Below are 63340 nucleotides of genomic sequence, written 5' to 3' on the forward strand. Positions count from 1 at the left end.
TTTTTCCATTGGAAAAAAGTTTAATTTGCTGTATTTTTTTCTTTAATAATGGAAGTGAAATAAGCAAAATGTAGCAGAACAAAATATATAATGTGAAGAGCAACACTATACACATTAGGGTTATGCAGTAAACTGGTACTGAAAAAGTACTGAAAAGGCCAAATTTTTAAATGATACAGTATCAGCATTTCCAGATTTTCACTACTGGAAGTAAACATTAAACTTTCTCTTAATCCACTCGACACTCGCTATTGCAGTTGTGCAAAATGTCCATATCCTAGTAGTCACAAAATGAAAGAACACACTTCATTACATTCAGGACTTCATGGGTGACCGCCTCCCTTATCGCTTCAACGTGATCAGAACTTCACAGGGGACACTGGTTGGTCATCATCGGGACATCAATTGCTTCAACCTGATCAGAACTTCACAGGGGACACTGGTTTGATGTGATTGGGACTTCATGTAGGATCCCACACCACATTCCTTCCTCATTTGCTTTGATGAGATTGGGATTTCACACTGAAAGTATACAACACAGAGTGTTGACTATTATTGCGAATTTTGTAACCACTTGCTGGAGGCCAATCTCGCTGGCTATTCCAAAAATCACAGGTTTTGATTTGACAAAAAGGTATGGCAAAGTAGAGTAATCCGTTAAGTTCAAATTTATTGTCACATCGAACAATCGCAGAGAAATTCTTTTTTGCCAGCTGAACAACATTCAACACACATCACCGCCAGTCTTGCTCCATAGGTTACATAAAATATAACAATACAGAATGCAATAGGCAAAAAGTAGCCCAGGCCAAGGCCCAAGTCGTGCCCCCTGGTTTGATAGATAGATAGATAGATAGATAGATAGATAGATAGATAGATAGATAGATAGATAGATAGATAGATAGATAGATACTTTATTAATCCCAAGGGGAAATTCACATAATCAAGCAGCAGTATACTGATACAAAAAAAACAAAAACAATATTACATTAAATAGTAATAAAAATGAAAAAAAAAAAAATAATAATAATAAAAAAGCAGACAATAACTTTGAGTAATGTTAGCATTTACTCCCCCGGGTGGAATTGAATTGAACAGCCAGGTCTATTAAGGGACATCAGGTACTCTCAAAGTAAGGGTATATAGATAAAAAGCAAAATTAACATAAGCTTTTCTTCAGCATCATACCCCACTACCCTTCTGTTTTACCAAAGCTACACAAACATTTTATTTCAACCTATTAGTGTAGATCATGACAGAGGTCTCAGCAGTTAGATCCATGACATACTGTAATTATGGGGTGTGTGTGTTTCTCTTGTGTATTTTTGAACCTCAATGTCACATCTATAACTCAGTGTAAAACTGGAGTAAAATTCTGATCACTGAGGTGATAAGGTATGAGTGCAGATTGTTACACTACAATCCGCGTAACTGAGACTAAACACGGGATAGAGTGGCTCAGAAAATGTGGCATGGAACCTATGCAGAAGGGTCATTTTCTCTGAGACACTATAAAATGAGAGGGAACCTGATGGCCAGTCCAGGTACACACCTATTATGCAGGAGCAGGGAGCAGTTATTCTAGTCACTATCTTATTGTGCTGCACACAGTAATAGGAGTTGCTGCAGCACAAACTCCACGAATTGTCATTGTACCCCAGGAGACACTCGGCACCACGTCCTTTCCTGCCGATTCCCTTATAGGTGACTCCTATCTCTGCTTCTCTGCCTCTCCATTCCACCTCCCAGTAGAAACGAGCTCCAGATAAAGCCTCTTTGCAGAGCACTTGGGTCAGCCTATCAAATCTGTCAGGGTGATCAGGAGGTGTCTGAGGATTTCGCATCCCTGTCACTTTTCTGTTGTCATCAGACAAAAAGAGGTCTCGATTTGCAGTATTTGGGTCCAGTGTGAGGTGACAAAAATCTGAAATGAGAAAAAAAGGGAAATCAGAAACAATCATTACTTTATAATGTAACAAAAAAGGAAATGTCTAGCATAACACAATAATATTCATATTTGTAAAAGATCAGTGGATTTGACTTGGCAGTGAAGTCTACTGTCCGGTATTGCGTTGGTATCATCTGTCATGTTCTTGCCTTCATGCTCACATCTCTTCTCACATCCCAATGATGTGCATACTATAATGTAGGAACCAACCCTGATGACCACACAGCTGACCCGAACTGGTCATACAAATGCTTGTACAAATACAAGCCCACTTTTTGACATTTGTCAAAATTACAAATGATCTTCTCCAGGCGGCAGATGTGGGACTTTTTACAATTCTTGTACTTCTGTATCTCAGTTCTGCATTTGATACCATAACCCATCAGACACTTGGGGAATGTTTAGCTAGTTTTGGAGTGTGTCGCCTTGAGTATTAAGGGTTTTCCTCTTATCTTACAGATAGAAGATGGTTTGTTCAGGTGAAGGAAGGTCCACAGGGCTCGCGCTGGGGTCACTTCTTTTCCTTATTTACTTTTATCCTATAGGTAATCATCATGGTATTCAGTTCCACTGTTATGCTGATGATACACAGTTTAATTTATCCACTGAATTTACCACCATTCTTCCTCCTAATGTTCTTACTGCTTGTCGAGGGAACATAAAGTTATGGATGACGCATAATTTTCTTCAGTTAAACAGTAATAAAAAAGAAGTACTCCTTCTTGATACTAAATCTGTTCTTGCTGAGGCTAACATCTCTCCAATTGTGATAAACAATACCTTTACAAATACCTCCTCCCAGGTCGAGAGTCTGGATGTCATTCTGGATAGTTCCCTTTCTTTTTCATCTCATATAAATAATGTTTCCAGGATTGCTTTTTTTTTCCATCTCTGAAATATTTCTAGACATCGTTTAGTTTTGACTAAACATTGTACTGACGTTTTCACTTGTGCCTTGGTTACCTCACGTGTACACTAATGGTAATGCCATTTTGTCTGGCATCCCTAACATTGCAAGTTATACCAAATTCTTCTGCTAGGATAATCACTTGTTCTGAATCCACTGAACATATAACACAGATTCTTTTCCAACTTCATTGGCTCCCTGTCTACTATTTGAAATAATATACTAATACAAAATACTGCTCTTAACATTTAAAGCTCGGTCTCGCTCCTCCCTATCTTAGTGATCTATTTACAGATTTATACTTCCTCCTGCACTCTCAGATCTTCATCTGCATATTTACTTTCTGTGCCACACATTAAACTTTGTTCTGTGGAAGCCAGAGCTTTCTCTTATAACGCTGGCCAAAGTGTCCATTGAGATTGATGTGTACGCCTTTTCAAATCCTTCTCAAATAGCAGCCAGTATAGCTGGTTTTTCTATGATACACAACATCCTTTAGAGTCCCCCATAGATAAAAGTCCAATAATGTTAAATCAGGAGAGTGTGGGACTCAGCTGCACCTCTTTGTCCTATCCATTGTCCTGGCAAACTCTCTTCAAGGTACGCTCTCATGTCATGGTGGTAGTGTGGTGATGCTCTTGTTCTCCGATTTAACACCACTGGACTTTTATCTATGTCCGGCCCGGAAGTGCGACAGCATGAAGATCAAAGAAATCAACTCTGTCGCCAAAGTGAAACCGCCAACAAAAGATACTCTCGCTTAGCCGCTGTGAGACTTGCCTGGATACCACCATTCGGAGACCACATCTTTATAAAAACCACATGTTTATTTCTCATAAATAAATACAGTCCCAAATACGACACAAAGCACACAGCAATAATCACCTGCAATGAACTCTTCTCTATCTCTGTCCTTGGCCGCCAATCTCCTCCTGGGAGCTTTGTCCCGCTCCCACTCCCGACTCTAGCTCCCAGATTGCTGGGAGGTGGCGCCTTTTATTCCCGCCCGGATGTGCTCCAGGTGGCTGATGACGATCTTCCAGCAGCACTTCTTGGTGTGGCAGAAGTGCTGCCCTTTGCCGCGGAAGCACTCCGGGCGTCCCTGGCAGGTTCCTTTGCCATCTTGCCAAGTGTGGCGGAAGTAATGTTCTCCCAGGTTCTAGGAGGCTTAAGATGCCCCCTGGCGGTGGCCACGGGTCCCAACAAGTTGGAAAGTCTCTCCTCCTCTCCTGTGGTCCTCTCCTGCTCCAGGGCAGTTGAGTCCTCCTGAATCGGAAGCTTTTACTGCCACCTTCCGGACCTTCTAGGCATCCCGGCCGGGTAAGAACCCCAGCCATCTGTGACACCGCTAATACACAAGTGAGGTGAGCACATCGGCAAAACAAAACCTCCGAGGACAAAGAAACACGCTAGGCTGTTGATAGACAACAGAAGCGAGCATGTCTGCAAAACGAAATTTTAATGAAAGAGAGACTCGCTTAGCCGCTAATACACAAGTGAGGCAAGCACATTGGCAAAACGAAACCTCTGAGGACAAAGAAACGCGCTTAGCTGCTGATAGACAATGGAGGCGAGCATGTCAGCAAAACGAAACTGTCGATGAAAAATAAAATTACTTAGCTGCTAATAGACAAGCGAGGTGAGCACATCGGCAAAATGAAAACACTGAGGAAAGAGAACCTCGCTTAGCCACTAATGCACAACCAATGCGATTGGTTGATTGAAGTGCCAGAATCCATGGTTTGTAGGAGCCCGGGCGTTTTACAGCACAGGCTTATACAGCTAGTTTATGTAAAAAAATATATATATGTGTATGTATATATAAATATACAGTATGCATGTATGTATATGTGTGTATAGGTATATGTATATTTATATATGCATGTATATGTAACAGGGCGGCACGGTGGCGCAGTGGTAGTGCTGCTGCCTCGTAGTTAGGAGATCCGGGTTCACTTCCCAGGTCCTCCCTGCGTGGAGTTTGCATGTTCTCCTCCGTGCACTCCAGTTTCCTCCCACAGTCCAAAGATATGCTGGTTAGGTGGATTGGCGATTCATAATTGGCCCTAGTTTGTGCTGGGTGTGTTTGTGTGTGTCCTGTGGTGGGTTGGCACCCTGCCCAGGATTGGTTCCTGCCTTGTGCCCTGTGTTGGCTGGGATTGGCTCCTGCAGACCCCCTGTGTTCGGATACAGTGAGTTGGAAAATGGATGGATGTATATGTAACACCAACACAGAAGTCTAAACAGTCTTTAATAGCAAAATCTTTATTATCTGCCTCAGCTAAAACAGTAATAACTCCTGTTCTCAATGGTCAACTTCCAATACTTTGGCTCTCCATTCCCCAGCTGTCTCCCAATTCTAAGCTCCCCAAATCAAAAGAAGCAAGGCCTTTTTACATTGAGCCCCAACCACCGTCCATGTACCCTTCTGTAAGTACTTCCAAGGACCCAGCTGACATCATCAATATCAGGTGTCGTCAAATTGGTTGAACTTCCTCTAGTGGCAACCGAGATTCTTGTAAGTTAGCCTCACTGCAGAGGTGTACTGGAGGGGAACAGATTAGTTGTCCACCCCAGTAGCCTTGTGAGATGCTACATCACATCACCGCAAGTGTCCTGCAGAACCTTAAACCCTGCAATAGGGCTTATATTATGAGTTTCTGTGTGTTTCCCCATGGGTATTTCTCCCCAGTTACCCTTGGTTTTCTGCCATGGGCCAATGGCACAAGTGTTAGGTTAAGTTGTCACTCTAAATTTGTCTTGTCCGAGTTTGTGACAGTGTGTGTGTATGTGCTCCAGTATATACTAGCATACCAACTAAGGGTGGGTTCCAGCCTTGGGCCCACCACTGTCTGTCAAGACACTGGCCAATGTGACAGAATTCACCAGGACTGAATTTTTAGCATTTACTAATTTGGCCTGTTTCAAGGTGAATTCATAACACATTCAGTTATAGGACCGGAGCAATTTTAGCATACCAGACCTTCCATGCCAGACACATTCAATTCAAAACCATATCCTCATCCAGAAACTGAAATCTTATATATATAAATGTCTACACGTGTTAGTATGTGTGTCTGTCCGGCCTGAAAGTGAGCGATGGAATCAGGGTAAGTGCTCCACCACCGAGAAAACAGAAAACTCGCTTAGCCGCTATTAACACAAGCGAGGCGAGCATGTCTGCCAAACGAAACCTCAGAAGAAAGACAAAGTCACTTAGCTGCTAACATTGGAAAAACGGAATCCCTTTTACTTTTCCTCCTGCCGCTAATGCACAAGCGATGCGAGCACGTCGGCAAAACAAATCCTCCTAGGTGAAAGACGCCCAGAGTAGTTCTTTTCAGATACCTGACATCTCCACATTTCAATATTTTTTATAATGATTTCAATAGTTTCTAGAACCCTGGGGTTTTTCCAGCACGGGCTTACATGGCTAGTATTAAATAAAAGAACAGCATTCAGATAGATAGATAGATAGATAGATAGATAGATAGATAGATAGATAGATAGATAGATAGATAGATAGATAGATAGATAGATAGATAGATAGATAGATAGATAGATAGATAGATAGATACTTTATTAATCCCAAGGGGAAATTCATATAAAAACTATGAGACTTAATGAAAAACAAACTCACATTGGAAGAAGTCCTTCCTGTCCCGGAGAGCTAAAGATGGTTTGATGTAAATTGGAGCTTTAGTAACTGCATAAAAAATGAACACAGTATAAAATTAGAAACAAACTCGGCTCAATTTCAGTCTTGGTATTCTTATTCACCTCAGTCACTATATCAGTTTACACAAAGTTTTCAAATATAATACCTGTCTGAGACAAGCTTTCAGTTGCCCATATGCTGACCTTCTCCACACACTCTTTCAGATGGGACACCTTCTTCCTGAGTTCCTCATAAAAGAAGTCTACAGTGGCAGTGGCAGTGATGCTTACTGGATCTCCAGATCCATGGGGGACACAGAAAGATGAAAAAGTCTGCATCAGTAAATAAGGGGAAATGAAACAGAACTATATTGTGAGAAATATCACATGGCAAACCCTGAGACACCTGATGTAATCCCAAAACTTCTAAGGTGCTTACATTCAGAGTTTTTTAGGTCACACACCCTTTGTCTTGAGAAGATTTAACCTGAATTATCAATATTACCTGAAGGAAATAGATGTGATCGTCTGTCTCCAAAAGTCCAGTTAGATCGGCCTCGCTCTTCTTTAACTCTTTAATCTCCTTCTCCAGTTCTGCCATGGCTCCGTCAGCCTTACTTAGTTCAATCTTTTCATGTTCTCTGATCTGCTCTGTCACTTGCCTGCGGGTTGCTTTAACACATTCGATCATGTCCGTGAAGCTTCTCTCGCTTTTCTGCACCACCTTATCTGCCGACAACTGAATTGAGAAGGTCATTTCATTGAGCTCTTTAGTTATAGATAAGTCAAGCTAAACAGCTTGCTCCAATCTATTTTTACATATTTTAACCATTTTTGCAAAAAAAAAAAAAATAATAATAATAATAAACTGTGATGAATAAGTAATAAAAAATAAAACAGTTTAGTATCTTGGAAAGAGTTTCAGAAAAAGAAAAACAAAGAAAAAAAAAGACAAGTATACAGAGGGGTGCCAAAATATGTATACACACTTTAACGTGAGAGAAACCTGTATTAGAGATATGATATTACATTTATACAGATATCAAGGGATGAATTTAAGTCACTTTTGGCTTTGACTTTTGACATTTACAGCAGGTGCTCAGAATGGTTACCAAGACCGTCCAGAAACTTCTGATTATGATGAGCTACTGCTTGAAAAACTGGCTGGCTAAAGTGTCCATGCAGTGAGAAGGATGAGAATGCTGTTTTAATTTTTTCTCGTACCGCGGCCAGTATAGCTGGCTTTCTATGATACCCAACATCCTTTACAGTCCACCACAGATAAAAGTTCAGCAGCGTTAAATCAGGAGAGTGTGGAGGAAACTCATATGTACTTCTTTGTCCTATCCATTGTCCATTGCCCTGGCAAATTCTCATCCATGTAAGCTCTCATGTCTCGGTGGTAGTGTGGTGATGCGCCATCTTGTTGTTCGATTAATTCTAATGGTTCTTCAATTACTTTGGCACAATCTGTATATAAAATCTTATACAGTGGTGTGAAAAACTATTTGCCCCCTTCCTGTTTTCTTATTCTTTTGCATGTTTGTCACACAAAATGTTTCTGATCATCAAACACATTTAACCATTAGTCAAATATAACACAAGTAAACACAAAATGCAGTTTTTAAATGATGGTTTTTATTATTTAGGGAGAAAAAAAAAATCCAAACCTACATGGCCCTGTGTGATAAAGTAATTGCCCCCTTGTTAAAAAATAACCTAACTGTGGTGTATCACACCTGAGTTCAATTTCCATAGCCACCCCCAGGCCTGATTACTGCCACACCTGTTTCAATCAAGAAATCACTTAAATAGGAGCTGCCTGACACAGAGAAGTAGACCAAAAGCACCTCAAAAGCTAGACATCATGCCAAGATCCAAAGAAATTCAGGAACAAATGAGAACAGAGGTAATTGAGATCTATCAGTCTGGTAAAGGTTATAAAGCCATTTCTAAAGCTTTGGGACTCCAGCGAACCACAGTGAGAGCCATTATCCACAAATGGCACAAACATGGAACAGTGGTGAACCTTCCCAAGAGTGGCCGGCCGACCAAAATTACCCCAAGAGCACAGAGACGACTCATCCGAGAGGTCACAAAAGACCCCAGGACAACGTCTAAAGAACTGCAGGCCTCACTTGCCTCAATTAAGGTCAGTGTCCACGACTCCACCATAAGAAAGAGACTGGGCAAAACGGCCTGCATGGCAGATTTCAAGACGCAAACCACTGTTAAGCAAAAAGAACATTAGGGCTCGTCTCAATTTTGCTAAGAAACATCTCAATGATTGCCAAGACTTTTGGGAAAATACCTTGTGGACTGATGAGACAAAAGTTGAACTTTTTGGAAGGCAAATGTCTCATTACATCTGGCGTAAAAGGAACACAGCATTTCAGAAAAAGAACATCATACCAACAGTAAAATATGGTGGTGGTAGTGTGATGGTCTGGGGTTGTTGTGCTGCTTCAGGACCTGGAAGGCTTGCTGTAATAGATGGAACCATGAATTCTACTGTCTACCAAGAAATCCTGAAGGAGAATGTCCAGCCATCTGTTCGTCAACTCAAGCTGAAGCGATCTTGGGTGCTGCAACAGGACAATGACCCAAAACACACCAGCAAATCCACCTCTGAATGGCTGAAGAAAAACAAAATGAAGACTTTGGAGTGGCCTAGTCAAAGTCCTGACCTGAATCCAATTGAGATGCTATGGCATGACCTTAAAAAGGCGGTTCATGCTAGAAAACCCTCAAATAAAGCTGAATTACAACAATTCTGCAAAGATGAGTGGGCCAAAATTCCTCCAGAGCTGTAAAGACTCATTGCAAGTTATCGCAAACGCTTGATTGCAGTTATTGCTGCTAAGGGTGGCCCAACCAGTTATTCAGTTCAGGGGGCAATTACTTTTTCACACAGGGCCATGTAGGTTTGGATTTTTTTTTTCTCCCTAAATAATAAAACCATCATTTAAAAACTGCATTTTGTGTTTACTTGTGTTATATTTGACTAATGGTTAAATGTGTTTGATGATCAGAAACATTTTGTGTGACAAACATGTAAAAGAATAAGAAATCAGGAAGGGGGCAAATAGTTTTTCACACCACTGTATATAAACGTCTACGTGTGGAAGTGTGTGTGTGTCTGTCCGGCCCGGAAGTGAGAGGCGGAGTTGGAGTAAGGGAACAGACAACTTGCTTAGCCACTAATAACACAAGCGAGGCCAGCACGTCAGCAAAATGAAAATTCAGAAGAAAGACAAAGTCACTTTGTCGCTAACATCGGCAAAACGGTATCCCTTTTACTTTTCCTCCCGTCACCAATGCACAAAAGATTCAAGCACATCGGCAAAACGAATCCTCCTACAAGAGAGAGTAATTCCTTTCAAATACCTGATATCTTTACATTTCAATGTTTTTTCTAACGATTTCAATAGTTTCTAGGACCCCCGGCTTTTTACAGCACGGGATTACACAGCTAGTAAATTAATAAGTGTTTATCAAATAGATCAAAATATTTACACAGTGGTTTTGGTCATAAAGGTCGGGTGAAAGTGAGCTGTGTAGAACTGAATCTAAATGCTTTCGCACTCACATATCAAAATGGTTGTACAATAAAGTTTTCCACAAAGGATGTGGCAAAAGGGAGTGAATAATGTAATCTAATATTAGCACCCAAAAATGTCCACTCAAAAGGCTTCAGACAACCCACCCTGGGGAAGTTGGTGTACAATGCTGCTCGTTGTGCTGTGGCTAAAGTTCAAACTGTATCAAATATTAAGCTTCTTTCATCTGCTGCCAAGATATTACAGTATGTAGCTCAGGACTGCAAATCATGAAGTATTCCGCTTCTCAGATAGCAGTCTATTCTGCAACAAATTTGGTTAAATTTAGGCACTTAAGGTTCACTTAAGGCAATGGCAAATATATTTTGACCCAGATATAAACCAGCCACGTTTAACAGTTTTCACAGTATAAAAATGCTGGGCCAAACACATTTAAAATATGTGTGGCATTACAGTTTTGGACCAATTATGGTCCAGCTGGAACCAGACACATTTAGGAGTGTTCATGCCATTTATATACTGGGCCAAATGTAGCAAATATGCACCCAAGGGCATGGAATATGATTTAATTGTGGACCAAAAGTGGCCCATCTATATTCAGCCATACATAAGGGTTGCATGGCATTTAGATTCTGGACCAGAAACTGCCCAGATGTAATTAATCACAAGTCCAATATACCTGGCATTGTAGTTTTGGGCCAAATAATGGCTAGCGGTAACCAGAAGTATTCAAATGTTTTTGTGGCATTAGTGATCTGGGCCAACTATGGCCCATAAAGTGAAGTGTGTGCGTCATTTCCATTATGAGCCAACAATGACTTTGCTCTAACTGTTCATGTGTATCCGTAAAGGCCTATTTGGCATGGAAAATAACTTTAATATTAATGTCTAACAAAACTGTGGGGAAGTGTTAGGCACTTTTTGCTGTGCTGTTCAGCGAGGATGCTCCCAAAAATAATGACAGGAATTGTTTTTTTTATTGATTATTAAACTTTCTAGGAAGAACAATAAACAAAAAAAAAAACTAAATTCAATCAATATTTGCGGTTGCCATGCAGCCTTAGTTCTCTTGGTGGTGTTTGTGTTCAGTTGCTGTGGTGTGTCTGTGCTCGGGCCCAAATATTGCTTCATATTCTAGCATCGGCGCCAAACATCACATTTATATGGCATTTTGAGGTGGCTCTCTATCCTTTAAAAGACTGCTTGCTCTTTGCCACACTAGCAGACTTTCTGTTTATATGGGCGATCCTGCCAATACTCATACTATTCTCTGGCTGATGTAACTTGGCAGTGCCATTACAATGTATTATGGTTGAGCTATAGCTGTGCTCTGGTCCAGTTGTGCTTCACATATCGTCTTTAAAAGGCTCAATTGTGGCCATGTTGTGGCCCAGTTCTGGCCCATACCATGCCTGAGACATGACTTAATAAAGGCTGATTTGAACCTGTGTTCTCACCTTTATTCTATGGTGGCATGTGGGCCAAATGAAAGTGGTGATCATGGGCCAGCACAGGACCATTACTCGTTTGCTATATGGGTTGCTTCTTTGTTTCAGGTAACATTTCCAGCACATCTCTAATGACTAATCTAGTCTGTAAGGATGCATCTCCCTTCACAATAGTTTAATTTAATATGTACCCTCACCAGCTTCCTTCAGGATAGTGTAGTTTCTCTCTGTGGTGGTGCCCTGCTGTATACTATTAACTCTGCTCTGTTAGGCTTCAGCATTTGAAATAGGGATCAGAGAAATGGCACGTCCTAGAAAGCATCGTGTGTGAGGCAGGAACAATACCTGGACAGGGTGGCAGCTCATCGCTAGGCAAATATGAGCGCACACATATACTAGTAGTGTCAATTTAGCATCAACAAATTCCCTAACCTACATGACTTTGGAAGGAACTAAAGCATGCAGAGGAAACCCACCTGGACAACACACAAACTGCAGGCAGGGAGCACTCAGGACTTGACCCCCTTAATGCGAAGCAGCGGTGCTATTGCCCCCACATGCTTAATACATACTTTAATTAATTTTATCATGTAAATGATGTCAAGTATGCATCTTAGTATTCTAAAATGTTCAGAGAGCTGTAATATCATGAATGTAATGCATTCTGTGTGTAGATTTTTGCCTGCATGTTCCCATCAGCGTAAGAGAAAGCCTGTTTAAGAAGCATGTAGTGATCTGGGTCGGGGAACGCTTAGAATACAATGCTTTTAATGTGCTACTTTAGTTACAATGGGGTTTAATAAACTCTAGAAGATTAAACATCAATTTTGAGAGAAGGTTTACTGCTTTAATTTCAAAATAAACAACAAGATTAAGGTGAAAATTTCGAGATTAAAGTCGATATTTTGCTACTCAGACACTTTGACATCTGACCACTTCCTTTTTATTTCGGGCACTGTGCAACTTTCTGAACTCGAACTTTTGAATCCCTTCGCCATGCTGTAGCACCACTCTATCAATTTCCTTTTGTTGCTTACACCACTGCTTATGCCACCAAATAGTAAATTATTCCTTGCCTCTACTTCATTGAGCAAGGTCTCCATTCCGCATTCACTGAAATTTTTCTTTTTACACGTGATTTTGCCGTTGTCTTTTAACAAAACACTGAACAGAAGGGGCTTTTTATATTCATTTGCATATTCCGCTATTTATATTAATTTGCATATTCATATAGGCAAAACTTTGGGAGGAGTTGGGGTGGGGCTCTAGTTGCATGCATATGCATTAACATTCACATTGATTGGGATTTATAAAGGGCAAGTGCAAGGGATTTTGCATACATGCAGTTTTATGCATCTGAATTTATTTTTGTGTACACACATTTCTAGTTTTGTCCATACGCAGTGTTGGGGAGTAACGAAATACATGTAACGGCGTTACATAATTAAATTACAAAATAAATGTAACGGTAATACATTACAGTTACTGTATAAAAATGTGTAATTCAATTACAGTTACTTGTGTAATTTTTCAGAATTACAATTTAAGTTACATATTAAAAATGTCAGCAAAGCCTTTATGAAATATGAAATAATATTTTTTTGCCTGTTTCGCACGTTTTCATTAGGCCTATAAACATCGTCCTTTTCCATTCCCCCCCCACAGACAATAATTATTTCTGATAGGCTCTCCTATCACGTCTATAATTGCAGCGCCAGCGCCATCACCTCAGTCTGATAGCAGATGCCTGGGCATGTTGTGATCTGAGTTTCAAACTACTACTAGCAATGTCTAATAAAACTGCATTTCACAGCTGGAAATTTAGAAAACATTTCAGATATGTCGCGGAAAAGGGCATAAATCTAACTGTGCAATGTAATGCTTGTTTGCCGGCTATCAAGATGTTGTCCACATCGAAAACCTCAATGTCCAACCTCAGGAAACATCTAGAGGTAAGTGCTGCTTGTAAGAGCAAACGGAAAGTTTTTTTTTAGCAATGAAGCCTTCACATTGTCACACAGTCACAGACGCCACGCCACTTTTCACAGCCACGCGCTTTTAATGTGCCCAAATGCAGATGTAGCCTATGGCTATTTTAGCTCCCTATTTCGGTTCACTTTAAGCTAGCTACTCTAGATAGCTAGCTAAGGAGGTTGTTGAGCCATATTACGCACTTTCCCTCCCATTTTGTCAGTTTTGATATTAGCGTGCCTGACTTGCTATATGTATTTTAAAATGTGCCTGGAATGGTAGATTTTAACAAAGACTACGCATTGTCCAAGTTTTACATGTATTGTCTTGAATGCAAGCGATCGGCTACTTCAGCATTTGTGATTGAAAAATAGACTGTAAAATGTTTTGTCTAGTAAAAAGTAACATGTTTTTTGTAAAGTGTAAACACAATAGTGGTGCACCATAGTCAATGTCTACCCCATAATTTAGTTTTAATTAATAATAACCACCATTTAATGCTACTACTACTACTACTACTATTCTTTACCACCTGATTTTGATTAGCTTAAATGCAGAATTTGTTGGCTATGTTTTTTTTGAAGTGTCCAAGCATAAGTATTCTGATTTACAGTATCAGCAATGATTTATTTTACAGTTTTTACACTTTTATTTAAGTTTTTATTATAGACAAAAAGCTAACAAAGACACATTCCAAAAGAGTTAAGAGCTGCTTATTAAAGTACTGCTTATTGTTTCTTATTTTAATTTTCATTGTAGACAAAAAGCTAACAGAGACACATTCCAAAAGAGCTGCTTATTAAAGTAGTTTCTGATACCTACAATGTTAAAAAGAAATCAAAATGTGTGATTTAAAAAAAATGTTTAACAGTAAAATGTATCTTGAAGTCTGACCTTGTGGTGGTTATTATAGCGTCTTTATGAAAGTTCTGATGTTACTTTGTGTATTAAAAGAGGATCAAAAGTGTTTAACTATTTTAAATAAGAAATTCGGTGTGAATTATCCCATAACTCTGTTGTTTGATGTCCCCCAAGTGCTGTCAGCTGGAAAAAGAATTTAAAAAATTGATACAACATACTGTACAACATAGACTGTAATAGTCTGGCAACTAACAATAAGTGGATGTGACACAATAATTAACTTTCAGATTATTTTTTCTCTGCTTCATTGATGTAAGAGATATTGGTCCATTATTCGGTCTATGCTGCATCAAAGATTTTTTTTCTTCCTATATACAGGCAGCATTCAGTCACCTTGAACAACAGGGCTATGGACTGATTCACACTTGATTTCACCATAAAGATTATTACTGTCAGGTTTGAAATTGAAAATGGATACATACAAGCAGGCTACGGGTACAGAATACCCATCCCAAAATTGGAAAAGTAATCAAAAAGTAATTAAAAAGTAATTAGTTACGTTACTCAGAACAAGTAATTAAAATAGTTACACTACTATTACATTTTGAACAGGGTAACTTGTAACTGTAACGAATTACATTTTTAAAGTAACCTTCCCAACACTGTCTATACGCCATGTTTTAATGTGAATTCTATGCAAGGTGTAGATCCCTTGTGAGCTGATACCAGGAGAAGCTGATAAAAGCCGATGGAGAAGTTAGTAAGGGTCAGTTGACAAGAGACAAGAGAATCTGAGTTCATTCATGTAGTTGCTTATGGAGGTAAGCTTGCTTTGCTGTATGAGATTCTGTTGAAACAGAAAGCTCAGTGACCCTCTGAGCTTCAGTAAGAAGGATGGCAAAACAAAACTAAAGGCTTATTCAGGAGAAAGCGTCTTGAGACTGAATGTGCTTGTATGTGAAGTGCCCAGAAAGGAAGATTTGAATGTGTGCAATTTTCATGTTTATTCATTTTTTAAAATATATTTATTGTACATTTTACCAACTATTTATTATTTTTCACATTTTTGGGAAGTGTCTAATATTTATTATTGTAGTTTTTTTGTAAGTCTGCTTACAATCATAAACTGGATTAAGCACATTTAATAGCAGACAAAAGCAAAGATGCCTTACGTTATTCAAATAACTTTATGCACTATACTTTCAAAATACATTCAAGTTTTTTTACCCTTTTTGATTTGTTGGTCTCTCATTGTTAATTAAATATTCCAAGAGCTTACTTTAATTGCAGCAGCCTTATGCTTGATCTTCTCCACATTTTTCTGCCTCTCCTGGATTCCCTTTTGAATTCTGATCAGCATTCCTCTCAGCTGAGTCTATGTGGAAGTAACAAAGACAGGCAAAAACATGAGAACTGGATTACCAACAGATTATGTCAGGGTAGCTTTCTGAATGCTACATTTTGAATTCATGTTACACTGAGTTGCAAAGATGCCACCTAAATCTGACCCTATACTGCAGATTTGAGCTATAATATAACATATCTGGTAGTTACGGCAGATTTTAAAGGGTAAGTAATGAGATATTGTGAATAAATTAAAAGAATAAGCCCTTTCTAATAATGAGACTGTGGTAAATCAGTACAGATTGAAGGCTGTGATGTTAAAATACTTTGAAATGTTAATCTTTTCAGGTTGTGCTTAAAAGGAAAGGCGTCAAACTTGAAAGTGTCGTGGAGAAAACCTCTTCACAAAAACACTGAGTTTCTGGGTAAGCAGACAGAATAGACTTTATTGCAAATCCTATAAAACCATAGTAGAGCATATAAAGCTCTCAGTTCAGTAAAGTGAGCTCAGCAGTCCGGGCATGGCTCATATTTATTTCATTTCTAATCACAAAACATGCTTTGTATATTTTGATCATCATCCACTTTACATTTTATCTCATAACAGTGACCTTGTTCTGTACCTTTCTTCATAACAATTACCTTGTCTGGTAGACTTTCCCCTAATAATCTTAAATCTTTTCATAACAATCATGTCGATTCGAAGGTTGTACTTGCCACCTGGCCTGGAGGTGACCGTCACCTAATCACCTTTCACATTCCTCACATTCTCACATTCCTAATCTTTCCTAATCAGCTAGTAAAAATTGGTGTCCTTACAGTTAAATAGTTCTCACTATTAAATCTGCTCCTGAGTGCACTGGGGTGGTGGTACACCTTTCAGCACCACAATGACCGAAGTATACAGCCAAGACAATGCTGAAGTTGCTTCAGGACAAGTCAGTGCAGCATAGACCAAATCATACGAGGTGAAAACCGTCTGAAGGTCGGCCGGACATGAATCATAGCACTGTATCCCCTCCTACGCGCGCGCCCTCTCAAACTGCCAACCGGCTAGGTATATCCTATGAATAGCCCAGTCAGTATTTGCACAACAATTGCTACATGAGTTGTTGGGTGAAAAAAATTGAACAGCGAATCAACATCAAATTTCTTGCAAATTTTCTCTTTTTCTGTAAGGCAGTTTTTGACTGACAAAAACATTCTTGTCCTCGATCGTCCTCCCTGTTCATCTGATTTTGCTCCCTGTGATTTTTACTTGTTCACGAAAATCAAAAGTGAACTGAAGGGAACACATTTTTCTTTAGTGGAAAGAGTGAAGATAAAAAACACAAGCCTGTTGAGGAGCCTCAAGCAAGAAGACTTCCAGCACTGTTTCAATCAATAGAAGATACGTATGGAGCGGGGTAGAGATTGGGAGGGGGAGTATATAGAAGGTGACAAGGCTTAGAATTATGTCATTCATCAAAATTTTTTTTTTTTACCAATCCAGTTACTTTTGTGTCTCACCTTGTAAACGCAGGCCGGGTTTATACTTCATGTGACGCATGCTGCAGCGGACGCTTCTGCTACGCAAGCATTTTACTGTTTGTACTTGCGTATGTACTTTACGTAAATCTGGAGGAATCCACCAGGTGGCAGTGCAAGATAATATCACAGTGAGAACAGGTTTGGCTTCACTGTGTTGTGAATTACCTGAGCCACCCATTAAATTCCAATGACACCTTACTGCAATATCTCAGAAAAGGATGTTTAATAATTAAATCCATCAATCCAGGGATGTGCCCATTCCAGCTAGCATTGGGCACGAGGCAGAAACAATCCCTAAACACGGCATCAGCTCATTGCAAGGTGAATACAAGCACCCACATACACTTGTGTCATTTGAGTGTCACCAAATCTGCATATCTTTGGAAGGAAACCGGAGCACACTGAGGAAACCAACCAGGAAAACATGCAAACTCCAGGCAGGGAATACCAGCAATGTGACTCCCTGTGAGACAGCAGTGCTAGCGCTCCGCCACCGTGCTGCCCCCATATGTGTAATTATTAACAGTATTCATTATTTAAGCGAAATTAACAATTTATCTGAAAAATGTAACATACGTACTTTATTTAATGCATTTCATCATGAAAGTGAAAACAAGTATAAATCATATTATTCTAAATGTGCAGAGAGTTGGAATATCATACATTTAATGTGTTCTGTGTGGTGATCTATTGCTGTTTGCCACTGCTGTCAGGCCAGCAGAAATCGCCAGAAAAAAAAGACGGCACAAAAGATGGTATGCGAGACTTTTAAAATCTATCATGTCGTTACAATCGGGAATATGTGACGCTTAAATATAAAAGCACCACAGATACATCTGTATGTCAGCATTTTGCTTCACCACATCGAACCATTCATTAAACATCAAATCGCGCACATCGATCCTGTAGCGGCTTTCTGTCACAAGTAGATAGTAAACAGAGACTCTAACATCACATTCCAACTTTCATCACACTGCGCCTCCCGACTTTTTGCTGGTAATGCAGCTCGTGCACACGTTGCGTTAATTTCTGAGGACCTGTTAAGAGGACGTGTCAAATTAATGCTGGGAACGCGTGGCAGCCATGATGCGTGCGCATACACGTTCTGAGCATGAAGTATAATCGAGCCCTTAAACTCCATTAAATATCTGTGGACAAACCTGAAGATGGCTGCTCACCAACACTTCACATCCAATCTAATGAAATCTGAGAGGATCTGCCAGAAAGTATGGAATAAAATCTCCAAATTTAGGTGTGCACCACTTTGAGAAACTAACCCAAGAAAACTTAAAGCTTAGAGTTGCTGCTACAAAATACTGAATTAATGGTCTGAAAACTTGAATGAGAGATTTCAGTTTTCAGTTTTCAACCTTTCTGAAATATGTTTTTAGTTTTTCATTTTCAGTTTGCCTCCCCTCCACTTTCTCTCCACACTGCTATTCCTCCAGGTCGAGTATTGCCCATCTCCCCACCCGGCTTGGACTAACCTGGACAAGATAATGTACTCCCTTTTATTGAGGATGTGACATAGCTAGTTGGAAGCACATCCAGGTTATGAGAAAGTCAGGAAGATCCTCCTCCAGCAAGGCCCTCTATCACCAACCAGGGACCCCAACTGGGCTCCATCTCTGGACTCCAACTCCCATGCAGCCTTGCGGGTGTCCAAACTGGGACTCTATATGAGTGACACTGCCATCTATTAAAGTGGAAGATGAACTGCTCCTAGCTGTCTTATCTTTTCGGTTCTAATAATCTTTGGGCATCCCACTCAGAACGGGAATCATAAGGAGTCCCAGCCTTTTATTGCCCTCATTTAGACCATCCTTCCATTATGGCATTCCAGCCAGGTAAGAATTCCACCTCCATCCTGACTGGAACATCCAACTGTCCCCAGGGGCATCAATAATGGATACAGGGTCTAAATGTAAAGAAGACACAAGTTCATCACAGGACACTCACACTCCCTTAGAGTAGCTAACACCCCAAAATGCAAGTTGTTTTGACTGTAACATGAAACCAGAATCCAAAATGGACATAAAATGTGAGGACTGCACACAAATGAGGAATCAAACTGTCACCATATATCTTAACACAGATATTTCCCACTTGACTTTGAAATAATTACTCTGCAAATAATGTAATTTAATGAAGTTCGGCTTTTTCAGATAATGGAATTCCCAAGGCCTCACCTGCTTTCTAGCCCTTTGTGTCTCTGGCTCCACGGTCTCATGGCCCCTGTGTCCTGTTACTGCACACAAACAGCAGATGCATGTCTCATCAGTTCTGCAAAAGAGTTCCAAAGCTTTCTGATGCTGTTGACAGACCTTCTCCTGCAGATGTCGACTTGGATCAGTGAGTCTGTGATTCTTCCAGGTAGCAAACTCATAGTGAGGCTGAACATGTATCTCACAGAATGAAGCGAGACAGGTCAGGCATGACTTCACAGCCCTGGTCTTCTTCCCACTACAGAAATTGCACTCCACATCGTCCAGTCCCAAGTCACCTTGAGATATTTTGTAATCCACACTGCACTTTTTTATTTTCCCCACAACTTCAGCCAGCAGAGTATTTTTGCGCAGTGCAGGCCTCGGGTTAAAGGTCTCTCTACAGTGCGGACAGTTGCAGATTCCCATCTGATCCCAGCATTCTGAAATGCACTGCATACAGAAATTGTGTCCACAAGGAATAGAGACAGGGTCTTTAAGCAGCTCCAGGCACACAGAGCAGATAAACTCATCCTGCAGCTTGGACTCCATTATGCTTTCAGAGAGTGGGGACTTACTCGGAGACTCTGAGATAAAGACAGCTTTAGGAGAAATGAAAGTGAAACTCTCTTTTATTTGATAAAGGAGGAGCATGATGTGTGGCAGGAAACTGAGAGTCCCAGCATGCAGCATTGTAACATCAAGCACAGCTGATCTTATTTTAGAATCATCCATCCATTTATTGGGCCCGTAATAACAGAGAGTAAAGGAACAAGTTGGGAAAGAAATTTTAAATAAAAAACAGTTGACTCACTCACACACCCTTGTTATTAATTAAGTTGTGGTGCATTGTGTCTTTTCAGAAGGTGGCAAGGCAAGGCAGGTCACAGAGTTGCCACCAGAGTTCCCAGGTTAGTTTCCAGTGTGGACAATAGTGTTGACTTTAAATTCTCTCAGTGGTTCTCTCATGGTTGTTCTCCAAGTAATCCAACAGAGTGTAATTGCAGACCACAATATCTATGAGGTCATCTTCACAAAACGCCCTCAATGTTAGTCATGATAAGCCTATCGCATGCCCTGTTAGACTATGCTTAAGATTAGGGTTGTTGGAGAGTTATCTGCCTCAAAGGGTGTTTAGTGACTGACATTGTGGCCATTACCTGACCTACGTCATACATATTGCAGGCTGCAGTTAGACCCATTTCAAGTATACTGGTTTCCGCTCAAGTCCCAAAGACATGTCTGTTAGGGTGGTGTGGTGGCTCCCGACCCTGGCTTCGTTCAGCCCCTGCCAGACAAAGACTTGGTTTCCCCCAATGGTCAGGACGCTCATGCTGGGGATCCACTCCAAATCTCCAGCTCCCGCTGCCTTTGCTGCGGCGAGCCAACCTTCTCCCCTTCACTCCTGCACCATACAAGTGCTCAGCAGGATCAACCACTACCGTCGGCCCCACCGGTGTTGGCCAAACACCCCGCTAGGGCTTGCCTCTCCCAGCTGCCTGCAAACAGCCACGAGTCTGCGTACACTTGCTCGCTTTCTGTCTTTCACACACCCACCCGCTCGCTCGCTTTCTCTCTTTCACACACCCACCCGCTCGCTCGCTTTCTCTCTTTCACACATCGGCTCAATCGCTTCCAGCTGCCTTCTTCCTTAACCTATGTCCATTTTGCCTCTTTCACTTTCCTCCTCTTTTCCGCCTCACGCTTCTACTATATATTACGGGGATGTGGATCAGGTGTGTTGATTAGCAGCTTCCGGCATCAATTACGGATGCGGACAACTCCTTACCTGTGCGCTTAATTAAGGCCTGCCCGCATCACGAAACTCCTGGGAACTGCTGGAACTACCATGCCCCCTCTTTAAGCCGTGAGTGTGGTGATTATCTAACTGGCCTTTTGAGCTGAGCTGTGTACCCACTGCGCCACATGTTCTTGTATACAAAGAATAGGGAAAGTATTGTAATCCTCCAAAGATTCAATATCGAGATTTTGATGAATCTCAACGTTTTAGACCTCCTTGAGTTTGGAAATACCATCCATCCATCCATTTTCTAACCCGCTGAATCAGAATACAGGGTCACGGGGTTTGCTGGAGCCAATCCCAGCCAACACAGGGCACAAGGCAGGAACCAATCCTGGGCAGGGTGCCAACCCAACGCAGGACACACACAAACACACCAAGCACACACTAGGGCCAATTTAGAATCGCCAATCCACCTAACCTGCAAGTCTTTGGATTGTGGGAGGAAACCGGAGTGCCCGGAGGAAACCCACGCAGACACGGGGAGAACATGCAAACTCCACGCAGGGAGGACCTGGGAAGCGAACCCGGGTCTCCTAACTGCGAGGCAGCAGCGCTACCACTGCGCCACCGTGCCGCCCGTTTGGAAATACCATTTTTGGAATTATGTCTGTGTGTGTGTGTGCGTGTGTGTGTAAACATGATAACTTCAGTACGCTTTCACTTCGGTCAACCAAATTTTGCATACAAGTATTAGGAACAAAATGTAGATTTCTATCAACTTTTGGGCTATTTCCGCTAACTGGAAGTGGTACTTAACCTTTTATTCATGCAGCTGCAGAGTTAAAATTATTCAACTTTACTTTTATAATAATTGTTCAATATATTATTAATTTGATTTGACTTGTTGTTGATGGTTCCTTAATGTACATAATATAAAAATACAATCATTGTCTTGAGGCTTACTCCTCATATATCCATCCCCATATCTTAGTATACGAGAAAGTCTAGGGGAGACCACTCCCGGTTTTTATAAAGGCAATGAATGTATGATTACATTACACTCAGTGAAAACTTTTAGGCATAGCTGCTTTGAACGCAAATATCCTGCTTCTCCAGACAGCTCAATCTCTTTACTGCCTGCAGACATTGGTCATGAGGTTTAGTTGTTGTTCAGTGCCAGATCATATGATCTAATTGACTTAACACCAGAACTTTTCCAGAGATTCTGAGCTGCAGACTTCATTTATTTATTAGGAACATTTGGACCACTGAGTATTATTGAAATTATCTAAACAGCCAATCACAAGGCTGCAGCAGAGGAACTTAATTTTAAGTTTACATCAAACACCAGAATTGGGGAAAAAACATGAGGTTTCAGTGATTTCAACTGTGGCATGATTGTTGGAACCAAGCATGCAAATTATTGATCTCCTGGGATTTGCACACACAACAGTCTCGAGAGTTTGTTCAGAATGGTGTGAAAAACAAAAAAACGTCCAGTGAGCGGCAGTTCTACAGACAGAAACACCTCATTGTTGAGAGGGGTCAGAGGAGAATGGCCGGACTGGTTCAAGCTGACAGAAAGGCTATGGCAACTCCGATAACCACTCTGTACAACTGTTGTGAGCAGAATTCAGAACAACGTTGAGCCTACAACATTAGAAGACAACACTGGGTTCCACTCCTGTCAGCCAAAAACAGAAAGATGAGGTTGCATTGGGCACAGCCTCTCCAAAACGAGGCAGTTGAAGACTGGAAAAACGTAACCTGGACTGATAACTCTCAATTTCTGTTGAGGTGCGTAGATAGTAGGGTCAGAATTAGACACCAACAGTGTGAAGTCATGAAAAGCCTTTTTAACTTGTTGGAGAAAACTTCGGACGTGAGCATCAGTAGGCTTTGCAACCTAGGAGCCAAGTTGTCTGAACTATTCTATAACAATTCAGTAAGATTTTCCGTTCTGATGTTGATCTTTTTGATCATAAAATAGGTTGTTACGATAGGAGTTGACAAGAAGATTTCAGAAATTAATTGCAGGATTACAGTATTTGAGGGTTCCTCTAGGGTGCCTCTTTCTCTTGCATGATTTGACTCAAAAACTAATCAGCATATCGTCATCTCATAATAGGCTTAAGTTTCGAGTTTGATATTTTTCTGTTCAGCTGTTTCAGCTCTAGACTTTCCTCAAGAAACTGTGACACACAGACACAGGCACACCCACCATCGAGATATCAGTGTTTTTGGCATCAGATATAAGTTGATATAAGTGAATGAAGCCCCCTTTGCCCTTCACGACTTTTCTATTAATTTTCAGTTGTAGATTTCATTCAAATTATTTTAGCAGGTTGGTGACAGTCATGTAGTGTGACTCACTCACAATGGCCTGCAACTTGACGTGACAAAATCTTATATCATTGGGGTGTGCTCTTCATGTGAGGGAGTGGACAATCATGGATAACCCTGATATATAATACATGGAATGCAGCAACAAATAATCAGGGTTGTGGACCACACAGACAGAAGAGAATCAAATCCTTCAGTCTGCAACTCGTCCTGCAAGAACTAAATAGGTTTGTATTTCTGTTAAATCATAGAGATGAACCAGAATCTCAATGGAATGTTTCCAGCGTCTTGTGAGTCCGAGACATGAAAAATTGTGGCTGCTCTGCTGTTTGCTCAATGAGTGTATATTAAGTTTGCAGACATTGGTCTTAAGTGTGAGATAGAGATGATAATGAATGAGTGCTCACTCAGACATACTGTATAACACACACAGCATGATGAAGACAGAAAGAAAGCGTGTGCTTTGGGGTGGACATCAACCACTCAAGTGCTGGCCAAAATGTTCCCTTTGGGGGCGACTTCCAACTGCCTGCCTTCACTCTTACAACAATGACTCCTATTCCTGCACTTTCTTGCTTTTAGTTTAATTTTTCCTTTAATCCTCAGTCTCTTGTATTTTTCTGTTTTTACCGTACCCCCTGCTCTCTCTATCCTACTGTGAGATGCAGGTGCAGCAATCGTGACTCTAGCACAAATGAGGGAACAGATCAATCCCACACGTGCACATTCCCATTCCCACATCCATGCCACGCTCCACCACACTACCTACCCACCCAATAACTCAATTCATTTAAAATGCATATGCCACAGACCCAAAGAATTGTCAGACCTCACTAAATGATGTGTCTCAGCCCTCCAGCAAAACTTAGATGTTTGAAGTTTGATAATTAAAAACTAGTAGTTAATGCAATAGGTCAGGTCAGGTCAGGTTGGGGAGTAGGCACTGGTACAGCACATTGCCCCACTCACCACATGACATAATAGCTTGGGATTCTGACTGGCAACCTCCCAGGAAGACTTGTGGTCCAGTCCCACCATCTGGAAATGGCCATCTATCTGCCACAGCCTGGTGTTAACGTGTGCATCCTCCTGGCCTGGTCCAGCCACTTGAGTCCACAACAATGAGGATCCCGCAAGCCAGATCACCCTCGGGGTATCATGCCACATGGCTGTAGTGCCATAACTGACACTCCCTCACAATGCAGGTAATGTGCCTCATTCGGGACTCCATGAGCAACTGTCCATTCAACACAAAGTCAAAGCAGTGATGCCCAAAAATTCTCTGTAGACACAGTACCAAAGGAGTCCAGTCTTTGTCTCAGGTCACTGAATAGCATCCATGACTCTCAACCATATAGCAAGACAGGAAGCACCAGGACTCTAAAGACTTGGACCTTCGTCCTTTTGCATAGATATCGGGAGCGCCACACACCCCTTTCCAGCGACCTCATGCTCTCCCAATCCGCCTACTGACTTCACAGGAAGAGTCACCAGAGACATGATTGTGACTGCCAAGGTAAGTAAACCTCTTGACAAGGTCGACACTCTCTCTGCAAACAGACACACTGCTGATGGTCGTGCCTAAGAGGTCATTAAACACCTGGTTCTTGGTTTTTATCAGGACACTTGCAAGCCCAGACACTCAGACTCCTCGCTCAGTTTCTCGAGAGCCTCGATCAGAGCCTCCATGGACTCCACGAAGATCACAGCATCGTCAGTAAAGTCGAGATCAATGAATATTACTTTACTAACAGATGCCCCATAGCCGCTGAACCCCATAATCCTGTCTAACACCAGTCCATGCCAGCATTGAATAAAGTAGGAGCAAAAACACACCTCTGACAAATCCCAGAATCAACTGGGAAAAACGCAGAGGTTCTGTTAATGCAGTAGACTTTGTTTTATTCATGGTGTGACCACCAGGGGGTTCCCCAGAGCACAATTGTATGTAAAATAAAATGATGTGTATTTCTAAATCTGTTCTAGTTCACCAAAACTAAACTTTTTGTAAGGTTGGAGGACCAGACCTGACTGAGAGAGAGCATGAGTGGAAGGGATGACAAAAGGCAGCGCTCACCTGAGATTCTCTCTTTCACAGAAGACCATCAGTCTTGGCAGGTGGACCCCAGGCAGTCATCGTCCTGACATAGATTGTCTCAAAGAGGGGTGGAAGCGAGACAGAGATATTCTATCACAACCAGTGTTATTATCAAAAGACTGAAGAGGGGAACACGGGTGAGAATGATAGGAGCGGAGTCTTACAGCTGTAGCAATGTGAGATTGAGTCGAGGAAATTGGAAACACGCGTTTAGATGCTGCTTGACCAAATGTCCCTTTAAAACCCACTTGGGGGGACTTGCATTAAATGAGATAAAAGCAATAAAATAATGAAGTTACACTTTTGAACCCTAATTGTATGATTAAATGTTGACAGCCCTAATATAAAAGTGCAGTACCAGTGCATGCTCCCCAACCTGACCTGACGTGATATCATAATAATAACAACTCTCAGGAAATGACATGTAACATATAAAAAAGGATTTATACTATTTTACCTATGAAAGCTTTGTTTTCTGGGGTAGATGTGTTTTGGCCGAGTGCACATCGGATCATTGCCTTGTTGTTCCTTGTGATCTGTGGAGCCTGCATATTCCAAGGTTAGGGAACAGTCTTTGAGGTCAGCAGAATCTGTTGAATTGTTCAGGGGTGCATTTGTTCGGACTAGCATTTGGCTAGCATTGTCATCTATGGGTGTTTTTTGTTTTAATATTTAATTTTATTCTATGTTTTATTGTTCAGCATTTTGTGATTTTTGTTTGTGATAGTTACTTTAATCTGGAAAAAATAATCGAACAATAATATCTGGAAATGAAGCACTAACAGGGAAGTTTCAGTATAAACAATAAAATTGAAAAAAGCCGTTCAAACGAAATAAAATAAATAAACCAAAACTGACCCGTCTATAAAAGGAACAAAGCAAAAGGTAAAAGAATACAAATTTGAAAGCAACGTGAATGGAGCACAAAAGTCACCGTATTTTTAATTATCGCAACTACTTTCTCTTTCTATGTCTGCATTCAAGACTTCATGGATCACAACACTGGGGTCATATGATTCAAAATGGCAGATCACGCCACAATCAAGATGGCTACCACCAAAAAAAAAAAAAAAATGACCCAACAAAACAAATATATAATTATGATATTTATTAATGCTGTTTTTAATGTTCCCCATAATAGTCCCCATTATAAACTCTTTGGGTGCAGTAGATAGTGTGGTGGGAGGGAAAACAAACTCTCAACGCTACTTAAAATATCTTTACTCCCTCATCTTAATAGTCGTTAGAAAATTGAATCGTTCAGCTAGTAAGTCAACGTAGTTTACAAATTTTCAAATAAAAATTAGAATAAATATAAGAATAACAAAGTCTAAATGCTGGATAGAGGGGTTCAGTGAAGGTAGTTTGGAAACTATACAAAAGGGTCATTTTTTCGGAGATAGCATAGAATGAAAGCAAGCCAGCTTCACGGTCGAGATAAATCCCTATTTTTGGACAACAGGGAGAAATAATTTTACTTTCTTTGTTATTGTGCCAAACTGAGAAACCATAGTCGGAACACATCAAAACCCAAGATTTGTCATTATACCCCAAGCCACACTCGGTACCATTTCCCTTCCTGCTAATTCCTTTATATGTGACTCCGATTACAGCCCCTCTATTCCACACCACCTCCCAGTAACTGCGGATTCCAGTTAGACCCTCTTTACAAAGAACTTGTTCATAATAGTCGAATTTGCCAGGGTGGTCGACGAATGATGGATTCTTTCCGCTCCATGTTACCAAGGTGTTTTCTTCAGAAAGATGGAGGTGTTTGTGTGCTGATTTGGAATCCAATTTGAGCTGACAGGAGTCTAAAGAGAAAGAAATGGACATCAGTGACACACTGTGCTGTGACTTAAAGAGAAATATTTACTGAATGATATAATAAGAATAATTCCTTACATTTATATAGCTTTTTTCTCACTACTCAAAGCACTTTACGTAGTTAGTGGGGTGCCACTTCAACCACAACTAATGTGCAGTATCCACCTGGATGATGTGAGGGCAGCCATTTTGGTGCCAGTACGCTCATCACACACTAGCTATTAAGTGGTCTAGTGGTGAGAGACAGAAAGAGAGAGAGACAGAAGATGATTAGGAGGCCAAATTGACTAGGATATGGAGGGTGATTTAGCCAGGACATTGGGAATCGGGATGTTCAGGAATCTTTTATGACCACAGAGAGTCAGAACCTCCGTTTTATGTCTCATCCACCATTTTCCCAGCACAGTGTCCCCATCACTTCACTGGGGCATTAAGAACCACATTCAGACCACAGGGTGAGTGCCCCTCGCTGGCCTCACCAACATCTCTTCCAGCAGTAACCCAAGCTTTTTCCCAGTTGGTCTCCCACGCCTGTACTAGCCAGGCCTGAACATACTTAGCTTCCGATGGAGCACCGGTGGTATGTCTGCTGGATATATAGGTGGAATTAGACATTTAGGATAAGGAGGGAGTCAGACGAACCACTGAAAAATAACTGTTACATATTTACATGATGTCCCAAGTTACATTTCAGGAATTGTTTGTAATGTAAAGTAACAATATCACACTTACATTAATGCTTTTTAAACTTAGAAATCAGAAAAAAAGCACACAATTATTGTTAACAATATTTAAATCACATAATGATGATTTTGTTTTTATCCTGGTTTATCTTATTATTGTAACTGCAGAAAAATAAGCACTTTGGTATTTTTTAAACAAGTTAGAAAATATTTATAGTGTTACCTATATGGAAGGTTGGTTTTATTTTAATTTTTCATTTATCTCATTAAAGAGACAGACACCACATTTTGGCTAATTGAACATTGTGTAATGGGATGTGTGTGTGTGTGAGATGGGTGATCAAGGTTTGTTCAGACTGCCGCACTGCTGCTTGTGTAGGCAGAAACATTCAGGCTAAATTCGCCTTCATATGCAGTGACTCTGCTGCCATTTCAACAGCTTGTACTGACTACTGAGGATCAGCCTGTCGGCTACCGGACGTGTAAATGAGAAAATAACTGGCTCTAATACTCTGCATCTAATACATGAATACTAATACATTTACAAACGCCTTAGCAAAGGCTTCTTACAGTATCTCACAAAAGTGAATACACCCCTTACATTTTTGTAAATATTTTATTATATCTTTTCATGGCACAACACTGAAGATATGACACTTTGATACAATGTAAAGTAGTCAGTGTACAGCTTGTAGATCAGTGTAAATTTGCTGTCCCCTCAAAATAACTCAAGACGCAGCCATTAATGTCTAAACCGCTGGCAACAAAAGTGAGTGCACCCCTAAGTGCCCAATTAGCCATTTTCCCTCCCCGGTGTCATGTGACTCGTTAGTGATACAAGGTCTCAGGTGTGAATGGGGAGGAGGTGTGTTAAATTTGGTGTTATCACTCTCACTCTCTTGTACTGGTCACTGGAAGTTCAACATGACACCTCATGGCAAAGAACTCTCTGAGGATCTGAAAAAAAGAATTGTTGCTCTACATAAGGCTATAAGAAGATTGCCAACACCCTGAAACGGAGCCGCAGTACGGTGGCCAAGACCATACAGCGGTTTAACAGGACAGGTTCCACTTAGAACAGGCCTCGCCATGGACGACCAAAGATGTTGAGTGCACATGCTCAGTGTCATATCCAGAGGTTGTCTTTTGAAAATAGACGTATGAGTGCTGCCAGCATTGCTGCAGCGGTCAGCCTGTCAGTGCTCAGACCATACGCCGCACACTGCATCGAATTGATCTGCATGGGTGTCGTCCCAGAAGGAAGCCTCTTCTAAAGATGATGCACAAGAAAGCCTGCAAACAGTTTGCTGAAGACAAGCAGACTGAGGACATGGATTACTGGAACCATGTCCTGTGGTCTGATGAGACCAAGATAAACTTATTTGGTTCAGATGGTGTCAAGTGTTGTGTGGCAGCAACCAGGTGAGGAGTACAAAGGCAAGTGTGTCTTGCCTACAGTCAAGCATGGTGGTGAGAGTGTCATGGTTTGGGCTGCATGAGTGCTGCCGGCACTGGGGAGCTACAGTCCATTGAGGGAACCATGAATGCCAACATGTTCTGTGACACACTGAAGCAGAGTATGATCCCCTCCCTTTGGAAACTGGGCCGCAGGGCAGTATTCCAACATGATAACGACCCCAAACACACCTCCAAGACGACCATTGCTTTGCTAAAGAAACTGAGGGTAAAGGTGCTGGACTGGTCAAGCATGTCTACAGACCTAAACTCTATTGAGCATCTGTGGGGCATCCTCAAATGGAAGGTGGAGGAGCGCAAGGTCTCTAACATCCACCAGCTCCGTGATTTCATCATGGAGGAGTGGAAGAGGAGTCCAGTGGCAACCTGTGAAGCTTGTGTGATGGTGGCCACACAAAATATTGACACTTTGGGCACAATATGGACATTTTTCATTTAGGGGTGTATTCACTTTTGTTGCCAGCGGTTTAGACATTAATTGCTGTGTGTTGAGTTATTTTGAGGGGACAGCAAATTTACACTGTTCTACAAGCTGTACACTGACTACATTGTATCAAAGTGTCATATCTTCAGTGTTGTGTCATGAAAATATACAATAAAGTATTTACAAAAATGTGAGAGGTGTACTCACTTTTATGAGATACTGTATGCTCTCAGTTATGCTTATAAAGCATCAGTAGATAGGTTCTTCATTTCTGTGCAATGATGTATATGATGTGCTGGTAGAATTAATAATGAACTAGGGGGCTTAGCTCGCCAGCCCCCCGGCCTGTGGTACGCACCAGCCACTTCACGTCTCTGCCGCTCTCGTATGTAGATTTCACTTTCACCAAACAACAAATCTTTTAATTCTCGCGGATACGCCTCTTCATTGAGAAGAAACACTACTTTTCCCTGATGGACAACATGAATTAGACGATCTACAAGTCTCCGACTTAAAGTTTAAATCCGAACAATATATTCAATCTCTTTTTGCTGTTCCGTTATTTCACTGAGTAATAATTTCCGTTTGTTAGCGCTAATATGATCTTTACTATCATCTTTTTGAGACTTTCAAATTTTTATCGCGGCAACAGTTTTGAATTCTTTACAACGTTCTTGCTTTGTCATCTACTCTTTGTCTTTTATTTCCGGCCCCAAGTCTCTTGGCACAAAATCTAGTCTCGTGGGACGTGAAAGTATCTCTCTGAAAAAGTCACGTCTCGTCCCAGACTAAAAAGCCTTGTCTTGTCCCAGGATTTTATTTATTATAATAGAGAGATATGAAGGATTCTCAAGTCTTATATTGAAGTATGCAATATCAATAAAAATATTTTTCACTTAACATATTTTATTGGCCATATTGCACAGATGAATAGTCACATTACTGACGTTCTCATCTACATGCTCCACAAAGCCTACTCCCACTTAGACAATGCTGGGATCACAGTTTGGATAATGTTTTGTGATCTGTTCAGTGCCTTTACCACCATTCGGCCTCATCGACTGGGGATAAAGCTCCACACTTTGAATCTTGATGCCCCCACAATCTCCTGGATCAGACTACCTGACCACCAGACAGCAGCAGAAATGGTCGTATGTAACACTGGAGCATCTCAGAGAACTGTCCTGTCTCCCTTCCCATTTACCCCTCTACACAAAACATTTCCAGCACTTGACACGTATAAGAAATTTTCAGATGACTCATCCATCATAGGCTGCGGTAATCATGGAGACAAGTCAGAGTACAGGAAGGTTCTGGAGGACTTTGTCTTGTGGTGCTGGGAGAACCACCTGCAACTCAACATCAGTAAGACAAAAGAGCTGGAGGTGGACTTCTGGCTTGCCAAGGAGCTTCTGAGACCAGTCACCATTCAGGGGGAGGACATGAAAGTGGTGCAAAGGTAAAAGTACCTGGGGGTTCACATAAACAACAAACTGGACTGATCTGACAACACAGTGGCACTGGACAAGATGGATCAGATGACACTGGACTTGCTAAGATTTTTTGATGTGTGCACCAAGCTGCTGGAAATGTTCAACCAGTCCATAGTGGCCAGTGTGGTGTTCTGCTAGGGAAGCAACTTGAGCTCAAAAGATGCATAACGAACTTATCAGGAAAGCCTGCTCCATCACAGGCCTAATCCTGGGCACACTGGTTGAAAAGATGGTTCCAAACCTGGATGCCATCATGAAAAATCCCCTCTATCCTATCTAGTAGGTGCTTTGTCTTCTTTATTCTTATACACTATCACATATCTGTAAAGTCTTGATATCAATGGTCCAACAGTAGTTATGAAAAACACAAGATACAATTTCAAATGAAGGTCATTAATCACACTGCAAAATAAATAAATAAAACAAATAAATAAACTTACAATGTAAAAATTCTTCCCTGCTCTGAGGTGGTGATGGCAGCAAAATGTACACTGGAGCTTCAGCCACTAAATAAAAAGAAAAGAGAAGGGAAAAAGTTAAAATACAGTGGAACCTTGGTCTGTGAGCGTAATTCGTTCTGGAAACGTGCTTGTAATCCAAAGCACTTGTATATCAAAGCAAATTTCCCCATGAGAAATAATGGAAACTCAGATAATTTGTTCCACAACCCCCAAATATTTATATAAAAATGATTAATACAAAATCTTCACTCTAACTGAAGGAATCACTGCTGTCTGTTGGCTCACTGCAAATCATTTTCTTCTTTTGCAACTTTAACAAGGAAACCTATCCAATGACAGTTGCTTTTGCCTGAAGAGTCACTACACTTGGACACAAAATTAAAAAAATGCTTTACGCACTGTAAGGTTTCTAAACTCTTTTGAGTTTCCCCCCAACGGTACAACACACAGAAGAGCGTCCCGAAGCAAGCAAATGCAGGCTCCCAGCGCTGAATTAGTTTGCCGTAAAAGAGAATCAGAAAAGATCGCGGTCAAGCTATAAGCGCCTGCTGTTGATGGGTGATGCAAGGAGCATTATAAATGCAAGAGCACAGTATTACTTAGCCACTAACCTTGCTGTGTCTCTGTATATAGGAGAGCGGTAGATCCCACTATAATAAATAACCGCGCTGTTCCTGTTTCATGCTGAATAAAGCTGGTTTTGCTAAAATACTGAGACTCAGCCTCGTGTTTTTTAGGTGCATGACAGGGACTCGCACGTTACAGCACACACACACATGGTCACCATGCTATAGCAAACAGTATACGCTCATATGGATGTTGACTATATGAGTGAGGCACACTGACTGAGAACGAGCATGGGAGACGATTACCCATAATCCCCAAGTGACGCTCGGCGGACCAAGCGTACATGTACTACTCGTATTGTAAGACCTCGCGCATTTATCAAGTTAAAGTTTATTACAAATTTTACCACATCTTGCAAAACACTTGCAATCCAAGGTTTCACTATAATTCTGTTTCTTCTTATGTGGCACTGTTTACTGAGTTCAGGCTCAGAGATTTAGAAGTATGACACTGGAACAGTAAAATACAAAACTTTATAATATTTACTCCGGAAATGCACATAAACAATAAAACGGACATCAATCTCACTTTGATGGCCTTGGTCATCTTGATCAACCAGACTATCAGCCCAGCAAATGTTCAGGCACCCCCCAGTGGTGGCCACATGCTAAGACAGTGTTGCGCTTCCATGATCCAAACCTGTGGCCCCAGTGCAAGCCATATAGGTCCGGGGGAGAAAATGTCCAGAAAAGGCTCTCTCCCCTGGTCCTATTGTCGGGGTGTCCCAGCCAGGTAAAGGCCCTGGCCGTTTGCCACACCTGCACCTGCAAAGGATACTGAAGACAGCAGAGAACATTACTGGGGTGCCTTTCCCTTCGCTACAGGACACATTTTACAAGTGCAGTGTCCGCAAGGCCGGCAGCATTGTGCAGGACCCCTTACACCCTTTCACACTTCTGCCATCCAAGAGAAGATACTGCAGCATCAGAGCCAGATCTGCCAGGCTGCAGGACAGTTTTTACCCCCAAGCTGTCAGAATCCTTAACACCATGCTGCCACCTGGAATCTTCCACACGGCCTCAACCACCTCTAAAAACAGAACATTTATACATACAAGAAACTTTCCTGCAAAGACGAGTGGGCATGTAGAAAAGAACTGAAAATCTCATACTGACATTTAAGGATTTTGCACACTGCACTTTGACATCCTTCTGCCATGAAACATTCTGACCTGTCATTGTTTACACGTCTTAAACCACTATTATCATACACTGAGTCATGCTGCCATTTCTGTACTACCTTATACTGTGCTGTATTATCTATTTCAATTATTTATTTATTATATTACTATATATTATTCATTATATTATATAGATATCTATTGACCATATTTGTGTATCTAGATTGCACAATACCATACATTGCATCAATATTGCTAACTACACATCAATGTTGCTGCTACTTCTTTGTCTTTTATTTGCACAATGTCTTGTCTTGTATATGTTTTAATTAAAATTTAATATTTTTTTAATTAATTTTATTGTAATCATTCCATACAAAGCGATCAATTTTTACAAAAAATAGGATTGAGAACAAATCGACCCCTACCCCTGAGAGAGAGAGCATGGTCAACGGGGTAGAACTTAAGGCTTGTAAACATACCTAAATTGATGAGTTTCATAGGCCAATAGAGATGAATGGAGAAGAAAAAGAAATGCGGAGATGATTGCTTCCTCGGTGCTTTAAGTGCTTATTCTAAAATATTACTGATTAGATCCTGCCAGGTTTTGAAAAAAATCTGTACAGATCCTTTAACGGAGTACAGTAATCCCTCCTCGATCGAGGGGGTTGTGTTCCAGAACGCCCCGCGATAGATGAAAATCCGCGAAGTAGAAACCAAATGTTTGTGTAGTTATTTTTATATATTTTAAGCCCTTATAAACTCTCCCACACTGTTAACATTATTAGAGCCCTCTAGACATGAAATAACACCCTTTAGTCAAAAGTTCAAACTGTGCTGCATGACAAGACAGAGATGACAGTTCTTTCTCACAATTAAAAGAATGCAAATAGATCTTCTTCTCTTCAGGAGCAGAGAATTTCAGAGAGAGAGCTAGCAAAAAAAAGCAAACAATCAAAAAATCAATACGTGTGCTTTTAAGTTTGCCGCGGCATTTTTTAGAGGAGCGTCAGTATCTTCTAAGCAAACAGCTCCTCTGCTCACATCTCCTCTGTCAGGCGCAGAGAACGTCAGAGAGATAGGGAGCCCGAGATTAAAGCAAACAATCAAAAAATCAATAAGTGTGTTTTTGGAAGAACCACGATAAAGCAGGGCCGGCATTTCTTAGAGGTGCGTTCGTATCCACTAGGCAAAGAGCTTCTGTGCAAACAGCACCTCTGCTCACACCCCCTCCGTCAGGCGCAGAGAATGTCAGAGAGGGTGAGAGAGAGGCAGAGACAAGCAAACAATCGAGCAGCGCACGGGACGCATATCTTATAGTATTAAGGAGTTTTAGTTAATATGTAATACATGCTCTGATTGGGTAGCTTCTAAGCCATCCGCCAATAGCGTCCCTTGTATGAAATCAACAGGGCAAACAAACTGAGGAAGCGTGTAGCATAAATTAAAAGACCCATTGTCCGCAGAAATCAGCGAACCAGCGTAAAATCCATAATATATTTAGATGTGCTTACATTTAAAATCCGCGATAGAGTGAAGCCGCGAAAGTCGAAGCGCGATATAGCGAGGGATCACTGTATTTGATTTTTTCCAATTTCAGATAGTATAACACATCGATTTCCCACTGACTTAAAAGAGGAGATTTAGGATTCTTCCACATTAGCAAAATAAGTCTGCATGCCAAAAGTGTAGTGAATGCAATCACAGTTTGTTTGTTCTTTAATTTTAATTTTTATTTGCATTTCATGTTGTTACACTGTGGACCCTGAGCTTCGCAAATTCGCCTCTCTGTATACTTGTATATGGTTGAAATGACAATAAAGTTCGCTTTGACTTTGACACTACCATTAAGACTAAAAACCTACGAGGTTAGTACATAGTGAGTCCTGTTAGGTGTAAGTGATCTGATAACACGATAAAACAGCATTATTAAAAAAGAGTAAAACACCTGAAGTAGTTTGGGTAATTCTAAAAAAAATCAAATGATAACAAATAGCTAAGAGTATTTAGAAAAGTTTGAAATGGCCGTGTCCTTAAATGGCCACTGTTAACATGTTTTAACAACTTGCCTTAAGTGTACAGTACCTGTAGGAGCAAATTTCACAAGTTTCCACTCTTTACATTTTTCCTGTTCATCTTTTAAATGGGACAGCTCCTTCCTGAGAAGATCAGTGGAGAATTCTGCGGTTACGGTTATGGCGAGGGAATTATCGTCGCCAGGAATCGAGCAGAGAGACGAAAACTTCTGCATCAGGAGAAAAGAAAAGATGGGCCTTTAGAGACAAAAAATTGAATCGTTTGGACAAAATCAGTCGTTAGATATGCTGTGAGAGGAAAAGGGCCACACAGTCACAACATGCAAGCTTCTTACAAAACAAACTGAGACTGGTCAGGAGTCAAAGGCAGGTTAAGAGGGTGTGGCGGGACCACTCTAAAATGTAGTTGTTTTTTATGTTTGTTTTGTTCACATCATCATTTCATCTTTAGCTGTGGCTTTAATCCGTGGATGTTCCAGTTGAGCCACTTATATATTAAAACAAAAGCTGCTCCTTTTTGGTTAAAAACTCAAATGAAATGGAGCAATGCGGCTTTGTAATGCAAAAGACTCTTGTGTTGTATTTCCACCCATCCATTATCCAACCCGCTGTATCCTAGCTACAGGGTCATGGGGGTCGGCTGGAGCCAATTCCAGCCAACACAGGGCACAAGGCAGGGTACCAGCCCACCGCAGCCTGTGTTGTATTTACAGAAAAATAAAACAATCTCATAAAATAAAAATAAAACTGTCATTAGATTAATCGGTTTACCAATAAAATAGTAGGCAGATTAGTCATCTACAAAATAATTGTGTGTAGCAGCCTTGAACATAGCAGTAGAGTGTTGTACCGTGTTAGCCATGCACAGATACAGGAGAAAGCAGGGTGAAATGACACCTTTTATTGGCTAAATAAATAGATTACAAATCCAATGTATTTATCTAACCCGCTATACTCTAACTATAGGGTCACGGGGGTCTGCTGGAGACAATCCCAGCCAACACAGGGCACAAGGCAGGAAAAAATCCCAGGCGGGGCGCCAACCCACCGCAGTGCAATCTATTTAGTTAGCCAATAAAAGGTGCCCTTTCACCCTACATTCTCCTGGATATAACATTAAGATATGAAGGCCAGCAGGCTTTTACAGGGTTGCCCCTGCATTCTTTGATCTTTAGGAAACTTTTCAGTTTCTTAAAACAGAGGAAAAATCAAATGATTGTTTGTTATCACTCAAGAGTCTAAACCTGATGGATTAGCCATCCGGCTTTTCTGTCACAATAAATAAATGGATGAATTAAAGTCCTGAGTGAGCTCACCTGGTATTGTGAGATGAATCAGAAGATAGGGACAGCAGGAAGTGGTGTAGAGATACAACTCCCTAAGGGTCCACATAAACAGCAGACTGGATTGGCCTGACACCGTGGTGGTGCGGTACAAGAAGGGCCAGAGCAGACTGGACTTGCTAAGGAGACTGAGGTCTTTTGATGTTTGCAGCAAGCTGCTGGAAATGTTCTACCAGTCCATAGTAGCCAGTGTGGTGCTCTACATTGTGGTCTCCTAGGAAAGCAAGTTGAGCTGAAAAGAAGCACAAGGCCTGAAGAAACTTATGAGGAATGGCCGCTCCATCATAGGACGACCCTGGACACACTGGAAGCTGTTGTGGAAAAGAGGATGGTGGCAGAATCAGATTCCAAAATCCGAATCCCCTCCTTTTTGGAGGACTCTTACCCACAGGCTCATTACACTACAGAGTGCCATGAAGCACATTTCAGGGTCTTTTCTACCCTCTGCTATCAAGAAGTTCAGTGCTTTCTGTACTTGTTAAGTTAATTTTGAAATATCCGTGCCGTATGCATTTGATTGATTTGCTGTGTTATTTGTGACTACAATTATGCTTGAAAGTTTGTGAAACCTTTAGAATTTTCTATATTTCTGCATAAATATGACCTAAAACATCATCAGATTTTTCAGTCAAGTCCTAAAAGTAAATAAAGAGAAACCAGTTAAACAAATCAGGCAAAAATATTATACTTGGTCATTTATTTATTAAGGAAAATGATCGAATATTACATATTTGTGATTGGCAAAAGTATGTGAACCTCTAGGATTAGCAGTTAGTTTGAAGGTGAAATTCGAGTCAAGTGTTTTCAATCAATGGGATGACAATCAGGTGTGAATGGGCACCCTGTGTTATTTAACACTAGAATTACCAGAGCCTACAAAAAAACTCGTAATTCCGTCCAACCTTAAACTGCTTCTTAAATCCCTTCACACCTCTCCGCCAGCGCCCTTTGTCTTCTAAATGTGCTGATAAAGAGAAGCTTGGAGCAGCCGGCTATTCCATCCCCCACCAATTTAGAACGTGCACGAACTTCTCTCAGCTCATGCCTTGATTGAGTATCTGGGAGTGAAGTGGAGTTTTAGAGTGAAATAATAGATCGTTGTTTGGAACACACGCATTTCATGTCTGTTCCGTTTCTACAGTAATCTGTGTCAACACATTGTTAAAACAGAAACTTTTTTTATATTCTAGTAGTAGATGACAAAATGTAGGCATAAACTATATAATGTATGAAGCCTGAAGTCCAAATAGCAAAGAAACATTTTCACAAGAATAACACAATTGCACTTTTATTCAAACATATAACTGCAGAAAGAAAAAGCCGCCTTAACATGCGACATTGACACCAGTTTACTATAACTGACGCCGTGGTTCAATAGATACAGCCCCCGCTTGGGAAACAAGGGGTCACGGGTTCGATCCTGCCCTCCCTTTTGAGAAGTAAACTGTTCTTAGTCTTACTGTTTTAGTATAAAAACATACATTTGATTTCAGTCTGTAACAGCCGGTGCAATTTATGATCTTTGTAAAGGTTAGCTTTTTTTTTTTTATTCACTTTTCACTCTCTCAGTCGCGTTCAGAATCAATCCATACAACCCCATCTGACACGGCTGTTTTCACTAAAGACGCTATAGCTCTGCAGTGTACCACGATGCATACTAACGCCCCGGTTCTGACACACAAACGCTGGCGAAGCTGCCTTCTTCGTATCTCACCGTCACTTGCTTTTCTTTTATTCAGTTTTATTGAGTGTTCCTGCCAGTCCCGCATGTTGCTGTATGCTTTTTCTTTTGCACCCAGGACATGCAGAAGAAAGAATGGTAAAGACCAGTAACTTCGGCGCTATATGCAATCATCAGACACTCCCCATCTGCCCGTGTCGTTCAAACACAGGAACATATATTGGTGTAAAAGTATAACAAAAGTGCACTTTTATTCAAGTGCACTTTTTCCATCGCCTTTTCCTGTAAGAAGCAGTGTACACACTTCTCTCTATGCTGTGGTTTCTATTACACACCTGAAAGAAAGAGACAATATATGTGAAAATATAATCGCACTAATGCAATATTATTTGAAAACGAACAGCGTCAGATCGGGTGTGAATTTATGCAGGAACTGGAAATTCTCTGATGCGGGACCTTCCCCCAGGGAAGAAAGTACAGTGTCAGGTGCTCATTCAGTGTAATAGAAACCATAGCACAGAGAGGTGTGTACACGGCAACAAGTACACGTGTCGTAAATGTAGGAAGGACGGTCCTTGGGTGTGTGGGAACTGTTAATATTTGAATGTGATGATTTTATATAGCACGGAATGAAAATCTTCACTTCTTAGCATTGCACCATGCAAGATGTCGTATCAATCGCCTACTGTATCTTGCTTTCTTTTTTCTTCGGTTATACAGGTAGTTTTGAATAAAAGTGCACTTGTTTTGTTTGCGAAATGAAGTGTCTGCGTGCACTTTTCGTGGCATTACACGTGTATTTTTGAGCATGCCCGTTTGAGCAGTATAAAAGTATTGAAAAGTATAACAAAACAACGGGCAGATGGGAGTGTCTGATGATTGCATATAGCGCCGAACTTACTGCTCTTTACTATTCTCTCCTCTGGAGTACAAAAGAAACAGAATACAGACGCGCTATAGCTCTGCAGTGTACCACGATGCATACTAACGCCCCCACCGGTTCTGACACACAGACGCTGGCGAAGCTGTCTTCTTCGTATCTCACCGTCACTTGATTTTCTTTTTATTCAGTTTTATTGAGTGTTCCTGCCAGTCCCCGCATGTTGCTGTATGCTGGATATGTTCATATGTATTGTCTCTTTCTTTCAGGTGTGTAATAGAAACCACAGCATAGAGAGAAGTGTGTACACTGCTTCTTACAGGAAAAGGCGATGGAAAAAGTGCACTTGAATAAAAGTGCACTTTTGTTATACTTTTACACCAATATATGTTCCTGTGTTTGAACGACACGGGCAGATGGGGAGTGTCTGATGATTGCATATAGCGCCGAAGTTACTGGTCTTTACCATTCTTTCTTCTGCATGTCCTGGGTGCAAAAGAAAAGCATACAGCAACATGCGGGACTGGCAGGAACACTCAATAAAACTGAAAAGCAAGTGACGGTGAGATACGAAGAAGGCAGCTTCGCCAGCGTTTGTGTGTCAGAACCGGGGGCGTTAGTATGCATCGTGGTACACTGCAGAGCTATAGCGCTTTAGTGAAAACAGCCGTGTCAGATGGGGTTGTATGGATTGATTCTGAACGCGACTGAGAGAGTGAAAAGTGAATAAAAAAAAAAAGCTAACCTTTACAAAGATCATAAATTGCACCGGCTGTTACAGACTGAAATCAAATGTATGTTTTTATACTAAAACAGTAAGACTAAGAACAGTTTACTTCTCAAAAGGGAGGGCGCAGGATCGAACCCGTGACCCTTGATTCCAAGCGGGGCTGTATCTATTGAACCACGGAGTCAGTTATAGTAAACTGGTGTCAATGTCGCATGTTAAGGCGGCTTTTTCTTTCTGCAGTTATATGTTTGAATAAAAGTGCAATTGTGTTATTCTTGTGAAAATGTTTCTTTGCTATTTGGACTTCAGGCTTCATACATTATATAGTTTATGCCTACATTTTGTCATCTACTACTAGAATATAAAAAAAGTTTCTGTTTTAACAATGTGTTGACACAGATTACTGTAGAAACGGAACAGACATGAAATGCGTGTGTTCCAAACAACGATCTATTATTTCACTCTAAAACTCCACTTCACTCCCAGATACTCAATCAAGGCATGAGCTGAGAGAAGTTCGTGCACGTTCTAAATTGGTGGGGGATGGAATAGCCGGCTTCTCTTTATCAGCACATTTAGAAGACAAAGGGCGCTGGCGGAGAGGTGTGAAGGGATTTAAGAAGCAGTTTAAGATGGGACGGAATTACGAGTTTTTTCGTAGGCTCTGGTAATTCTAGTGTTAAAGAACAGGATCTATCAAAGTCTGCTCTTCACAACACATGTTTGTGGAAGTGTATCATGACACGAACAAAGGAGGTTTCTGAGGACCTCAGAAAAAGAGTTGCTGATGCTCATCAGGCTGGAAAAGGTTATAAAACCATCTTTAAAGAGTTTGGACTCCACCAATCCACAGTCAGACAGACTGTGTACAAATGGTGGAAATTCAAGACCATTGTTACCCTCCCCAGGAGTGGTCGACCAACAAAGATCACTCCAAGAGCGAGGCGTGTAATAGTCGGCGAGGTCACAAAGGACCCCAGGGTAACTTCTAAGTAACTGAAGGCCTCTCTCACATTGGCTAATGTTCATGTTCATGAGTCCACCATCAGGAGAACACTGAACAACAGTGGTGTTCACGGCAGGGTTGCAAGGAGAAAGCCACTGCTCTCCAAAAAAAAATTGCTGCTCGTCTGCAGTTTGCTAAAGATCACGTGGACAAACCAGAAGGCTATTGGAAGAATGTTTTGTGGACGGATGTTACCAAAATAGAACTTTTTGGTTAAAATGAAAAGCGTTATGTTTGGAGAAAGGAAAACACTGCATTCCAGCATAAGAACCTTATCTCATCTGTGAAACATGGTGGTGGTAGTATCATGGTTTGGGCCTGTTATGCTGCATCTGGGCCAGGACGGCTTGCCTTCATTGATGGAGCAATGAATTCTGAATTAAATTAGAGAATTTTAAAGGAAAATGTCAGGACATCTGTCCATGAACTGAATCTCAAGAGAAGGTGGGTCATGCAGCAAGACAACGACCCTAAGCACACAAGTCGTTCTACCAAAGAATGGCTAAAGAAGAATAAAGTTAATGTTTTAGAATGGCCAAGTCAAAGTCCTGACCTTAATCCAATCGAAATATTGTGGAAGGACCTGAAGCGAGCAGTTAATGTGAGGAAACCCACCAACATCCCAGAGTTGAAGTTGTTCTGTACGGAGGAATGGGCTAAAATTCCTCCAAGACGGTGTGCAGGAATGATCAAAAGTTACCGGAAACGTTTAGTTGCAGTTATTGCTGCAAAGGGGCGTCACACCAAATAATGAAAGCAAAGGTTCACATACTTTTGCTACTCACAAATATGTAATATTCGAAAATTTTCCTTAATAAATAAATGACCAGGTATAATATTTTTGTCTCATTTGTTTAACTGGTTTCTCTTTATCTACTTTTAGGATTTGAGTGAAAATCTGATGATGTTTTAGGTCATATTTATGCAGAAATATAGAAAATTCTGAAGGGTTCACAAACTTTCAAGTACAACTATACAGTATATCCTTGGTTTTTATGTTTCTCTTGCTATTTGCATCTGAATTTCCCTTTTGGGATTAATAACGTTTATCTAATCTAATCATATCAAGAATATTAAAAGATGGACGGATAGATGACTAATGATCACCTGTAGAAAGTAGATGTGGTCATCTGTCATCGCAAGCTCAATCAGCTCGCCATCTCTCCTCTTCAGCGTTTCGATTTCCTTCTTCAGGCGCTCCATAAGCTCTTTACTCATTTCGGTTTCTTTCTTCTCCTGCTCTCTGACCTGCTGTGTCATTGTGGCACACTTTTGCTCCAGAGTGGAGATGAAATGAGCCAAGCTCTGGTTATTCATCTGCACCTCCCTGTCTGCAGAGACCTGATTGGAAGGAGAAGGTGATTACTTAGGATAATGCAATCAAAATATTTGTTTTAAGATGCTGAATTGGCCCCATTAAACAATGCAAATTCTTGTTTTGTTTTATATGAAGGAAAAAAACGATATACTTCTTGCATACAATCATTAGGTGAATCAGCTTGAAATCCCAAATATGTCAGTCAGTTGTCAATGTCCAACCTGCTATATCCTAACACAGGGTCACGGGGGTCTGCTGGAGCCAACACAGGGCGCAAGGCAGGAACAAACCCCGGGCAGGGTGCCAGCCCACCGCAGGGCACACACACACACCCAGCACAATTTAGGAACGAACCTGCATGTCTTTGGATTGTGGGAGGAAACCGGAGCACCCGGAAGAAACCCACACAGACACGGGGAGAACATGCAAACTTCACGCAGGGAGGACCCGAGAAACGAACCCAGGATCCCAAATATGTTTTTCTGTAAATATGAACAGCTTCTCGTTCTTCCCCTCTGAGGCTTTGATGTGACAAGCTGAAGTCAGGGAAGCCCTGACTTAGCACAAGTAATAAAAAGCTAATATACTGTAAAATATCTCACTGCAGCCCGTAATGGACCTGAATGCTGGGGTCCAGCTGGACATGCTATTATCTTCCTCTTGTGACAAAATGGTGCCTATAAAAAGTATTCACTTCCATGGAAGTTTTCACATTTTATTGAATCACACTGATTAGAATTTGCCTTTTTTGATACTAGTGATAAAGGGCAAACAAATCTTTTTAAAGTGATTTAAATTAATTACCACTACCATTATCCAAGCCCACTTAATACTTAACAGAGTCGTGGTGGACTTGGTACTATCCCAGCAAGCATAGGGCACAAGGCAGGAACGAACTTCGACAGGGGGCAGGTCCACCCACACATGCAATTCACCACCGCCAATCCACCTAATCTGCATGTCTTTGGGCACCCGGAGAAAATTCACACGGACACAAGGAGGACATGTAGACTCCATGCAGGGAGCACCTAGGATGTGAAGCATGGTCTCCTAACAACCAAGGCACTGTGCCACCCTGCCATACTTGAGTTACAAATATACAACACAAAATATGTGATCTCATAAGTATTCATCTCCTTCTTTTAATAGATGCACTTCTGTCAGCCATGACAGCCTCGTTTCTGTGTGCCTCCTTATCAGCTTTGTACATCTTCACACTTCCCAGTTTTCCCCAATTGAGTTTGCAAAACCTCTCAAGCTCTGTCAGCCTGCATGGACATCAGGAGTGAACAACTTTTTTTTCAAGTCCAGCCACAAATTCTCTAATTTGATTCTGATCTGGACTCTTACTTGGCCACTCCAGGGGCCTCATGTATAAATGGTGCGTATGCACAGAAATGTTGCGTAAGAACTTTTCCACGTTCAAATCGCGATGTATAAAACCTACACTTGGCGTAAAGCCACGCACTTTTCCACGGTACCTCATGCCTTGTACACAAGTTCTCCGCTCGGTTTTGCAAACTGGCGGCACCCAGCGTCAAAGCAATGGTACTGTTCTTGTGTGATTACTCATTATTTTCATGACGCGGCTTTATAAATACACAGAAACTAACCGCATATTGTTTATTAGTGTAATGCATCTGATTGTAATTAACTCGTAACAATATAATGGTCCAGGGAACAGCCATAGTATTCCAAATGCCATAACTGCTCTCACTTCTCCTTCTTCTTCTTCTTCTTCCAGCTCCTCCCGTTAGGAGTTGCCACAGCGGATCATCTTTTTCCATATTACTCTCACTGCACGACTCGGAGTATTTATATCACTGTATCTGAGTGTGAATCACAGCAGCAGCTGATCGGAAAGAGAATTATCGGTATACGGCATTAAGCACACGCTATCTCTGCCACGGCAAAACGTTTCAAAGCCTTTCCTGTACAGACCTCGCAGTTCAAAACAGTTTAATCCCAAGAACTTTAAATGCAGCCAATCAAGTGCTCCTTGTAGAACTGTTTGTACTTATAAGTACAATCACCTCACTGTAAACTTGCACTACAGTTATAATATCGCACAACCTGAGCTACTTTATAAAGCGCGTATTTACATATGATGACGATATCATTTTTAAGGTGAAATGCAGCAAAATATGTTTGTTAAATTATACAGATAAAACTTTAACTTCATTTAAATAATCTATATTCTTCACTGGGAGTGTCTTTAAGGATAGAATAATTAAACATGTACTACGAAGATATTTCAATGTTCTTTAAACGTTTTGAAGAATCGGCGCTAAGCTTACAGATGGCTTAACGTCTATTATAGAGCTGATTGTATGGCGATCGGTTACTTGGGGAAAGAAAAGCACAGACTGCAGTGACGGCTACGCCAATATATATTGAATATAAAACAGAAAGAGAAAATAACAACACAGCTAAAAACGCAGCGACAAATTTCGGCAAAAGTTAAATGCTTGTATCATGAGCACGAGGTGGCTATGCAGTGTCTGCAACATACGTGGCCATCCACCGTGCATGATATTGGCGGGCGAAGGAGCCACCGATTCTTCCTCTGCCCAGTGCCACCACAAGCCTAGAGCCGCCCTCATTGTACTGCTGCAATAAATTATTTCATCGAAGTGAAACACATGTTTAATAACGTGCTTTAACTCCTATCATCATGAAAATGACATCACGTATACATCTCAGTATTTTAGTTATTCAGAGAGCTGTAATATCACGAATGTAATGGATTCTGTGTCCAGTTGGAGGAAGAGAGCCGGTTTAAGAAGCAAGTAGTGATTCACACACATAGAGCACATAGAAGATCAAATACAAAACAAAGCATTTAACGTGCTACTTTAATTACGATGTGATTTGAGAAACTGGTTAATTAAACAATTTTAAGATGAATTTTATGTTATTCTACTTTAATGACAAAATAAACTACGTGATTAAAGTGGAAATGTCGAGATTGAAGTTGACATTTCGTGCTTTTTCCCCACCGTGTGCCTTTTTTCTCTGTACCCTAATAAGCTTTCATATGACACTCAGACAGTGGGCTACAACTCGGCTTTTCACGGCGACTTTGATATGTGACTTCTTTTTATTTCCGGCACTGTGCGATTTTGTGGATGTGAGCTTTCATGTTTCTCCAACACGCTATGTCACTCGATCAACTTCATTTTGTTGATTATCCCACGGTTTATTTGAACAAATAGTATGTTTTTCCTTTGCCTCCACTTGGTATTCGCTGAAATTCTTATATTTTCCCCCGTGCTTTTCCCATTGTCTTTTCACAGAAGGCTGCACTTAAGGGCGATTTATATTGATTTGCATATTCAAATAGGCGTAATTCTGGGAGGATTTGGGGCGTTACATAATGCGCGTGCACGAGCGTTAGTTTTCACGCTGATCGGGATTTATGTAGCGGAAGAACGTGGAAGTTGGAGTACGCACAGATTCCTGCATCTGGATTTTTCTGTGCGTAAGCACATTTCGGCTTTTGTGCTTACGCCATGTTATAGTGCGAGTTCTACGCACGCCGTTATACATGAGGCCCCAGGACATTAATATTGTTGTTTTTAAGTTTTGGCTTTTTGCTTGAAGTTGTGCTGGAAAACAAGTCTTCTCCAAAGCTGCAGTTTTCTTGTAGGATTTCCCGGCCTTTATTTTCCTCTCTACCCCATCTCATTCATTCAAACACAGGAAGTGCGCGGCAGCGGCGTGTGTCTTGTCACCATTACTATTGACTCTGTACACCAGTGACCTGAGACAGAACAATGAGCACTGCTCCATTATCAAGTGTGCAGATGACACCCTGGCCATTGGACACATATCTGGGCAGGATGGCAGCCCCCATCTAAATCAAGTGGACTGAATCTTTCTCACTCTGAATGTAAATAGGACCAAAGAAAGGATATTTGACTTTAAGAGACAGAAATCTGGATGTTCACCCATTGTTGTTTTGGGGAAGGAGATAAAAACACTGAATGAATATAAATACTGAGGAACTAACTTAGATAACAGTCTTAACTGGAATGCAAATACAAAATTTTCTCCTCCGTAAACTCAATCTATTTAAAGTAGACAAGGACCTCATGTTGTCCTTTTATCGTAGTCTGAGTCAGTCTGTTATCACTTTCAGTTTCATTGCCTAGTTTAGTGGTCTAACAGAGTGATTCCCAAACTGTGGTACGCGTAGCCTTTTCAGGTGGTATGCATCGCGGTCCCTGAAATTTAATTTATCTGTGCAAAACCCTTTATGACAAGCCTGTGAAACTGTTTAAATACAATAATACATGTATTCCCAAATTTAGTGTGGTGTGAAATTTCGTCATCTGAATAAATAAAACCTATTATTCAAATCAGTATTTAGTTCATTTAACGCTACCATAATTCCAATACGTGGAAGTCAACTTCAACTTCTTCACTGTTTGAGCTTTTGGTCATTAGATGAAAGCACAACGCCGACACTATTTAGTCTTCGTTAACTCTGCCTCACAGAAACCGCTCGTGTTTGTCGTTATACGTGCACTACCACTGTATCGCATCGTATACACTAGATCCAAGCACAAAGCCGATACCATTCCGTCTTCGGTAACTGCGTCACATACAGGCCGAAGGCTGGATTTAGTTTTGGGACGGAATTTACCAATTTATGCACATGCACAGATTTTTTCATTAATTTTATGCATAATTTCTTCCAATTCTTTAACTTTTATTCAGATTTTGGGGTGGTTTAAACTCCCCCCTTACAGCTCTCCTTCCCTTTCAACAAGGTGCGGGTGGTACGCAACGCAACTCACTTAACCTCAGGTGGTACTTGACGTCCAAAGGTTTGGGAACCCCTGGTCTAACAAATGAAAATTTAAAAAGATCTCCAGATTACTAAGCATGCAGCTAAAGTAATTAGGACTGATGTAGATGATCTGGAGGCAAGTGTGTGTGTCACAGGACAATGCTAAAGGAACTAGAAACAGTGACGTGCGGGGAGGTTTATGGCAAGTGAGGCATGGACTCCAGATTTATAAATATATGAACCCAAAAGTTTAGCTTATTCTATATTCAGTTGGCAGCATGCACAACAAATACTGGTTATGTTTCATATCTCATCAACATTCTTTACACACACACATAGGTAAGGTACATATCTGGCTAAGAAAGAACGTTACATTTATAGCGATGTGTGAGAGAGCAGAGAGAGCGCATTTGCTCTGCACCCTCCATGTGTTGTAAATTTGCCATTGCGACTCCACAATTCATACTCATTCAATACAAATTAAATTATTGATTGATATACAAAAAAAACAGATTTCAATTTGACCTTAATTGAAATAGGTTTTTTTTTTTTTTTTAAGTGTTTTAATTTTGATGTTTTAAGCAATTTTAACACAGACTGTTCAACAAAAGGATAACAAGAAAAACAAAAGGATAAATTAAGGACAAATTTAGTTTTTAAATATTAGATTGTTTTTTTCTTAGTCTGATCCCATTTTTTTATAAAACTGAAAACCGTTTATTGCCTTATGTTTATTTGTAAATGAAGTCCATGCACCTATCCTTCTCCACGAAAAGTCACTTTCTTGTAAAAGTCCTCCTTATTTTCCTTTAGTTTTAAAAGTCTTAATCTTCTATTTTGGCAATCGGAATAAAAACTATAAAATAAACGGACCGCTGCAGTGCACTTGACTTTCTGATATCGCTAACTTATTGGCGCCTCTGCATAGAAGAACAGCAGCACCGAGCACCTGTTGGGCTCACATGCGCCCCCTTCAGGGCAACACGGTACTGTCTGCCTCACCTTGTGCCTTTTCACTGGGGTTTTATGTCCGATCAGCAAGACTAAATATGTCACACACATTCATTAAAAACATTAGCCAAACTGTGTGTATAATAAACATGTCTGCAAACATTATATTGGCGACATACAGAGAAACAGCAACAGGCACGCGCCAATTGCATGCATCACCCCCGTGTGTGAGGGAGAGCGCAGTCTGAGGTGAGGTGAGGCTCGTCAGTGCTGCGCCTCACATTTCTACCCTTGTCTTTGAATAGGAAATGTGCAAATGCAGCGATTTTGACAAGAAAAATTATCAAAGTTATTGGAATCATACAGAAAACGAATTTATAGTGCAGACCAGTGGACAAATTTATTTTATGTTATCATTATTCGTTTTTTTTAATTTTCGTGATGACAGGAGAGGCTCTGCCACCCCTGACTGCACGTTCCTGACAATAAATAATCTCATCCTATGACAGATATCCATTACACAGCCAACTTAACTTCAGTAAATCAGGAAGGACAGGCCCCTTGAAAACAGACACACATTGTTCCAGAAATTCCTTTCTTTCTATTGCCATATGACTTTTTAATAAGGAATATCGGAGAAAATGATTAAGGCTCTGCGGTGGGCTGGCGCTCTGCCTGGGGCTTGTTTCCTGCCTTGCGCCCTGTGTTGGCTGGGATTGGCTCCAGCAGACCCCAGTGACCCTGTAGTTAGGATATAGCGGGTTGGATAATGGATGGATGGGATGATTAAGGTTTGATATGTATCCTGTAACCATTTTGGTGTAAACATACATTATCCAACTGCCTTACCTTAATCTGCCTTGTCTCTATTTCTTTTGTTTCAATTCTTTCTGTCTTGTAATTACATTGTATCATGTATTGTATGTACATTACACCTTGTTTTTACATTGGTTACCAGTGCCATTTAGAATTGACTTTAAAATACTGATTATGGTTTACAAAGCCTTACATAATCTCACTCCATCTTATATTTCAGAATGCCTCTCACCTTACACTCCAATTCATAACCTTAGGTCTTCAAATAAGTGTCTGCATAGAATTCCAAGAGCTAAACTTAAAAGAAGCGATGAGGTGGCCTTCTGCTGTTAGGCACCTAAAATCTGGAATAGCTTACCAATAGAAATTCGCCAGGTTAATATGGTGGAGCACTTTAAAAAACTGCTAAAAACTTATTATTTTAATACGGCTTTCTCATAGCTTTATTTTAGTGTAATCCTGATATTCTGTATATGCATTGAATTATCATTTTTACCCCTACTTTCTCTGCTGTTGTTTTTCTGGTTTTCTGTGATGATGATCTGCGCCACCACCACCTGATCAGTGCACCATGCCGTCCCTACATTGATGGATTGAAGGCCAGATGTCCACAAGACCATCATGTCTGGCGGCGCCTGCGGAACCCAACGGGGCTGCACCAAATTCCAACCCCCATGATGCCCTGCGGGAGTCCAAGGCACCTCTGCAACCCAGGGAGGCTGCCATCTAGTGTCCAAGGGGAGGTATTGGGTCTCCCATCCTTGCTTCCCTGAAACATATGCTGCAGGGGCGTCCTGCCACAGCACTTACATCTGCCAACATTTAGAAAGCTTTCTTGTTCATTTGTTTCATTTCGGCAGTCTCCTTAACTCTTTCAGGGCTGATGTTGACTTTTGTCAAAAGGAGGAGTTGATGATGGTAATCAACTGTACACTGTGAAAAACCAACCGTTATGTTTTAGTTGGACTCTTGTTGCTAGATGGAAAGTTAGCTTCATTGGGTTGACCAAGATTTCCTACGCTCGTGTGAGTAGCAAGGTGCAAACAACAGCAAAAATGGCACTGACATCTGGCAAGTGATCAAAATGATTGCATAATGCAAACTACTGCATAGACGACATTTTGCCTATTATCTCTGAACTGGTCTATGACTATGACTTTCGATACAAGTGATCAAAAATGAATGTGAGGTTCCAGCTTCAGTTGACTGGTCCCCAGCTAATCATGGTGCTGAACGGGTTCATGTAGCTGATGCACCTATGGCAATGTTCGCCATGGAGAAGTGCCACTTAACAATGATAAGAGGTAGAAACTACATTGCAATGCACTGTGACCATGATCATTGCTGCTGCTGCCCCAGCCACGTGAAGACAGCTTGGCAGCAAGTCTGCTGCACATTCTTGTCAAACTGGCTACCACAGCATGCGGCAACAGACGTTTTATCTTGATTTCTGTGTGAAACCATTGCTTTTCAGAAACTGTTTTTTGAAAAAATATTCAGCCCTCAAAGAGTTAATGAATTACCTTAATCTTGTCCACACACTGCTTGGTGTCTGCCAGCTTCCTCTCCCTCACGTGGATTTTCTCTCTGATTTGTATCAGCGTCTCCCCAAGCAGGGTCTGAAACAAAGGAGGTTGGAGTTTTGTCTCGAGCCATTTGCGTCCGCCTACCGTTTTACAGTGAAGTGAAAATCCAATGTGTGGAAAATTATTTTTACATTAACTTACCTTGTTATAATCATATATTCCATAATGAGCATCAGCACAACACACTATGCAAAATGTTATAATTATAAGTGCCATAGAAGACATGTGTTGACTGGCACCCTGGACACAGTAGATGGTATAGAAAAGTATATTCTTAAAGTTGATGATTTGTATATATTCAAGGAAAATCATTATCATATATGGAAATGAGCATCATATCCAAGCGCACGTTAGTATAGCAAGGGTTAAATCACAAAGTATTTTTATTTTTGATTTTGCAAGCTGGAAGCCACCAGTACTTCAGGAGCCAAGGTCAGGTGTGTAGAGAGAGGCTGTAAGGAAGAATCCCCCAACTTCTTTCCAGGTGGTGAACGTGAGCCGAGGACTAGAGATAATGGTGGCAGGAACTGGACGGGTTCAAGGTGGGGAGAGGGCCTGCCAGGTGGCCATGATGGATGCGATAGGGTGCTACGTTTAGTAGGCTGGGAAATATTGGTGGAACTAATTAGAGGCTGGAGCATGGCAAAAAGAAGCTTGGAGTCAGATGTCTGAGTTGAGTAAGGTCAGCTTTTGATAAGAACTATAAATAAAAGTAAGATGGTTCCATTGCTGGGCACTCATTTCATTTGAATTGGGACCATGTGTACATCACGTAATAAAGCTTCATTCTGCTTGCACATCCTGAGATCTCTGAGTGCCTTCTTTGAGCAGCGTGTTTCTGCCATAACAATGTTTCCTTACCGGGCCAGGAAGCCAAGGTAAAGGAAAGACATGGATGGACGGGCATCCAACTGGGGTGCTTAGTGGGACCTTTCCCAGTCAGGGGGCCATTCTGAGGGGAAGGATAGAGAGCCACTGCCTCCCCAGACTTAGCCTTCCCCCAGGATGCCGGGTGGCAGTGTTCCTCTTTTCTTGGGTAGCCACAGGGCTGTATGGGAGATGGAGTTTTGCTGGGCCGCCCTTCTTGGGTTCTCCTGGGCTGCTGGAGGGAGTTTGTGGGAACTGGCTCCCCTGTTACAAAGAAGGTTCCACCGGACCCGAAAATGCTTCAATCAGGGTTCTTGATGAAGAGCAACCGCTTCACTTCCTCAAGCAGTCAGAGTCAGTGGAGGTGGGGAAGGAAAGGAAAGAAAAGAAACTGTGGCTGATCTATCAGATGATAAAAACATGTATGGTATTTTGTTTCAATACGTCTCCTTTCCTTGAACCCACGACTATGTGTTTGGTTGTATCTGGGTGTTTGGAGTGCAGGTGCACCCCCATTAAGGTCACACAAGGAATAGAAGATAACTAAACAACATTAATGGTACAGACCCTCAGGTTATCTTGACCCCCGTTTGCGTATCTTTGTTAGTAATTTTTCCCAGAAAGTAAATATTTCACTGTACTATGTGTGCTGTTCACTTTGTACTTATGGCAGCAAATTAAAACTTGAACTTATTTCCTTATTTTGGGTCTGGTTAAACCAGCTTAACAAGATCAAAACTGGAGTAAAAATTTTCAGTCTCCCTGGCACCATTTCTTCTTCTTCCTCTTCATCTTTCCCAACTTCCCCGTACAGCAAAGTCCTGCACCTCCTCGCCAGTCAAGCATCCCCTTTTCCTCCAGGTCTTCTTTTACTTTACCCATTCACCGCCAATTTTGCTTCCTTTGCTTCCTCTTCCCCTGTACTTAAATTCCCATCATGTTTTGTTGCCCATATTCATTGTATCTCCTCATCACTTGTCCTTACCACTTCATCCTGTACTTTCTTAGCTATCTTTCCCACTTTTGTTGTCTTATTCTGTCATTTTTTGTAACTCCACACATCTCAACATTTTCATTTCTGACACATCTAACTTCTCTTGCGCTCCTTTTACTGTCCATGTCTCAGCTCCACACATCATTACTGGTCTTACTTCTGTCTTCCTCACTGTAAACCTCACCTTTAATCTTCACCTTCATTCTTCGATCGCCCAACACAATAGATAATAGTTAAGCTGTCTCAGTATCTCATCCAGATATTACTCAAAGGTTATCAGGGTTTCTGCTTCAACTACCGTAAATACTTGTGTATAAGTCGGGTCTTGAAACCCGAGAAATCGATCATAAAATTAAAGCACCAGGGGCCGCCCCAATGCCTGGAGAGACCGGGACCTCAGCATTTCCGCCACACCCGGAAGTGCTGGGAGGAATAGGAGCAGGGAAACCCGGAGTGCTTCCGGGGATGCAGCCGGCACTTCCGCCACACTGGGGCATGTCGGTGGAAGATTGCCGGGAAACACCTGGGGATTATAAAAGGGGCCACCTCCCTGCATACAAAGGCTGGAGTCAGGTGAGGAGAAGGACAGAGCTTGGTGGAGAGGAGTGGAGGCGGCCTGAAGACTAAAGTAGACTGTAGTTAAACCCCTACTTAAGAAACATAATCTCGACCCCTCGGCTCATGAAAATTTTAGACCCATCTCTAACCTGCCTTTCTTAAGTAAAGTTCTGGAGAAGGCAGTCATTATGCAGTTAAATGACCACCTCAATAAACATGCTATTCTTGATAAATTTCAGTCGGGTTTTAGAGCAAATCACAGCACAGAAACTGCACTCGTTAAAGTAGTAAATGACTTGCGGGTAAATGCAGACAGAGGCCATTTATCTGTTCTCATCCTCTTAGATCTGAGTGCTGCATTTGACACAATTGATCACAATATTCTTAGAAATCGCCTTAGTCAATGGGTGGGCCTCTCTGGCACAGTCTTAAATTGGTTTGAATCCTACCTGGCAGGGAGAAAATTCTTTGTTAGTTGTGGGAATTACAACTCGAAGACACATGATATCCGATATGGTGTTCCACAAGGCTCTATCCTGGGTCCGCTGTTATTCTCAATCTACATGCTTCCGTTAGGTCAGATTATCTCAGGTTACAACGTGAGCTACCACAGCTATGCTGATGACACACAGCTGTACTTATCAATAGCACCTGATGACCCCGATTCTATTGATTCACTAACACAATGTCTTACTTGTATCTCAGAATGGATGAATAGTAACTTTCTCAAGTTAAATAAAGAGAAAACTGAAATCTTAGTGATTGGCAATAATGGATACAATGAGGCTATTAGAAATAAACTGGATACATTAGGATTAAAAGTCAAGACGGAGGTAAAAAGCTTAGGGTAATTGTTGACTGTAATCTGAATTTTAAATCACATATTAATCAGATCATTAGGACAGCATTTTTCACTTAAGAAACATAAGTAAAGTTAGACCTCTTATATCACTGAAAGATGCTGAGAAATTAGTTCACGCGTTTGTTTTCAGTCGACTAGATTACTGTAATGCACTCCTCTCAGGACTACCCAAAAAAGACATAAATCGTCTGCAACGAGTGCAGAATGCAGCTGCTAGAATCCTAACTAGGAAAAGAAAATCCGAACACATTTCTCCAGTTTTGATGTCACTACACTGGTTGCCTGTGTCATTCAGAATCGACTTTAAAATTCTGTTTATGGTTTATAAAGCCTTAAATAATCTCGCTCCATCTTATATATCGGAATATCTGACACCTTATATTCCAAATCGTAACCTCAGATCCTCAAATGAGTGTCTCCTTAGAATTCCAAGAACAAAACTTAAAAGAAGTGGTGAGGCGGCCTTCTGCTGCTATGCACCTAAAATCTGGAATAGCCTGCCAATAGGAATTCGCCAGGCTGATACAGTAGAGCACTTTAAAACACTGCTGAAAACACATTACTTTAACATGGCCTTTCTATAACTTCATTTTAATCGTAATTTAATTTAATCCTGATACTCTATATGTTCAATTTCCTCAAAATAACTATTCATGGTGGCTCTAAAATCGCTACTGACCCCTACTCTCTTTTCTGTTTCTTTTTCCGGTTTCTTTGTGGTGGCGGCCTGCGCCACCTCCACCTACTCAAAGCTTCATGATGCTCTAACAACGATGGATGGATTAAAAGGCAGAAGTCTACGTGACCATCATCATCATCAAGCCCTTCCGTGAGAACCCTAAATCCAAAGAGGACTTTTTCATTTATGTTAGGTAGAATGCCCAGAGGGGACTGGGTTGTCTTATGGTCTGGAATCCCTACAGATTTTATTTTTTCTCCAGCCGTCTGGAATTTTTTTGTTTTTTCTGTACCCCCTGGCCATTGGACCTTACTCTTATTCAATGTTAATGTTGATTTATTTTGTTTTATAATTGTGTCTTTCATTTTTCTATTCTTTAATATGTAAAGCACTTTGAGCTACTGTTTGTATGAAAATGTGCTATATAAATAAATGTTGTTGTTGTTGTTGTTAAAGGCATTGAGTGTGAGGCCTGGACTTTGGGGAGTCTTTGTGTGTGCACTTAGTACTGTAAATACTAGTTGTAAATAAACTTGTGGTGGTGCTTAAACATGTCTACCTGTCTGTGTCCGGGGCTCGTTCCACAATAGATAGCTAGGAAAGACACTATGCAATAGATAGATAGATAGATAGATAGATAGATAGATAGATAGATAGATAGATAGATAGATAGATAGATAGATAGATAGATAGAGAGTGTGAAACCCAATGACAGCAGTAGATGGAGTGCCAGTCTAACACAGCACCCAGTCAGACTGCAGACTTGGCTGAGATGTGAGTCAATCCCAGAGTCCAAGCCAAAAGCGCAGTGTGCCGACCACCAGCCCACCCTAAATAGGCTACCATTCCACTGCAGATCACCCTTCCTTCGCCTGTTAGTCAGATATGCAGATTTCTGAGGTGCAAATGAAATCCTGAGTACCTGAAGAAAACCATTAGGGACTCGGAGAGAATGTGCAGACTTCATCAACATAGTGAGCTGTTTGGATTTTGGACCTGCCTCTCTGGAGCTGTGAAGCAGTAGATCGATTCTGAATGTTTAAAGCAAATTTCTGTAAGGTACTATAGATAAGTGCCACTAAGTTATCATTTTTGCTGGGAAAATCCCCCTTAAAAAGCTCAATCTACTCACCTCTTTCAGAGTTCTTTCATATTGCGGCTCCACTGTTTCATGACTCTTGTGTCCGGTGGCTACACACAAATAACAGATGCACATATCATCGGTTCTGCAAAAAATGTCCAAGGCTTTATGATGCTTTGAACAGATTTTATCCTGCATGCTCCCAATAGGATTTACTAGCTTGTGATTTCTCCAGGCAGGAATTTCATAATGCGACTGAATGTGAGTCTCGCAGAAGGAGGCCAAACAAGTGAGACAGGACTTACACGCACTAAGCTTTGTCCCAGTGCAGGCATCACACTCCACAACTTGAGATTCAAAATGACCTGGAGGCAGAGAGGACATCTCAGAAGTTGAGAGTTCGGCCTTCTTTAATTTTTGCACGACCTCAGCCAACACGGTGTTTCTGCGCAGCTCTGGCCTCGGAGAGAAGGGCTGCCTGCATTGAGGGCATCGGCACTCTCTGTTCTGATCCCAGAAGTCTGAAATGCACTTCATACAGTAGCTGTGTCCACATGGGAGAGAGACGGGATCTCTCAGAGGGTCTAAACACACCGGGCAAGTCACCAGGTCATCCGATGCTGAAATGTTTACTCCTGCCATTGCTAGAAGTGAGGAAAATGAAAGTGACTTGGAAGCTGTGGCAGGTTTAGAAGAAACAAAAGTGAAACTTAAGAACCATGGCATGAATCTTTGGATGGAGTCCAAGTGAGAATAACAAAGGATTGTTTTTAAGGGAATTAGAGGGCTTGCTTTATTTGCCAGATGGGGCTGCCGTTTTTCATTTTTATAAATGTTGCTCACACATTACTTCTAAGATCTACGGCAATTCTCCGTTCTATTCCTAGTTATTTCTCTGGATTTTTAATAACACAAAAATGGCTATTATGAACTTAATTGCCACACTGCTTTTGATAGCTCTGACATGACACAGTGGGGAAACTCAAGGAGCGCTGCCATGAACAGAAAAAAAACAATATATGAAGCTGGACTTGTGAGACCTTTTGTAATCTTTATATTTACAGTTCCTTAAGGAATACTCCTCCCAGAAATATTATTTTTATATGTCACTTACTCCATAAGTTTGCATGTTCTCCCCGTGTCTGCGTGGGTTTCCTCTGGGTTCTCTGTTTTCCTCCCACAGTCCAAAGACATGCAGGTTAGGTGCATTGGCGATCCTAAAATTGTCCCTAGTGTGTGCTTTGTGTGTGGGTGTGTGTGCCCTGCGGTGGGTTGGCGCCTTGTCTGGGGATTTGTTCCCGCCTTGTGCCCTGTGCCAGCTGGGATTGGCTCCAGCAGACCCCTGTGACCCTGTGTTAGGATATAGTGGATTGAATAATGGCTGACTGACTGACTTACTCCATAGCTAAGAAGAAATGTAATCTCATGTTTTCACGAAGAACAGAGATGACAAACTTTTTATTTAACAGGAGTGTTTTGGTGACCAGCAAACAATCTCAAAAAGTCAATGACAAAATCTTCAAGTCCCATGAAGCCCTATGTTCATAATGTCCCCAACACATATTATTAATAAATCACTTCTGAAATAGGCTTTTGCTTTTTTGCAGATGACGTAGTCCTGTTGGCTTATCAGGCTGTGAACTCCAGCAGGCATTGGGGCAGTTTGTGACTAAGTTTGAAGCAGATGCAGACCTCCAAATCTGTGGTGATGGCCCTCAGTAGGATAAAAGGTGGACTGTCATCTCCAAGTGGGAGGTCAGATACCATATGGCTTCAAATGGACGAGTTTAAGTACTTTGGGGTCTTGTTCACACGTGATGGGAAAAGGGATGGTGAGACTGACATTGTAACAATCGCCTTATCAGGGTGCGATCGCTACACTTCACCACCCGAGAGGGAAGTGGACGATGCTCGAGAGATATATCAGCATTAAAAATATTCAGTCCTTGACCCATCTTCCCACCTCCCTGTGCCCGCCAATATTTGAAAGAAACCCAGATGATAGTTAAACTGATTAAATATGCAAGTGTATCGCAATCCAGAATCCAGCGTTTGTACATGTACATGAAAGGTGACTGGGTGCTTGTTTTGTGATCCCTTTTTCCCCGGACGCCTTCTCGAACCTCCCTACCCAACAGCGGCCAAACATTTAAACCCTGGTACGATACACACACAAAAAGAAAAGATAATCGAAAAGAGAATGATTAAGCATAGTTTGTGAGAAACGACGACGAATCCAGTTCTCATTGATAGTAGGCGGATATGGCTTCTTTCTTGCTATCCTGAAGAATTTAAGAGCGAGTCCAACTCACCAACGAGAGCACCTGGGGAACCACTGGGCCATACAACCAAACCCTTGCCTCTTCTCGGGGATTCACAACGCTGTTTGTTATTCGGTGGCTACCCATAAATAGCAGATGTCCCTGATTGAACTTCGATCTCGCTGTCTTCTTAGGCTTAGATAGCCGAGCTCCTTGCCTTCTGCTTCTCTTTCCTTTCCTCTTGGTCAGCTGTTCCCCTTAAAAATAAAGTTTCCTGCTGAAACGTCCCATTTCCTGCTTCAGTCGTCATAGAAACATGAAGCCTGCTCCAGGCAGCTAGAATTCTTACCAGGCAGGGTCCTCCCTGACTTAGTCGTCACCTATAATGAAGGGATATTCCTTTATCATCATCTGTGACGGCAGTCAAGAGAGCAAACCCAATTTTAGTGCAATGTAGGCTTGTTACAACATGATGAGGATAGGGGTGGTGCTGTCACTATATCAATCCATAATTGTAAAGAAGGAGCTGAGTCAGAAGGCAAAGCTCTCGATTTACCAGTCGATCTATGTCCCTACCCTCGCGTATGGTCATGAGCTTTGGGTAATGACTGAACGAATGAGCTCACAGATACAAGTGGCCAAAATGACCTCTTCTCCACAGAGTGGCCAGGTTCTCACTTACAGAAAGGATGAGAAGTGTAGATATCTGGGAGACCCACTGACAATTTTTGTCGAGAGAAGCTAATTGAGGTGGTTCGGCATCTGATATTGATGCCTCCCCAGATGCCTTCCTGTGGAGGTTTTACTGGCACAACCAGCTGGCAGCAAGAAACAGGGCTGCAAAAGAGTAGGTGGGGTGCAACACCAAAACGGTTCAGCCAATGTTAATTAATGGTTTGACACCAGCTGTTTCTCAATTGGGCGTCAGCCCCCAAAACAACACACCCAAAATATTGCCCTTAAGAAAGCTTTAGTGTAATTCCAACTATTTCATCACTAAGAAGAAAGCAGAGTCCACACCACCATTACATCTCTCTTAATATTTATAGAGCCTTGCAATGAGGAAGCCTGATACATGAACGAAAGGATATTAGAACATTAGAACAATCTAGATGAGAAGAGGCCATTCAGCCCAACAAAGCTCACCAGTCCAATCCACTTATTTGTTGCAAAAAAACATCAAGTCGAGTTTTGAAAGTCCCTAAAGTCTTACTGTCTACCACACTACTTGATCTCTTATTCCAAGTGTCTATCGTTCTTTGTGTAAAGAAAAACGTCTTAATGTTTGTGTGAAATTTACCCTTAACAAGTTTCCAACTGTCTCCCCATGTTCTTGATGACCTCTCGATCCACTGGACTAATTCTCTTCACAATTTTAAACACTTCAGTCATGTCTCCTCTTAATCTTCTTTTGCTTAAACTATAAAAGCTCAGCTCTTTTAATCTTTCCTCATAACTCATCCCCTGTAGCCCTGGAATCAGCCTAGTCGCTCTTCTCTGGACCTTTTCTAGTGCTGCTATGTCCTTTTTGTAGCCTGGAGACCAAAACTGCACACAGGACTCCAGATGAGGCCTCACCAGTGCATTATAAAAGTTGAGCATAACCTCCTTGGACTTGTACTCCACACATCAGGGCGCTATATAACCTAACATTCTGTTAGTCTTCTTAATGGCTTCTGAACACTGTCGAGAAGTCGATAGCTTAGAGTCCACTACGACTCCTAAATTCATCTCATAAGGTGTACTCTTGATTTTCAGACCGCCCATTGTGTATTCAAACCTAGCATTTTTACTTCCTATGTGTAAATAGGAGGAATTTGGTATACCAGAACAGTCATATTGTGAAGAAAGGGACCAGAAACACCTTAAGACAGTGATGGAGAACTTCTTGGGCTTGGCGTGTCAAAAATTCTGAAAATACCTAAGTTGACTATGCTGGCGTGTCGCCTGCCTCTAAACAAAAGAGAAATAATTCTTTACACATTCATTTATTAAAAATAATAATAATAATAACAGCCCAATCATATGTGATACTATGTATTATAAAAGTAAAAGAAAAATTTTACAATACAAAATATTATATGTGCAATGATAATTGGGCTTAAAATAGTGCACTAAAAAAATGACCCTACTTTTAATAGTAATTTTAAATTGAACTGAATAATATATGAAACACATTGCATTTGATTTGACATCAATTAATGGCTCCATTGTTGCTGAGTTTTAATAGATACGTCTGAAATTCAAAGTAAGCCCTTTCTGCACTTCAAGCCCATACAAGCAGCACTAACTTCATCTGTCAGTCAGTTTCTTTTGTCCATTTTAATGTTGTTTAATGCCGAGAATAAGGACTCGAAAAAGTATAACATGGAAAATAAGCTAGCTTTAGAAGGGATTAGGAGGGACAGTTGAGAGAAACGGAAAAACAGCACACACTTAGAAATGGAGACTACTTGCTCTTAGCCAAAGTGGAGAAAAAACAGTGTCAGCACTGACTGCCCTTTGCAGACTCTACAGCATAGAGACAGTATACAGAAATAGTCTTTGAGGTTAATGACTTCATTACCTCTGCAGCAGTTTCTTGTTTAGGGAAGCTCTGAACTGCACAATGAAAAAAAAAAATTAAGGGATAACCCTTATCTCATACATATCTTGTAGGTATGTGAAAATATCACAAATGTAGTATGTATGGGATATGTACGAGATAAAGGTTAACCCAAGTGACGGATGGCAGCCGGCGCCATTACCTGACCGGGATGCCTCCGAAATGAAAGGTGGAGAGGACTGTTACTTGGCAGCCATTCCTGGGGGTTGCAATGGTGCCTTGGATTCCCACTGGGCTGTATGGGAATTACTATTTGCCAGCACAGCCCTGTTGGGTTCTGTGGATGCCACAAGGGGGAGCTGTGGGAGCTACAGAGCCATACTTTGGGCTTCAGCCATACATGGGAGAAATTCCAGACCTCCCTAACGAACCACCTGGAGTGCTCCCAGATGTGGCTTAAAAAGGAGCCAGCCACCTCACAGAGGGAGCCAGAGTCGGGAGGAGGTGGACAAAGCTTGCTGGAAGAGGGGTGGAGGCAACAAAGAGATGTTGGACTTCGCTTAACGTACTATGCTGTATAAGGTGGGAAACGAGGGAGAAACGTTTCCCAGCTCTTATTAAAAGTGACTTGTGTGCTGAACTTGGGCTTGGTGTCTGTTCTGTCTGGGGTTTGGGGAGCTGTACACCCCTTGGTGTCCCCACTCATACATTTTGTTTCATTGTGCAGTTCAGAGATTCTCAATTTTTTTATATTTAAAAAATTTGCAAAAATCTCAAGTAAACTTTTTTTACATTGTCATTATAAGGTGTTGTGTGTAGAATTCTGAGAAAAAAAATGAATTTAATCCATTTTGGAATAAGGCTGTAACATAACAAAATGTGGAAAAAGTGATGCGCTGTGAATACTTTCCAGATGCACTGTATAAATGCAGATTTTACACAAGAGCTCATTTTGGAGCCTGCAGTTGCAGATATTGCAGTTGCGCCATGAAAATGAGCTTCCAGTGCGGCGGTTAGAAGTCAACTGAACTTTGCGGCTGCCGTGATGACAAATGATTGGCTGGTATGGTTCATGAGAATCCTTTTTAAGCTCTGGGTGCTGCAAGGTCTCATTTTTTTGTTATTTCTTATGTTTTTATTCGTTCAGCTCCTTTGGTATCTTGGGTCTTGGTGAACACTGAAGTGTCACCCAAAACGTCATTGTGTGTCCCCTTTGACACACGTGTCATAGGTTCTCCATCACTGCCTTAAGATGATAATTTGGTGACGATGAGTGTGCAAATAACTCCAAACTCCAAAGGTCAGTAATGAACTTTAATATTTTTTAAGCTACATTGTTGTACAATATAACATTTGGAGAAATATTGATATATGAGTAATAATTTTAGTATTAACATGCAAAGCTACTTTTAACATAAAATCTGAAAATTTGTCAGGATGTTGACACACACGTGCGCATGTGAGGCAGCTAAAGGGCTTGAGTGACGGCAGTTCTGAGACAGGCCGGGCTGTGGCAGAGTGCACTGACTCTTTTTCTCACTTCCCTGTAGACCATCCCTGGGAGACTCCACCTGGCTCTCGTGACATCACTTCCGGGACCGAACCAATGGAGACAGAACTAACCGGCGCCGGCCCCCCTGATGTCACTTCCGGGCCTGATCCAATGAGTGACGAACACGTGCCCGATTCCCATGACCTCACTTCCTGTCTTCCCCTTTAAAAGCCTGCCCTTTTTCCCCTTTCCCTCAGTCTTGTTTTGGACTCATTTGTATGCACATCAGTGCTGTTGATTGTGATAAAAAACGACTTTGCAGCCAGGATACCAGAATATACGGGTGGCTGCCCCAAACCTTTCTTTGAGTATGTCTCAGCTTTGTGACAATGTTTAGATTGATTCAGTGTAGCACAGCAGTGTGATTTTTTTACATTTACAAATCAGCCAAAGCTTGAAATGCTTACCTCTCGTTTGTTGTTTTCCTATTTGTTTGCCTTTTGTTCTGTGTAGTTTGCTCCCTTAATTGTCAACACTTTCTTCACTCTTTAACCCATGTGCAGTACCCCAAATTCATATTAAAAAGATGCCTAATGTATTACTTATTTTTCATTGTCCCTTGTAATAGATAACATTGGTTGGCTGACATCCTTACCTGGCTGGGATGCTTTTTTAAATGAACAATGTAAGTTGAAGAACATCCCAACTAGTGGTACCTTTTCTAGCCATTATAAGGGGAGACTGCTTCCCATGCCACGTGCTTCCTCGGTACACTGGATGACAACCCCCCTCTGCCATGTACACCCACAGGGCTGAATGGGATTGGTAGTGTTGGTGTGCAGCCTTGTTGGTGTGCCACTAGGGAAAGCTGATGGAGTGGAGGATTCTGCCTGTCCCCGAAGTGTTTCATGGAAGCAATGCAATAGCACTGTTTCAGTCAGGAAATTAACCTGATGAAGCCCATTTGGGAGGAGTGGAGTAAGGAAGCTGGAGCTGTAGAGTGTGTTGAGGTATTTATGGCAATAAATCTATTTATTGACATCTGGAACTGTGTCTGTGCTGTTGTGTCTGAGGTTTGGGGTGCTGCAACACCCCCCTAGTGGTTTCAGACCCTTTAAAGGAATTCTCCTACC

The 63340-nt window shown here is 41.3% G+C and overlaps 2 protein-coding genes across 2 annotated transcripts; both read right to left on the reverse strand.

Annotated features, from left to right (window-relative positions):
- Positions 1-1042: 1042 nt before the first annotated feature.
- Positions 1043-20677, reverse strand: LOC120536979 (tripartite motif-containing protein 16-like). The gene is made up of 6 exons (XM_039765561.1): positions 19416-20677; positions 15632-15727; positions 7018-7251; positions 6680-6845; positions 6496-6561; positions 1043-1924 (listed from the first exon to the last, which is right to left on the reverse strand). The coding sequence occupies exons 1-6, from the start codon at positions 20163-20165 to the stop codon at positions 1380-1382; spliced, it is 1857 nt and encodes a 618-aa protein (XP_039621495.1). The 5' UTR covers positions 20166-20677; the 3' UTR covers positions 1043-1379.
- A 6046-nt stretch (positions 20678-26723) lies between these two features.
- LOC120536980 (E3 ubiquitin/ISG15 ligase TRIM25-like) lies at positions 26724-56599 on the reverse strand. The gene is made up of 6 exons (XM_039765563.1): positions 55961-56599; positions 50806-50901; positions 42510-42743; positions 35812-35971; positions 31959-32024; positions 26724-27429 (listed from the first exon to the last, which is right to left on the reverse strand). Exons 1-6 carry the CDS (start codon positions 56549-56551, stop codon positions 26888-26890), a joined length of 1689 nt encoding a protein of 562 aa, XP_039621497.1. The 5' UTR covers positions 56552-56599; the 3' UTR covers positions 26724-26887.
- Positions 56600-63340: the final 6741 nt, after the last annotated feature.

This window comes from Polypterus senegalus, chromosome 10, assembly GCF_016835505.1.
Source record: "Polypterus senegalus isolate Bchr_013 chromosome 10, ASM1683550v1, whole genome shotgun sequence".
Classification (NCBI taxonomy): Eukaryota; Metazoa; Chordata; class Cladistia; order Polypteriformes; family Polypteridae; genus Polypterus; species Polypterus senegalus.

Coding starts and splice junctions, on each gene's coding strand:
- LOC120536979 (XM_039765561.1), bottom strand. CDS start 20,165: ATGGATGATTCTAAAATAAGATCAGCTGTGCTTGATGTTACAATGCTG. Junction 15,728..19,415: donor CACAAAGGGCTAGAAAGCAG/GTGAGGCCTTGG, acceptor ACTTCCACATAG/ACTCAGCTGAGAGGAATGCT. Junction 6,846..7,017: donor ATCACATCTATTTCCTTCAG/GTAATATTGATA, acceptor TTACTGATGCAG/ACTTTTTCATCTTTCTGTGT.
- LOC120536980 (XM_039765563.1), bottom strand. CDS start 56,551: ATGGCAGGAGTAAACATTTCAGCATCGGATGACCTGGTGACTTGCCCG. Junction 35,972..42,509: donor ACCACATCTACTTTCTACAG/GTGATCATTAGT, acceptor CTCCTGATGCAG/AAGTTTTCGTCTCTCTGCTC. Junction 27,430..31,958: donor CAGGGAAGAATTTTTACATT/GTAAGTTTATTT, acceptor CTTTCTCTTTAG/ACTCCTGTCAGCTCAAATTG.